Raw genomic sequence first — 53,063 nt, forward strand, 5'->3', positions numbered from 1 at the left:
TCCAACTTTAATGTTTGACTGAGGATTTTCCCCTTCGGTCATTTTCAGGTAACCAGTCAAACAGGTAGGTGAAGAGCATAAATGCTTACATAAGGCAAGCAGAAACAAAGGCTGGAAATTTTACAGACTGCCCAGGAATAAGCAGGGGTGAAGCAGTATAATTATTGCAAGGCTAATATTGAGAGCAGGGAGGGTGATGTGCTCAACCTGTGCAACATGTAGGTAGAATCACGCACAAACAAAAAGACAGTGTGGATATGGGCTTGTATTTATACATCAAAGCTGATCAGATAAATGAAAAGCAGGTGTGGTTTTGAGTAGGGAAGGTCATGTGATGGAAACAGAGCAGGAGGGAGTGGCTGTTTTTGCAATGACAGGGAGAGGCAGTGTAATGCAGAGTAGGTGTGTGTGTGTGTGTGTGTGTGTGTGTGTCTACATAAGTTTGCATGTGTTTTGTGTGTGTTTGAGAACGTGAGATTGATGAACCTCAGAAAGGAACAAGGGTAAATAGTTCATCAGAATACTGTCATAGCCATAAACCCCATAGGAATGTGTGGAAATCCATTGTCACAGTGCCTCACTTCTCATACTTTCTTACTAAAAGTGCATAGGAAATCTTTTTATAATGTATTCTTGCATGCAATCATCAGAACTTTTTGAGGGACAGAAATGGCTGTCTCTCAAAACATAGGCTGCATTAAACAGCACCGCATAAGCACACTGACAACTTAAATATGGGCAATAACGTCTTCTGTTGCTACAATTGCTTCAGTTTAAGCAGTAAGTCTTGATCAATGTTCAAAATAGAAGTTCTGCATGCCAAGTCATGAAACTTGCCAAACTTGAATCTGCCAATTGGCATCACTTGCCAAGGTTCCTTTGATTTTATTTTTTGTTTTTACATGATATATAGTTCCTCATTCCTATTATTCTCAAAACTCGCCTTATCGTACATCATCTAATGAAGAAGACAAACATGGCTGTGAACATCCCAGGAGTGATAGCAATGGTGTTTTTCTACCTGCTGGTCCTTGGGACCGGCATCTGGGCTTCTTTCAAGTCCAAAAGGAAACAGAGGAAAAGTGGAGCCACTGGGATGGAGATGACCTTGCTGGGAAACCGGAGCATTAGCTTGGTGGGGCATCTTCACAATGACAGGTGAGGAGAGCACAGCTGACAAAACTACTGTTATTGTTAGAGAAATGCATTTATAAGAACGCATTGATATCTTGGGGAATCACCATTGTTGCAGCAGGACAAGGACAGAAACAAATACAGTCGAAAAGTCGAGTCGAGTACAGTCACTGCTGCGAGAGGATCACACTTTCTGCAACCTTAATCCATTACTTGAAACAAATGCAGGCAAGTGTGTTAAGTGTGTATGTGTACAATGACACATTGGGATTAGTTACTACTTATGTGTTTATGATTTGCTTTAGTGTGAACTAACAGTATTGGAGTCATGATCCCCCTTCTCCCCCATCAGTTTTACAAAAATGTGCAAGAGTGAATCAATCACTGTATCAAGAACTGCAAATATGTCTTCCTTTACTACTGATATGGTCATTTTTGTCATAGTTATCACTCAAATTATTAAGCAGACTTCTAAATTGATAGTGTAGTCTTTTTTTTTTTTTTTTGTTAGTTTTTATTTAAATGGTCATATTTTTTCCCTTTTCCAGGATTGTGCCCCGCAAAGATGATTTGGTCTAAATGAAATCATACTATTTGACACAAATAATAATAATCATAATAACAAAAAATATATTTTTAATAACTATTAACTTTTTCTGATAACCATTTAGTATCTTAAACCATGAGTTACCAACAAAGAGTGATAATTTACTTTGGTTTATCTTTAGTTGTCTTGTCTTTGTAAAAATCTTTTAGTTGCAGTACTGCAGTTTATCTTGGTCAGGTGTGACTCTGTCAATGCAAAGAATGTGATTCAAATGAATTGTGTTGAGCACAGAAATTATTATGTTGCTTATGTGACACATTTTCACTGGGCACTCAAACACAGCTCTACTTTCTTTTTTCCAATTCCAAAAAAATTGTGACCCTTTATAACGGAAACAAAAACAGAATGCAATGAATTGTAAATCATATTTAGATAACTAATGTTCAAACTCAAACTTCATTTTTATTTTTGTCTTTTTATACATATACAGTCATTCTGAATTTGATGACTGGAGCAAGTTCCAAAAAAATTGGTTTGAACTGAAGAAACTAATTGTTGAAGTTTTAAAGGTAAAATGCTTGCCAGTGTTTGCTAACATTCATACTGTTAAACAGTTTGCCTCATAATGTGCCACACCTTTCACTGGTAGTCAGGACTGTAGGCAGACCAGTCTAGTATTGATTTTGCTATAAAGCCACCCTGTCATTAACATATCTACACAATGTGGCTTCACGTTGTGCAAACTTAATAAGCAGGAGTGTCCCTGAAAAAGACATCTGGATGGCAGCATATATTGCTCATTGGCTCATACCTACATCATCAGTCAAACTTGTGAAGATAGACCATAATCTCTACATTAGGTAAGCAAAAACAAAGGCTGAAGAACTGAGGTGGATGCAAATTTTACAGACTGCTAGGAATGAGTAAGGGGTGAACCAGTGTACCAATGCAAGGCCAATTTTTTTGAGCAGGGAGGGTGATGCAATGAACACAGGTCAGGAGGAATTGGCTGGATTTGCAATGACAGAGAGAGATAATACATATTGTAGAGTAGACTGCAATATAGACCGCTCTGCGCACATCTTCACAGAGACATGGTTAACTCCTAACATCCTGGATCAAGCTATTGCACTGGATGGGCGGACCTTGTTCAGAGCCAACAGTACACAAGACAATTTCATTTTCAAAAAATGCACTGCATAAATTGTGTGATGCAATCAACAGCAACATGTCCAAGCAACCAGATGAAATTTTCATAGTAGCTGATATTTATTGTCAATCATCCAAAAACTCAAATGGTGTGGCAAGATCAAGGACATATTTGAATTTCATAAATCTACCTTCTTGTACCTTCAAAATGGAACAAGCATCATAATGAATGTTCAAAAAGAGGATTCTAACTTTCGTGGGTAGGAATGATTGCAGGCAATAAACAGTATCTGACAAAAGGAACATAATTGCAAAAAAAAAAAAAAAATAGGACTTTATATTCATGCAATGAACTCTTCTACTGTCGTATACTACATCAAACAATTCTAAAAATACAAATGTGTGAAACATAAACTGTAATGAACAATTTTGTTTTCTTGATTCGATTTCGATTCGATTCGATTCGATTCGATTTGATTCAATAGTGATCCAGTTGCTTTGATATTGATTCAGTTATGTGTGTTGATGTCAGAAACAACCAGATAATCTAAACAAATACCTTCTGATATGTGTTCAATAAACAATCTGTATTGATTCAGAGAAAACTGACAGCAAAACTTATTTTACCATTACATTATTCTTTATTAAGTAAAAATTAATACTAAAATAAATTGAAAGTACAGAAAAGTGCACATTTTTTTTCTGAGCCAAACTTAACAAAAGTAATAAACATTTATGCAGGATTTATCTGCCTGTGTTTGTGTGTGAGCCACAGTTTTAGTGTTAGCAACAGTTGTAAAACATCTGCGTGGTGTCGGCTCAAATGGTTATGTAGGTTTGTCGTAGTGTTGCAGCATTTTAACACTGACATGCGAGGCTCACACAAGACGTAACTACTATTGACTTCTGAATCCAAACATCGACTTTTACTGTTGACAGCGCTGATTTTAACACACTGCTATCCCGCTCCAGTGTTGCCATTTTAATGAATAAACAACAGCTGCCTTTTGGTGTCAAGTGGGGCCTCTGAACAACGTCAATCACACTCTGGCGGCAGTCACACTGCCCGCATGGGAGCGGGACATCATCACAAAGGAAATAATCGATTTCAGGATTTTATGAATCGATATTTAATTTGCAAAAAACATATTGCAATACATTTATGAATTGATTTTTTTACCCAGCCCTAATCCTTCATTTGAACAATATAAATTTAGACACTGATAGTATGGTTGAAGATATTGTTGTGTGATGATCCACAGAAAAATGATATATGATGATAAAGTTTTCCTAATCTCTTGTTGTGTCAATTCATCCTGTAGCTACATGGGTCGGAGGAGCCTTCATTGTTGGATTTACTGAGATGGTGTACACACCCTCTATGGGACTAACCTGGACAATCTTGATGTTAATGGCACTCAGCACATCTTTTATGATTGGTAAGAGTTTGAAATTACATCTGAAAAGATGCTGTATGATTTTATGTGTTTGTTTGTATGAATGTATGTAAAAATCTCTAATGTAAAGACATGAATAACTGTATATTAGAGGGATGATGATGTGTGTCTCGAAATTGCCAGGCTATATAATAAAACATAATTAGCCACTGTTGCTCAAACTGTGACAATGTCAAATTTGTCAGGAGAAAATGAATGTTCCAGAGTTTAACCTTCAGTCTGCAGTCCACTTTGCATTTCAATGGGACTTAAATATTCAACACATCCTTCCTCGTCCCATCTCGTCACATGGTGCCACTCTGTCAGTGACTTTCTGCGTCTACACATGACGTTTTTAGGTGTCCTCTGTGTCAGCTGTTAACACTCTGGGATGCTGATACCTTGATGTCAATAAATGCACATGGTGGGATGATGCAGCACAATCTTTATGTTTACACAACAGCACATGGCAACCAGTGTGATTGTCAGTGTGATTGGGATTATGCAACAAAGTCATGGACAGTTAGGTTTAGACAGAAGAGGCGCATAGTAAGGTGTGAAAAATAAACACATACACATCCACATGGGAAGCACACGCCAGACTCCCACACAAAAGTCAGTTTGTCATCACACGGTTACTGACAGTGCTATCACCTGACGCCTCCCTTCAGCATTCTTGAGTGATGCCATCCATGTGTTTTGCATGTGGACATGCCCTTGCCATCTGGCCATCCACCAGCATATGATAACTCCATCGGTTTTGGCATCATCTCTCCAGCTGCATTCTGGTTGGACGGGAAAAGTTGCTTTTGGCGTCACGCTTGTTTGGCGAAAGCGCTGAGAGTGGCATTATATTTGAATAGTTCAGAGTGAGAACGGGCTGACCTGAAAATCACTTTTATAAAAAGAGAGAGAAAGAGAGAGGCAGGGAGAGAGAGAATTACTGGAAGTTAATAGTTAAAAAAGAAAAAAAGGAATAATGTCACACACATTTTGTATTATGCAGAAAAGTTTGTGCAAAACTCCCGCAGAGATGGTTTGCAGGACTTGCTGACAGCTGTAGAGACACACCAGATACCTCCTGAAAAATGTGACAATGGGCCAGGTATTGCAGCCACTGCAAAGATTTATTTTGACATTTGAGTGGGGAGGTGGTATTTCAAGAAAGGTGCCTAACATTCATTACATCTTCAGAAGTGTAAAATACATGTATACACTACACAATACACTACACCAAACCTCATATTTCAACTGTGATGCAATTTTTCCTCTTTGTTGTTTTGATTGATTCCCCGTCATTTATAGATTTTTTTGGTAAATTGTTGTCTAATGATGATTTTGTGCCCTTTTTTACATCAAGCTGGCTTGGTGTTTGCAAAGCCAATGAGAGACAGAAACTGTGTGACGATGCTGGACCCTTTCCATGCCAAGTATGGAAAAAGTACTTACAGCTGGACTGAGTATGGCCTCACTTTCTGCTGATGTCCTCTGGGTGCCGAGTACACTAACTGGATTAGGTACGGGTACAAATGGTGTACACAAATGCATATATATTTATAATATATATATATATATATATATATATATATATATATATATATATGCATATAATAGAGTACAGAAATATATATATTAAAACCGTGACGCTGTTACTCGGCCCCGTTAACTGCTTGTACTTGTATACGCTGTCAGTTTGGGTCACTCTTCTGAGCAATTTGCAAATTGGAAGAAATTTGAAGATTTAGAAAATATTTTTGATAAAACCTGAGGAAAATTATCCAAAAATTAAAGCGATTTTTTTACAGAATTGTTATTTAATTAATAAACAGAAGTACAAATTTTCCAGGTTATGTTTGTCTGTTAGTTGTTGTTTTTTAGTTTTTTTGTAACTTTTTGCTTTAATTTTATATTGTTTGTTTGTCTGTCTCCTTCACATATTTTTGACAGAAATCAAGACAATTTGCTCAGGTGACTAACTTGCCACCCACATGCAAATGACAGAGACAATATTTGGCAAACAGTTTATCAACTTGCATCGGGGCAACAGACAATCAGCCCGTTTGGTATTTAATTTGTACCACTTGTATTGCCAAAATATTTTGTACAATATGTTTGATAGGAGCAACTATGAGTGTGGTCCTGGATTTACCTTTCACTGTGTGCATCTGGATCTCTGCTGCCGTCGCCATTACCTACACACTGCTGGGAGGTCTCTACTCTGTCGCCTACACAGATGTAATACAGCTTGTGCTCATATTTGTCAGCTTGGTGAGTTTGCTATGCTTTGAATTTTTTGTAGTGTCAGACTTTTTGTTTTTGGAAAAAAACTGCTGCATATGCATAAAAAACTCTACAATATGCCTTTACTTGTTGTGTGTGTTTATCATTACCATTTGTATTTGTGTCTGCAGTGGGTCTGTGTTCCCTTTGTTCTGATGAACCCAAACACCTTGGACATTAGCCAGACGCTGATGAACAACACCTTACACGCTCCCTGGATTGGTGCACCTGGACTGAAAAAGGCCTGGATCATGATTGATGAGTTCTTTTTTTTTGTACGAAAAAAGCAAATAATTAGACAAACAGTATATTGAATGCACTGTTTACCAGCCTTGATAGAAATCTTTAGGATGACACATTTTTACGTACATGAACAAAGTCTTTTTTTTTTCAAGGCACTGGGAAGTATGGGATTTCAGTGCGTCCACCAGAGGACCTTGTCAGCATCTTCCACAGCCACAGCCAAGATCACTTGCCACATTGCTGCTTTAATCTTACTTGTATTTGGGATACCTCCTATACTGCTTGGGGCAGGCGCTGCATCCACAGGTAATAATTCTGGTGGCCAACAGGGGCAACTGCGCTGCAGATAGATAAAACACAAGCAAGTTCATCAATATCAAGACATGTGCACAGCATTTGGAAAACACATTGCAAATCACAGAACACAGCACATTGTGTTTCCAGAGGACACTTAATAAAGATGCATACAGATGCTTTAGTTAGACAGATTAGATTTGAACCAAATGAGAGCCAAGACGGAGATGCCAAAATTGTTTTCCATTAATCAAAGAGTATACAATGAGTGCTGTTGTCATTGTGCTGTGTTTTTAGTCCCCTGCTGTACTCCCAGAACACACGTAGCATCTTTCAGCTTTCAACACCATCATCAAGTTTGCTGCATCACAGTGGTGGGCCTGATCACAGATGAAGAGGCCTAACTGAAGGAAGTAGAGGACAGCAACCTACACTTGAATGTCTTGACTAAGTAGATATGATGATGGAACTTGCCTGGCAGGGGGTGCGTCCCCCTTAATACTGGCTCATAAAAAGAGAAAGTCAAGCCTTGGTGTAAAAACTGGGTTTCATACTGGCTCAGAAGAGAGAAAGTCAAGGTAGAATTAATGTTTCATCTCAGAGGCTTGAGAAAATGATTATTATTTATTATTAATTATTAATTAGGTATGGCCTCAAATACTAAAGAAGTCCTTCCTCTGCACCCTTAAGAGTGTTGTAATGAGGGACATCACACCCTGTATGGAAACAGCTCCAAACAGCCAAAAGGCTGTTCTGTGTGTAGGGAAGTGTGGTGTGTTACACTATGTCACCATTTTTCAGTGTTTCCTTCTTTTGTGTCATGCATCAGACTGGAATCTGACCTCCTACGGTTCTCCATCTCCATATGAACGTGGGGAATCGACTTTAATTCTGCCCATCACCCTGCAGCACCTCACCCCATCTTTCATCCCCATTATCGGTATCGGATGTGTGGCTGCTGCTGTGATGTCATCTGCTGACTCTGCACTGCTTTCTGCATCTTCTGTGTTCACGTCCAACATATACAAAACTATCCTGAGGCCTCAGGTGAAATTTGCTTCCTTACTATTAGAAAGAAATAAAGAGAAAGAAGCACAGGAGAGTATACATGAAGGACAAACAAACTGAGAGAAGAGTAACTAAGGAAGCAGTGAGAGTTATGTTAAAGCAGGACAGTCTCAATCATTTGCTGTTTACCTGTTTCTCCCCCTTTTTCTTCTTCAGGCATCAGACAGAGAGAGTCAGTGGGTGATCCGTGCTTCTGTGTTGGTAGTGGGCTTGGTCGGGACATCGCTTACCAGCCTGAAAAACAGCATCCTGTTGTTCTGGTTCATTTCTGCTGAAGTGGCCTACATTGTGATCTTCCCTCAACTTGTCTGCGTCCTCTTCTTCAACATCTCCAATGGTTACGGAGCCATTATGGGATGCCTAGTAGGATGTTTGTTAAGACTTCTCAGTGGAGAGCCATCATAGGATTAGCACCAGTCATACACTTCCCAGGATGCACTCTTGAGGATGGTGTTTATGTCCAGTACTCTCCAGTTAAGACCATTTCCATGCTGTCTGCCATTGCTGCCATCTTGTTGTTCTCCTACCTGGTTTCTGTGCTTTTCAACAAAGGACTGCTTCCTGAGAGGTGGGATGTTTTCAAAGTTAAAGTCCAGCACTCACCACAACCACTGACACCAAGAGACGGCAACCACAGAACATAATGAGAGGGAGAAACTGAATAGAAACAACTCTCAGGCCGAGGCATCAGAGCCAATGATGAGCACAAGCTGTTAGAGTTTCTGTGTGAACAGCAGTATGTTTCATGAAATACACTAGTATACAGCTCAAAGTACATCACTCTAGAGATTCCTGCATCCAAAAACATTTTTTTTTTGTTATCTAAAATGATTCCCCTTTTCCTGACTAGTTCTTGTATTATATTCAATCTGTTTTATAAGAAAAAAAACACCAAAAAAAAGTATCTTATCTTTGAAAAAAAAATACATTGTGATATATTGTGTTGTGTATAGCTATTATTACATTGTCATGGTGGTGTGATATAACGAATGTGGGTATGTGATTGACAGAGTGACACAATAAACATTATTTGTTATTAATTGAATTTTCACTATGACGAGTGGTAAATTTCTTCCTGAATGAGAAAAGTAACAGTTACCCTTTCCATATAGGCCTTGAACTTAAGGATTAAAACAAATGGGGTGAGACAACCTTCAATCTGCCCGTGTGCGACTGCTGACTCCTTTAAAGTAGACTAAGATATTTTCTTTTGAAGAAAAACACGTCCAGTACCTTGCTGCCCTTGTCATTTGTGATAAACAGGACACCTTTGTCTCTGTTGTTTGTATTTTTTCTGTTGTATTAATTTTCCATATTTTTATTTAAGCTATGTAGTTTTTTTTTGTTTTTTTTTTTAATAGTCAAAATGATGTCTTTTCTAGCTTCAAATTCTACAAATCACTTTTTTTATGATGGGAATGTTCTATTTTGATCTATTTTATTTATTCATAATAAAGGCCATCTTAGACTGTTGTCACATATTGTTACTTTAGACTTTGATCTGGTCTTGCTTATCCTCTGCTTGTTCCTATTCTCTCTGAACACACATGAGGGAAAAGTAAAATGGCAAACGATTGCAAAATGGCCAAATGTCTTAAATGTTCTTCTCATCAACCAAGATAAAGTCTGCCCTGGTAAACTTTAGTTTGTGTTGCATGTGTTGTACACAAACCAATGAGCCAGTTGTTTCAAAATAAAATAAAATAAAATAAAAAATTCTGGTCAGAAGAAGAAACACTCCTGCATTTGACATTATGAAAGACTTGAATATCAACAAGTTTTATGAAATGCATCACAATGCCAACCACAGTGGGGGTTTCAGATTATTATTACTATTATTATTTATATTATTATTATACACTTGATTTAGAGTGCCTCACATGAAAATAGACATAATGGACATTAAAAAAAGACCAATGAGGCAGTTTATTGTAAAATGATATTTAAATACAATTATAAACAAAGGTTAAGATGAAATAGAGTACAAAGAAGGCATCATAGCTCAGTATCAACAAAACCATAAATCTTAAAATCCTGAAACAACATTTTTAAAGGATTACAGCAGTGCAAAGTGTAAAAAGAGAGTTTCAGGCCTGTATCAGGAAAACCATAGCCATTTAAAGGCTTAAGTGAGGAAATACATGTTTAGCCTTCTTTTCTAGTCAGTTTTAAAGGATCAAGAAGATAGTATTCTTTGTCAGTGTGATTGCTATTCAGACACTCACTGAAACTGTTTAAGATAGTCATACATGTTTATGTATTCGACAGTTATTTGTCTGTGTTTCATTTTATCAGGATGTTCTGCTTACTTATTTGTAATGTGTTGTTAGTGGGCTTGGTATTTATCTGCTCGTGGTTGTTGTTAAAACTATTAGCTCCCTTAGCCACATTGCACTTAAAAAAACTCAGTGGCAGTGACACATAACTGATAAAATAAATGATATATTTATAAAAGGTTTGGCAGGCTATTCATTTTCACCAGTAACGTAAAAAGTCTATCAAGACTTTTTTTTTAAAAAGTGGGCAAAAAAAACCAACATTATTTTGTGCATAAACTGTTGTCACTGAGAACAATTAAGCATTTTGAAAAATACCATGTTGTTGTTTTTAGAGCTTAATCTGTAAGCCCTAAAAACATTAGGATCCACATTACTGGCTACCAGGCAAATCTGGAAACGGGCTGTTTTTTAATCTTGTATAAAGACTATTTTTTGACATTATGTCTTCTTCTAGTCAGTTTGTATTTGTCTATTTTCTTTTCAATTTTTTGTTTTAACCCTTTAACTGTCCTTGATGATTTTGTGTTCTTTATTGTGTTATTATCAACATATGTACTGCACATGACACATTTAACACACAGTGGAAATCATTGGCTCTGAGGCATCTTGATTGGATTCTTCTTTCTCAAATTCCTTGTCACTGTATCCTTTTGCATTATCTGTTTGTGGTTGTGGTGAATGCTGGACTTTAACTTTGAAAACATCCCACCTCTCAGGAAGCAGTCCTTTGTTGAAAAGCACAGAACCCAGGTAGGAGAACAACAAGATGGCAGCAATGGCAGAAAGCATGCAAATGGTCTTAACTGGAGAGTACTGGACATAAACACCATCCTCAAAGGTGCATCCTGGGAAGTGTATAACTGGTGCTAACCCTACTGATGGTTCTCCACTCAGCACTCTTAACACTAACCCTGTCAGGAAGCCCATAATCGCCCCGTAACCGTTGGAGATGTTGAAGAAGAGGACACAGATGAGCTGAGAGAAAATCAATATGTAGGCCACATCACACCCAAGGAACACCATCATAATGATACTGTTTTTCAGGTAGGTGAGTGATGCACCAATCAAGCCTGCTACAACCACAGTAGCACGGATGACCCACTGGATTTCTCTCTGTGATGCCTAAACAAAAATAAAATAGCAAGAAAAAATGAGTTTCAATGAAGCATGAAGATAAGGTTTTATATTGTCTTGATCTTGCCCATTCATTTTAATTTATTTATATTTTCCGATAGTCCTTTTCACCAATTTTAGGGTTTTTATTTCAGTCTTTCAAAAAGGAAATTAAGTTTTGTCTCTTTCTTTGCGTAGCAGCAGTTTAAGAAAGAATCTTATGGTCTCACCTTGGGCCTCAGAATAGTCTTGTAAATGTTATACGTGAAAACGGAGGCCATAGAGAGCAAAGCAGAGTCGGCTGAGGACATAACAGCAGCAGCGATGGCTCCAGTGCCAATGACAGAGATAGCAGTAGGGGTGAGGTGGTGCAGCGTGATGGGCATGATCATTGCTCCCTCACCACGTTCCAATGGAGACGGAGAACCATAAGAAGTCAGGTTCCAGTCTGGCATTGAGACAAACAGGAAAAACAAAAGGATTCTTTAGACTAAAGGTGATTCCTTCTGTTATTTCAAACCAGCTTCACTATTTACCTAAGTTAAGACATTTTCACTCCTTTGCATCAAATTGTACCTAATTCAATCTGAAATAAATAAATATATCTTAAGCATCACTTAGGATCCATTAGAAGTGCATGGTGATGCATCTATCTGCAGAGACCCTGTCCACTGCCTCAGTTTTCTTATTTTATTTTTATTTTAGTGCTTTTGGAATTTTCCTGGGCACAGCATGCAGTGTAGATCAGAACTTTAAAAAAAAGTTAGCAACGGGGTGCCAGAGGAAGCCATGAAAATTGTGGACACAGGGCCAAAAGAACACAATATGAAACTTGTCGCATCTGCATGACATGCTGCTGGACGGCATTGGGTTTTATCGCTGCCAGTAATGACGTAATGTAAGGAACACAAAAGTCAGTCTGGACTTTCATGAGGGAGTCCTGTGTTTGCTTCAAGTGAGAATGTGATGTTTTCTTTTCTATGCCTAACTGTGTGCTTCTTTTTGCCTAATATATATCCTTTATTTAACCAGGTAAAAGACTCATTGAGATTTAAAATCTCTTTTCCAAGTGTGACCTGGCCAAGAGGGCAGCTTAAAACAAAGTTACAACAATAAATACAGCCAGACAAATACAACTATCAAAGAAATACAACTATCATACAATACAAATAGCAAGCACAATCGTAAGCATGTGCTTTTGCTGACATCCCGGCGTTGGTTGGGGCATCTCGAAATATCAACAGCAGACGCAGAAGGATACCCAGAGTGCAATGTGTGGATGTGGAAGTCCACTGACAAAGTAACAATATGTGACAACAAATTTTTGGGGGGATTCTTACCTAAAGGTTGAGAAGCACAACATTAAATAATTAAACCTCTGGGAGATCTGGTTTAAGGAAGTTATAACCCATACAACGTGTACCTAATTTAAATTAGGTTACATTATTTGCATGCTTTGAATTAACATCAGTTACTACCTGTGGATACAGCCACTGCCCCAATTAATATGGGAGGTACTCCAAATATCAAGATAGTGAAAGCAGTAATGAAACATGTGATCCTGGCTGCAGATGAGGAACTAGCAGACAAGGTCCTCTGGTGGAAGGCTTGGAATCCCAGACTTCCCATTGCCTTGAAAGAAAGCAAAAATAGTCCTATAACATTTTTTGATATTTTGAGTCATTGCTTCCTTGATCAGCATTGGCAAAAAGAGCAACAGAAAAATATTTAGAATGTCATTTGTTTAAAAAGCAAACAAGTGCCCATATGCTGTTGAGAGGACTCAGCCATACTAATGCATGAACCTACAAAAAGTTATTGCAGTGGGTGATGAATAAGAATTATTTACTGTGAGTCCATGGGTATGGCCAGAAATTAATTAAATCTATGTTGCTGAGGGTGAGAGTGACAAAAAAAAGGAAACGAAGAAATAAAAAATAATATCTGTTCTTGGAGTATTTTTACTGTCCCTCCCCAAATGTATTGCATCAATCCAATCAGCCAATCTAATACTTTGCAAGTTTTCTACCTAAATTTTTCTCTGAACCTTCACGTACACTATTTTTGTCCCCTCCATTTTCAGAGTAAAGAAGTAGAGAATTCAGAAAAGCACGTTATGCTTCTAGAGCTTACCAGTGACAGGAAGGTATCAATGTAAGTCCAAGCAAACTTCCTCTCCAGGTTACCAATCCAGGGAGCCTGAAAGGTGCTGTTCAGGGCTGTCTGGGTAATATCCACAGAGGAGGGGTTTCTCAGCACAAAGGGGACACAGATCCACTGCAAAGACATAGGAACACATAATAACAACTAACGTGAAAAGATGTGTTCAGATTTACAAGGGATTTCAGTTTAAAAGTGCTTTAACTGCAAGGGGTAGAGTAATGAAAATGTGTGTGTACTTTTCAATAAGAATTCCTCCTGAAAATATAGACAAAAATGCCATTCGTGTTTGATACCTAACGACCCACATGCTGGCCAGGTCGGTCAGCGACTCACATGTGACCATAATGACTCTGAAACTCAGAGCCCACATGTGACTTTGACGGCTCTAAAGGTATGTTTCCACTGTGGGAACTCAGGGTAAAACCTAGTAGGCAGGAACTTTTACAAGAGCGGCCAGTCCTCTCAGTCTTTGTGTTTCCATTGCAGTAGGTCCCTGGTAGGACACACTGGACTCCGGAGTTGACATAAGCATTCTTCTTCTTCTGCTGGGTTTTATGCTATGTTCATATGATGTCGGAAGGTTGGAGTTTGCAAGTTGGAAATTTGTTCTTCCAACTTTGTTATGTTCATATGCCTTGAGGTCATAAAGCAGGTTGGGGGAAGACTGGTTGCATTTTAATGCAAAGACTTTCTGACCATTGACCTTTTTTTTTTGTTTTTTTTCCGACATATGAGGCAATTCATGTGAATTTTCCAAGTGGGAAAGTAATTAGTTCTGTTATTCAGACATCACATGAGTGCAGCATTAAAAATAGTTATGTTTTGTTGACGTCCCACCCAACAGTTTTGCGGGATACACTAAAGTACTTCGCCCAAGGCAGGGACTTGTTTTGCTCATGTAGACGTTCTCAAAAATGGTCCTACAGTGGCAGTTCCAGCAACAGTTCCTGCAGTGGAGACATGCACCAACCAGCAAGACCCTGTAAAACTACCCCCCAAGTTCATGCAGTGGAAACGGGTCTAAAGGGTCCATACCCACCAAGGGTTTAAAACCTGTGACTCCTAACCAGTCTGCTAGAACTGACGAAGCCTCTTGGACGAGAGATGAAATGTTTAAGAAGCTCAAGCAAGTCCAGTCGATGACTGAAAATCTTAACCGACTCATAATTTGTTTTTGGGCTGTGTCACACAACTTTCATTTATAAGGTACTTTAGAAATATGTTGTCAGCCTAATTTAGGAGCAATATGACACAGCCCAGTAATACATCACATACTACACAGTGCCGTTTATGAACCACACAACTGCTGTGTTTGATTGCAGTGCATTTTTTTGTTTCTTTTGAAAAATGTCTGTTCAGCTTGTTCTGAATGCAGCCAACAGAATGTTACAATACCGTAGTGAAAGCATAGTATCCTTACCATGGTGACGAATATGAGGATGACCTGTATGATGTCTGTGTAGGCAACTGAGTAAAAACCTCCCAGCAGTGTGTAAAGAATCACCACAGTGGCAGAGGTCCAGATGCTTGTGGTGTAGGGCAACTCCAAAATCACATTCACGGTAGCACCTGTAACGCACACATGCATCTGAGGATATTGTGCTGACTAATATTATTATCCTGGAGACATAGTCTGTCCTATATGGTCTTGACTGCATCTCTATAGAAACCTGAAAGTAGCTTTAGGTCCAGTGCTCTCATAACGTACCTAAGCTAATTAGCGTTCCAGCCAGCCACAAGATATCGATTAGAAGGGAATCCAGAGACTGGATGGCCATCACTGCTTTTCCATACTTGATCTGGAAAGGGTCCAATATTGTCACATATTTTCTGTCTCTCATCGGCTTGGCGAACACGAGGCCACCTGACAAAACACGCAGATAGAGCCCATTTTCCAGAAGAAAATATTGGCACTGTATGTTTCTGCTCATCTCTAATATGTTATATTTGCATGTTTCATTTGTATAATCATCAACATTTCTACAGTGAAAAAATACATGAATCAGCTACATAAAAACCTGCAAATGTAACATATCCAGAGTTTGCAGAAATAAAAAATACTAGCATTTTTTTTTCTGGCAGTTGGGTTAGGCAAGGTGCTTACATTCAAGAGAAAAACAGCAAAAAAATACATACCAACAACCTGTAATGAGCATGTTATCTGTAAGATATGTTATCTGAATCACAGCATCTGATCGATCGATCTGATCTGAGTAAGGCAAAATATGACAGATAACAAAAGGCATTCATAGGTTACCTTAAGTAGCCTTGAATATCTTTTGATTGAAGTGCAGACATTATCAAACTTGTCTTTATTATAATACTTTCATGCTTACCAAAAATGTATGAAAAAGAGTAAGCAGCTAACATCATAACTGCCGACATTAGTCCCATAGAGGGGGTGTAGATCATTTCACTTAAGCCCATGATAAAGCATCCTCCAACCAACGTGGCTGTGGAAATACAAACACATAAATTAGTTCACAGGATAAACATACAGTTAAAACAAATCATACACAAAAGTGAATATTTCTCCCTTTGTCTCAGAGAGCGGCTTCGATGGTGGAACTGCAAAGCTCGTGACTTTGATGCTGAAGTCCAGGGATTGTGTCTCAGCTGTCTCAGTGAAAAGATATACTTTTGGACACCATCACACACTGCTACCGGGTCATGTGTGTTTATTAAGAGGAATTACTTTTGTGTCACTCTGTTTATCTTTTTTTATGCTTCTACACCAGTGACAGCCAAAGCCGTAGGCGGTATGTTTTCAGGTTGCCTACCTAAACGTCCACATGTACGCCAGCCTCTTGTGAATTCAATATCTCAAGGGAATTTCTTCAAATTTGGCACAAAAGTCTACTTAGACTCAATGGTGAATTGATTTTATTTTCAAGGTCAAGATCAGTGTGATCTTGTATCCGTCTCATTCTCATAAATGCACAATCTGAAGAACACCTTGAGGTAATTTTTTTTAAGTTTTGCAGAAACGTCCCCTTATGCTCAGCAATGAACTGGTGGTGGTCACCATGACCTTGTCCGCCTCAATCTTGTGAACATGAAATCTCAAGACACCTCTAGATGATTTTTTTTTCACCTGTTCTCCCTGTTGTCATGAGTTTAAAAAGTGCAGCAGAATCCACAATATAATGCTTCACCTGTCATTGTGAAAACCCCCACCACTTTTTTAATGCCTCTGTTTCCCAGCAGGGCCATGTCCATTTTGTCAGCTGCACTTTTGTTCTCCTCCCTCCTGGACTTGATGGAAGCCCAGATGCCAACTCCAAGAACTAGCAGGTAGAAAACCACCATTGCTATCACACCGGGTATGCTGACAGCCATGGTGAACCTGAGAACAGGCAAAAACAGCTGAAGACAGGAAAAAATAAAATGCTTAAAGATAAAATGATTAAACATAATACAGTGATATAATTTCTGCGTAAATCATAACAGTAGACAACGTTCACATTATTTCTGCAGTAATAGCTTTGATTTTCTAATTATATTGAAGGTTTGAATTAAACAAACACAAAGTTTAGTTACTATAACAAAGGTTGCTTTTCTAAAGAGTAATCTCTTTTGTAAACTCATTTCATGACAAAGAAAATGTGCAATAAAAATTTCAAAATAAAAATAAACAAAACAAACTGGAAAAAAATCTTAAACAGGTTGTTCAGTGCATGCATTTATGTACATTGAGTTCACTGACATAAATGCAGACATATGTGTATACTAGAGGTAAGATCTTAAGCCGGAGCCCGAGTCAAAATGTCAGTTATTATGTTCGGGTCGGGTCGGGCGGGCTTCTCTCTCGCTAACTTTTTTTTAAATAAATATATATTTATATATTATGTATACTAAAACGATTTATGGATATTAAACTAAGGAATAATTGTTATAAAATAAATAATTTGGATAAAACAGAGAAGGCGATGTATGGTAATTGCTATTTAACTACTAAACAGGAGCCGCAGACTGTACACACTCACAGTCAAAAGCATACTAGGAAGCTTTAGGGCTTCGCTTTTTCAACCAGAGGCAGTGGCACCTGTTTCAGGAGCCATTGCTGACTGTCTGTAATAACCAAATACACGGCTCGGGACACGCGCGCGCGCTTTACGCAGCGCTCAATGCCAGATGTTCAAGAGGACAAGACCCGAGACTGAACTCCCGCACAATACGCACTTTACACCGAGATGACCGCCCTGGACCACCTACCTCAGCAGGTCTGACTTCTGCAAACTACCTCTAGAGTATACATACACACAGATACACACATACACACATACTCTCTATATATATACACATTTGCATTCACCCATACATATGCTTTCACACACATCTTTCACATTCTCTACTTTTAGAGACACTTTTTTCAGATGTTTTACTTTTTGAATCATACGTTTCTATTTAATTAAATCTGTTGTTTTATTCACTCAGATCTGGCAGGACCAACTCTTCACAGTGTTTCAATAACTTTAAGTTGCTTTTGTTTGATTTTGTTTTGTTTTTTGTTTTTTCAATTTCACTTTTATGTTTTGTTTTTGACCTCCATTAAGAATTTTGAAGCTTTTATTCAAAGCTTATTAGATTCTACAATTTCAATCTATCAAGCTATTCTTAAATCATCAATTTCAAATAGCTTCTCAAAATGTTTGGAAATCATAAAGCCCAAGTGTTTTAAAGAATGTTTTAAGGTTCTTTTTTTCTTTAAGTCTGGGTAAAGTGATAATTAAAATGTGTTATGATTTTCTCACATCACAGAAAGAATAGTTATTAAACATCTGACCAAATTTGAATGACCAAAAAAATCGCCAAGTAAGTAAAAGAAGGTCTCAAAATCATGAAAAAATGCTAAGTATTCTCTGATCTGAACGCTGGGGGCATGTTCGCTGGAGGAGCTGGGGCCGCGCCCAATCATGGGACTATGCTGATGATGCTTCCTGTCTTTATACTGCTACATTGTCATGGGCGGGGTTAAGCCGAGTATAGCTCCAGTACATCATCGAGCTATGGTTTTGTTGCATAAATGTTTAATTTATAACTGTAAAATAGGAAACTGTATTTTCCTATTTCTTTTGTTAACAAAAGCAGTGGTTTGTTGATATTTGCTAGACACAGCATCACATCATCAGCATGAAGTATGTGGCTTTGTTGTGACACCAACACACAAATGTACATGCTGGCCACCCGACAATAAATTCCACTTTAACAACTAAGCTTCATCCTTGAGACTGATTAGAGAGCTGGATGGTGCCATTAAAACAAAAAAATGCATCATCTGTTGACCCAAAGCATGGGGTTATTTCGAAATCTCACAAAATCCAACTATCCTGTTAGTTAAAGTTCACAACTTGTCAACTTGCCATCAAATTGAAAATATACAATGTCTCGTCAACTGATGGTGTCAACCCATTGAGTCTTAAATCAGCTTTGTGTGAGTTGTCATGAACATGTAAAGCGTAAATTTTTACAATCTCTGGCATACTCGAAGGGATAAACAAGATCACCTTGGTATGCTGCAGACAGTTTTGACTGACAGTTTTTAAAAGCAGCATTTGAAATGCATTGTTGTATCTGTTGAGTAAAGCAGCCAAGAACTATTTTTTAAAGCTTCCATCCCCTTTTTAACTTTCTTTATGAACTGACAACAGCAAAGAGAGTTTAATCCATGAGAATTAAAAAAAGAATATCAATTGGCAGCTAAGTGCTTTCTTACCTTTAGTGCTGATATTGCTTAAAAAGTTGGTGAATCTTCTTTGGCTGAGGCAATGATCTTGGATCACGTTTAAAGCATATGACTGTGTACTTACTTGTTTGCCACACTGTCACATAATGCATTTTTACATAAGCAATGACTAAACGTGTTACATGTCAATCATTTATTCTTGAGGACATGATTCAAGCCTTCTTAGTTCCTTAGAAAGAATCTGGACAAACCAGAGATCTATGTATCTGGTTCATAAGAACAAAGGGTGAAACAGTGCAGCAATTTATAGCAGTTTGTTGGCACATCACACTAACTTTGTCTTCACAAAACAGGACTTAACATCACCAAAAATTGTCACAAAACTCTTTGCATGTTTCAAGGTTGTTCTTTAGCCTTTTTTCTGTGTTTTTAACCACAAACATATCTGGAAAAGGGGAGAAATAATCAGAAGAGTGATTATGTGTAGTTTCCTCTGCAAGCGTTTAGTGGAATGAGTAAAAAACGCAAAAACAATCGATCACAGATACGCTAGCTCACCCTACTTAGTAGATCACAATAAGTGCTGTTATATCTCGATTTTAACAATAAAGAATGAAATAAATCATGTATATTAAACACTCTTTTCTTGAACTAAATACAAACATTTACAAAGTTCCTCACAATGATAAATAATGATGTTTAGCAGATAAAATGTTTCAACACTTTTTCATCCCAACCTGTCACATGCTGCTGCTTTGCAGTTGACTGCAGCAGGTGCTGTCTGGCTACGTTCTCGGCTGATGCTGTTAGGGGGCTGTCAGGTGGATGTGAAAGGTGGCTTTTGTTGTAGGGGTCATACACAGAAAGCACTATCAAAGTGGCAATACTTGATGACTTCAGAATGAAAATGGCCTAAATAACCGCAATGCTACAGGTTTGATTCCAGACAGCAGCCATTGCTGCATGTCATACCTCTCTCATTTCCCTGTTTCCTGTTTGCCTCTATAATGTCGAAACAGGTAAAACTGCCAAAACAAACAAAAAAACAAACAAAAAATAATAGTCTGAAAAACAAACAAAACTTGTGTCAGCAGGTTCACTAAACCTCACTTGCAGTGTTTTTTGTTTCTTTTGGGGGTTTTTTACCCTCAGAGATATGACATCAGAAGAGAAACAGGAAAGGGGAGAATGAGGAGGATGACATACAGCAAAGGGCAGTGCGTTGAAAAACAAATCCAGGCTGCTGCTAAGAACTCAGTCTATACAGGTAACACACTTAACCAACTGAACCAGAGGTCTCCTAATGTTTTTGCTTTCTTAGCACTCTGTGCTCATCATAGGCTCTGAAACTTCATTTTCACAAATATACTCTGCGTTGCCCTTGACGCTGTCTGTTGAGGTTCGTCGTTTTGGTGACTGTTGGACTCATGTTTAATGTATCCCATTTCTCAGGAAGTAGTTGGATGACCAGAGAAAACAGGTAGGAGAACAAGAGAATGGTTGGTAAGGTAGCACACATGCAGATGGTATTCACAGGGAAACGTTGCACATAGACACCATCTTCAAGGGTGCATCCAGGCAAACGGAGGACAGGTGGTAGCCCTATCAGTGGCTCTCCACATAAAAGTCTCAACAGCAACCCCAACAGCAAACCCACAACACACCCATAACCGTTGGAAATGTTGAAGAAGAGGACACAGATCAGTTGAGGGAAGATAATGTTGAAGGTAATGAGGTTGCTAAGAAACCATAACATTGCAATGCTGGTTTTGAGATGAGTGAGTGATGTGCTGACCGAGCCTGCTACCACCACACAGACACGGATCACCCACTGGATCTCTCTCTCTGATGCCTGGAAAAGAAGAAATACAAAGAAGACATGATGACTACTTGTCCCTGTGGCTGTATTCTACAATCTCTCTCACCTGATCCCTATTTTGACTTTTTCTTTCCATTACCATATGACAAATTACTTTTTTTTTCTTTAAAGAACAGTGTAAGCTGCATTACTGCAAGTGATTTGACCACCGTCACGTTTAGATGTAAGTGGCCCGGCTACAAACAAAAAAGTCTGTCCTTTGTTTGTTAAAAGAATCCGCATTCATATGTTAACATTGTGTGTGTGTTAACGGGTGTCATATGAATGTCAGGCTCTATGTCACCGTTCTCACAGGATCTGTACAATGATAGTGGGGACACTTAAGTAGCTCATAGCTATTTATCAGGAGAGAGATGACTTAAAATTTGTAATGTTGTGACCTGGGTCCTCAGGATATTCTTACAGATGTTGGAGGTGAAGATGGACGCTGCAGCCAATAAGGCAGAATCAGTCGAGGACATCACGGCTGCAGTGACACATCCAATACTTATGATGGATACGTAGATTGGCGTGAGGTGTTGCATGGTAATGGGCAAGACAAGAGCTGCCTGCCCTCGTTCAAATGGGGATGGAGAACCGTAAGAAGTCACGTTCCAGTCTGAGGGACAAACGGATACAAACAGCTTAAATTTTGAGACACAAAAAGAAGTCTGAAGGGAAGTTTTATGCTTTAACAGGTAGAAAAAATAGTTTGAACAAGGAATAAGTCACCTGTTGATGCAGCCACTGCACCAATCAGGACAGGAGGAATAGCAAAAATAAGAACAATTAACGCAGCAATAAAACAGTTGATCTTGGCTGCAGCTGAGGAACTGGCAGACAAGGTCCTCTGATGGAACTCCTGATAGCCAAGGCAACCCAGAACCTTCAAAGAGAAAAATACCAATTCAATTCAATGTCTAATCATAAAAATCCTAACCATTGTCCAAACTGAGATATAGAGTAAAACCCTTCCAAGTAAGAAACTTGGTAGGGCTTAGAAATGCAGGTGGTGCATGCTCAACACTAAGCCTTTTAAAAACAAGGATTTGATCTCGCACATACCAAAACAACTGTACTGTCAATCCATCTCCAGGCTTCATCTGCTTTCAGTGTACCCACCCAGGAAGCCTGTAAAGTGTTGTTTACGGCTGTCTGAGTGATGTCCAAGGAGAAGGGGCTCATCAGAACAAAGGGGACACACAACCACTGCAGAGACAAGCAACATGATAGTACCATGGCATCAACAGAGATCACATGCCCTCCAGAACAGTACAAGCAGTTCTTGTATTGGCAGGACTGCAGTTGTCAGCAATTAAAATGTGACTATTTCAGTTGTGCATATTCCACAGCTACTCATGCATCAGCTGTCCAAGTTATTTAACTGCACTTCTGATGAAATATTCTGGCAACTTGGAGATGCATGTTTGTGACTGGAAGGCTACCAGTTCAATTAAAAAGTTGACACTGATTTGAAGCACGACACCATGTTAATTACAAAACCTGCCACAAGGACGTGAGGAAACTTACCAAGCTGATAAACATTAGGACAAGCTGAACAACATCTGTGTAGGCCACAGAGTAGAGACCTCCCATTAGTGTGTAGAAAATCGCCACAGCAGCAGAGATCCAGTTGCATGAGGCGAACGGTAAATCCAGAATCACACTCATGGCTGCCCCTTTGGATACAGGCAATTAAACATGATCCTACAAATTACATTAATTTGCAACTATTTGTACCATGTTTTGTACACCTTTCATTTTGTATATATCTGCCAAAAGTTTCATGCCTATGAAGCCAAAAAGAAAACAGAGATATAATGTCTTTGGAAGGCACTGACAAAAAAGTTTAAATCTTTCCTATTGGGTATAACCTCTAACCTTATAAATATACCCAACTGTATTGATGTGCCAGATGAATTATGTTTAGGATGACCATTTCATAAAATTTAAATTATAATACTAGTAGATCAAACGTATTTGTATTTTGTTTTTAAATTGTGGTTAATCAGTTATTTGTGATGTGATGTAATGACTTACATACCTAAACCAATCAGTGTTCCTGTCACCCACAAAATGTCAGTAACCAGTGAGGCTAGAGACAAGACGGCCAATGGTACTTTTCCATACTTCATCTGGAAAGGTGCCATCATCGTCACATATTTTTTTTCTCTCATTGGCTCAGCAAAAAAAAGGCCACCTTAACAATGAGACAAAGACATATTTTCAGTAAATCATGACACTTGTTTTTGTTTTTTGAACATTACTTGGTGTCCTTATCTTTGTGACAAACGTAAAGGTATTAGGATATAAAAAGTTCTAACTCAAACAAAAAATACTCTAAAAATACTTTAATGGCACTGACTATGTACATCTTCTAAGAAAATGTGAAACAAAGAAAAATATGACGTTCCAATTATGAAGGCTCCTTCTATCCATGTAGCTGAAAAATAAACAAATGTTACGAAAGTACACTCATACATTGCAAGATTCCCATAAAATGTATCTGTACAATTAGAGCTGTCGCAGTGTAAGAATTTCCCCTGTGGTCAAAGGTAGCTCAACAGCGTGATATGCCGTATTACTACCATTATTTGTTGTTTTTGCAAATTTGTTTATCTGGATTTTAGTGCTTTGTAAAAAAAAACCTTTATTGTTAGGGTCATATTAGGTATTTTGTTGATTTTTAAATGACGAAGAGGACAGTTTTTAAACAAATAAAATACTTATTTATTATTAAATGCAAAACTCACAAGGGCAACAATACATAAGACGATGCATAAGTGATGCAGCAACTTTGGCTTTCGATGTTTTGGTTATGTTACAGAATATCCACAGAAGAAATAATATTGGCACAAGGTAGAGTACTTGCTCTGGATAAAGAGAAGATTGAAGCATGTAGGGAGAGGGGACCGACCTGTTGGTCTGTTTGCATTCAGTATAAATTTCTCTGCCATCGTTATTGTTTTTCTCTAATATGATGGTTGGTCTTTGCTTTATTTGTCCTGTTCCTTCTCTAGTATGATTGATTGAACAACTGAGTAAAAATTTGCTGGGTAAAAAAGTTGAAAATATTTCAGCTGTTGCGACAAGAAAAAAACCGCCAGCACGCAGTGCTCAGTGCAGACCGTACGCTCAGTGCCTCATCACACTGCTGCAATTTGTAATTTGCCGTGCTCCCATTAAAACATACACACAAAAACAGGTGAAAAAGTGATTATTATTATTATGGCAACCGTGTGCCATCCCACACAGTTGGTTGTACAGGAGCCGGGAGCCCAGACAAGGCCCATAGAGGGTTGGTACTCTATGCCTATTATTCCAACGATGAAGCCTCCTTTAGTCCATGTAACTCAGAAAGGAACAGTTGTAACACAAGAAACGTTTGCCACTGGGGCCACAAATTATAATTACAGGATAGAGGTACATTAAATAACCTGATATCTCGCAAGATTCTCATCAGTCACTTAAATGGCATCACCCTAAGACAAAGTGATGAGTAAAACAGGATGAAAAGAAACCTCTTCCACTTAGGTGTGGTGTGTTGACACCCTTTTCCTCTTTGAATAAAACCCCTGACATGTTTATTTATGATGTGCTAAAATGTATATGCACAATTAGCACTGTCAGGGTGGAGGAATTTCCCTGCGGTCAAGAGTGGCTTAACAGCGTGATAGGTGATATTACCACCATTTTTGTTGTTTTTGCATGACAACATGCATAACCAAAATCGTGTTGTGCAAGTGAGTGTGTTTCATTGGAAGTCAACTTTGTATTTGTTTGGAAAACAATGTGCTGTTAAGAAACAAGAAAAAGATTTGCATATCTCTAAAGACAATGCAAATAAACTGGATTTCAAATGTGTTTTAATGTAGCGGTGGGCCTGGATTTTAATATAGAAGGTGATATCAAGACATTTTAACTAAAAAAGAAACAAAAACGCTGCAAACAAACAAAATAATAAAAGCACCATTACTTTTACTGTGAGACTTCCCCAAGCCATCTTCTCTTCCTGTTAACATGCAGCCTACAATATACCTCACCTGCTGTGGTAAAGATCCCCACAACTCTGCCGATGTTTCGGTTTCCCAGCAGGAGCGTCTCCAAACTGTCAATTGGACTGTATTTGTTCCTTTGCTTTCTGGACTCGAAAGACGCCCATATGCCGACTCCGAGGATGAGCAGGTAGAAAAACACCATCGCTATCACTCCTGGGATATTGACAGCCATACTGAACCTGTCTGGTTTGGTTAAGTTTGTTGTTTGGTTTGATTCCTTTAGGCTGATGTAAAATCTCTCAAATGTGGACCAAACAGGACCAAAGACAACCTGGAGGCGATATTAGCAAGAAATCCAAAGATAAACTATTATCAAATCGATCTACTTATTAGAAACTGTCAAGAAAATAACCTTCTACAAGACCAACACATTCTCATCCCAAGTCATCACATTTTTCCGCTTTGTCAGTCAGTCAATCAGATTAGTTTATTTATGACTGTGTCTTACTTCATTTTCATGTCTCTTAGACATTTCAGATGTAATTCATAATTTGTCAAAGATGACTTCCTGTCAAAATGCACTGTAGAATTGTTTAAGTGTTTAAAAGAAGTCAAACCACATTTGCTCAGGTTTAAAGGAGATAATATTGTCTTTGGCATGAGTAAGTAAGTCAGTAATATGAATTAATGCATTTGCACACACCATAGAGGGGCAGGGAGATGCAGCAGCAAAGTGGAGGTTCAGCCACAGACGGAGCTACCAGCTGCACACAGACTTCAATTACCTGGAACACTCTCAGGTGTTCCTGATTGGTCTAACGATCACCTGCCTGCAACGAGGGAGCGCACAGACAAGGAAATCAACAGCAAAGAGAATACACCCTCGGATTTGTCACACTAAAGGAATGCCTGGAGCCCTGGTGGAGAAAAATATGGGGCAATAGGCAATGAGCAACTTAGTAAGAAATGTCCCACAAATTGCAAAAAAAAGTAAATGGTGACAAAAGATCCAGAACCAGAAAATAAGTTTTAGTAAGTAATAAGTGGGTGGATTATTAGAAATTCTGATAAAAATCGGGGAAAAAGTCCAGAAAACTGTATGTACAATTAGCAATTATGTATTAGGAATTATCTTACAGAATCTTTTTTAAATTATTTATTTATTTAATTTTTTCTTTTCTTGGACCTTGTTAAGTTTTTGCTAATGTTTGAGCAACGTTTTAAGTTGCTCATGGCTTTCTCCCCATGTGTTTAAAAGAAGTCAAACCAAATTTGTTCAGGTTTAAAGAAGTTAATATTGTCTTTGGCATGAGAATCTTGCTTCTTCTCCCTGAAAAATATAAGTAATATGAATTAGTAATGTGTTTGCACAAATAAGCTTCATACAATTTTTCTCTTGCTCCAGAATACTCTCTCTCTCTCTCTCTCTCAATAAAAGAAAACTTAAATTCAAAATCAATTTTATTTAATCAGTCCATAAATACAAGGCAAAATGTACATACATTCTTCCCAATACAAAATAAATGATAAACAATCAAGACCTGTTTTATTAACATAAATGCTTCATGTCAAACATCCTCTGAACCAACAGACTTTCCAGCATTGTTCCTCTCACTCTTTGTGTGTGTGTGTGTGTGTGTGTGTGTGTGTGTGTGTGTGTGCGTGTGTTTTATCCTAACCCTAACTAGAAGTTTGGAACAAGGCGTGTTCCCAGAATATTTGCACTGCGGCAAAACAGAAAAGTGGCCTGCAGCTGGGTTGTCAGGATTAAACTGGGGCAGAGCTGGGACCAGTTAGAGCTTTTTTTTTTCACTGAGGTGACCTTTGGTGAGTCATTTGGACCCAAGATGCTCAAATTTATCCTCAGTGGGAGAAACTGGGAAAATGGGTACAAGATGAACTCAGTCTGAAGGTTGTCCTTCAAACAGATGCCTCATCAGTGCTTGGGGTAAACAATGGGGCTTTTTGGATGGCAACTGTTTTTATCAGCAGAAATATTAAACTGAAACTAATTTCCACAGTGATAAATTGTGATTGCAATTGAAAAAAAAAACAAAAAACTTTACTGCAGCCGAGACTAAGACAGTCCAAAATAACTGAAACTTGATCTGGCAGAGTGTGAATATCATGCAAAATTACTTAGTTCCTGTTTCACAGCACATGAAGGACAACTGATTTTGTGTCTTATATGCATGTTGCTGCTAGGGTTAGAAGCTAAAACTCAAATAAAAAAAAATCAAAGTACCAGGTAGCTATAAAAATTGGATTTGGTTTTTCTTATTGGTTCCTAAATAACTACACATTGCTGCCCCTTCTGGATGGGAAATAGTCTAATATAGTTTTGCAGTTTAGGCATTTGCCCTTGTCCACAGAAACTAAACACAAAAACATGGTTAAGGTGTAAATCTGCAGGTCATCATCATAGAAAAGCTTAAGTGGAGGTATTCTTTCCATCCTGATCAAAAAACGTACTTCATCCTGTCACATCTCTCAATCTTCATAAGACCAAAAAACTTGGTTTGACTCATCTGAATGTTTAAGTATAATGACACACATCTTCTACCAGTAGGAGGAGGTTCATCTCATCCATTTTACAACTGTCACACTAAGCTGGTGTCATTTTCAACAAATAAACAACTTCAGTTTAACACTGAAATTGATCCACAGAGTGCTGATTTAACGGGACTACAAAGAAAGTGTGAACCAGGTGATGTGCATCTGGTAAAACTAAAGAGTTATCTCCCAGTTGTTTCCATTAGTTAGTAAATGAAAATCAATACATTCTAAGTTTATATAATTGGTTAAAATCTGACCATAAAAATCATCAAACCAACTACAGTATAACACTAGAAAGTCACTCAGTTATTCGGTGTACGACATTGAAATGAATCAATCAAACCCAATAAATAGATACCAGTTATCAGTTATTAATCAATAAATATGTCATCATCTCAATGTAGTATCACTGACTTCAACTCAGCTTAAAGTAAAAATTAAGAAAAAAAAACATCCTCACGTTGTCAGCCGAGACATTGTCCAGCAATATTTGGCAATCAATGAATCTAACAGTGCTAATAATAACATTATTAACAACATACTGATTAGACTTCACATTGTTGATCAAAGTTCAAGTTCCTGCTGCTTATGTGACTGTAAGATGTGTTAAGAACATGTCATTTGAGAACATGTGACCCGGCCAACAGCCTTCAGGTACAATTCCTGAACCAGAAAATGCTCTTTGAATTAAGATATCTTCCAGTTCTGACTGAGCAAAGTAGATCTAATCTCAGTCGTTCCCTGAGGGGGTCGATATCTGTCACTCAACATGTGACACGGTGTGAATGTGATGTGAACACTCGGCACAGCCTCACCAGATAAATAGATGTTTATAAACAACTCGTGCTTCATGAACCCCAGTCTGGAAATGTCTAGAATGGGCTAGAAAATTTGATCTTTCTCTTTTCTAACACTTTTTTTTCCTGCTAAACCAGCAGAACCTGTGGCTGAATGTCATGTTGACTTCCTGCTTTTACTGGAATGTGTCTGGTTCTACTGGTTGGGCTTATCCTGGCTGAAGTTACACAGGAGGCTCTTGGCTCCATTCTGCCATGAATACAGCGTCTCCAGTGGTGTTTTTCCATCCTGCACAGGAGAAATAAATACAAAAGGCCAATTACAGAACTGGAACATTTAAGCAGTAGGCAATTAGAGTGCAGTAGTTAGGTCTTTAGCCCCAGCAGTGGTTGCCACTGAGGCGGCTTTATTGTGTTCTTGTTGATTGTCACACCTGTAGCACACTTTTCTGATTACAGATGTCTGTGCTTGGTATTTGACTAGTTTATTTTGGTTTTGTTTAGTTTGTTATTTGCACATTCAGATATGAAAAAAATCTAAAAAAAACTGAAAAAGTATATAAAACCATTTACACCTGCATTGCTAACATGCATTTTAGAGGATTATTGAAACTCTGCGGAGTGGTTGCTCTGTACTTACACAGTTCTTGGTGTTGAGACTGGCCCCATACATCATCAACAGCTTGATCATCTTGAATCTGTTTATTCTGACAGCATCGTGCATTGGCGTGTCTCCATCCTTCAGTAAGGGAGGAAAACAAATATTCAGTGTAGGCAATCGTTTCTCAAGCCAAATGAGAAACACTTAAGTGCAATGAGATAATGAGCAACTTGTCTTTCTTTAACTGTGTAATACACAGCATCTAAAAGCATGTGGCAAATATTGGGTCAGACTTTTTGATGTTTTGTGGATGAATGAGTAATTTGTGCTCTAAACGATTTTGCTATATGTTGACAACTATATTAATGTGTACAAATTATCCAAATATTCACCCTAAGATGAGCTAAACGTTTATGTTATTACTTTTTTTCTTTTATGATTTGAAGGATTAAATACAACAAGTGTGCAGTACCACATGTTGCCTCAGTCTGCCTGCAGCAGTTAGTATTATCGAAATAGCTTTATGTCCTGTTGCAGGTGATTTCATGCAGCTGTAAGTAGACTGGCGATGTCTGCATTGTGTTAAGTCCTCACTCTGTCTTTTGCGTTGACGTCTGCTCCACAGTGAATGAGGTGCTCGGCACACTCGCAGTGTCCTGTCCTCACAGCAACATGGAGAGGAGTGCTGTGCAGCTGAGGAGAGGAGAGGGTTTCAGATTTCTCAATTAATGCAAGAAAAATGTCAAACATGTCACCAAAATATGAAAGGCCCAGTTTTGTCCACAACTGTAGATATATTCATGAATTATCAGACACTGATGTTGTTTTTTCCAATACCACCACCTGATGGTGCCAAAGTAAGGGTTTTCCATAACCTGCACATACTGCCAACAGTGTGTGTGTGTGTCTATGTGTGTGTTTGGTGTGTGGGTACCCCAAAAGACTTCATAAGTAAGTACATGTGTAATTGTGTGTGTGTGTGTGCTAACCTTGTCTCTGTAGGTGAACTTGGCTCCCTGGTCGAGGAGGAGCTGCAGGGCCGGCAGGCTGCCTCCCCTGCAGGCCCAGTGGACTGCTGTGGCCTCCAGCTGAAACACATAAGCCACACTGTTGGACGGATGATGTTTGCATGTTTTAGGCTACATTTGAGGACCTACATCTAGCTAAAGACAAGTGCATGCATTTGTGAGAAAAAGCATACTTTTTCTTTTCTTTTCTTTTTTTTTTTTTTAATAAATGTTTTTTATATCATCAGTTTTGAAAAACTGAGCCATCTAAAAGCGTTGTTACATTTTCAGGCATTATTACATGTTCAGAATATTATTACATTATTAAGTGCAACAGACCAGTTAAAAGTGGATGGCTTGTCTACATGGGGACAAAGGCTGTATCTCCAGTTTTGGAAAAAAAAATTTTAGTCATTGGTAATTGTTTGGATATGGTTTAGGGTTTGGATATAGGCAAGGAGAAGTTATGATTAGGTTAAGTCTGTAGGCATGAATATAAGTCTATGTAATTTCCCCCAAAGCAACCTGAGTAAATGTATGTAAATGAGAGATTGAGATGAGAGTTTTCAAATGTTTCACCTTGTCTTTTTTCTCGATGGCAGCTCCAGCCTCCAGGAGTCTTTTCATGACCTCCACGTGTCCTTTGAATGAGGCTTTGTGCAGAGCTGTTCTCTGGAACTGGACATTAAATAAAGAAAGAACAATTCCTTTACTAAAGCAGCTAATAAATGAAAAGTCTTATAATGATAAGAGCAAAAATAATCATTTCTACTCCTCCTACAATATTACAGTTCCAGTCTTTTTATACTCAGTTCCTTAAGTATTTTTCATTAAAGTATGATCATTTGTCATATGTTGACATTTCTTTTACATGTCCACTAGCATATTTTGATGAGACTGTGACCAGAGAACCAGGACGACACTAAGAAAAACAGAAAAACTCTATTACTGTGTGATACTTACATGATCAGCTGCATTGGGGTTTCCTCCGTCAGACAGGTACTTCTCCACCACAGCCATTTTGTTGTCCATGGCTGCTGTCAGAAACATCTGCTCATCCACAAACTCTGGCTGAAAGATTTTTTTTTAAAAAATGTACATATAAACTGCAGGTACAGGAACATTTCAGGGCCAGTTCCCGGCACCTCAACTTTCTGCAGCATGTGGATTTTTTCACATTTAAACATTTAAAGTGATCTTCAGAGTTACAATATAATATTGTGTCATATGTGTTGAAAAGAAGTATAAAATCTTACCACGGTCTCAGGCTCTGGCTGTTGCTTCTTATGGACGGGAGTCTTCCTCTCCCTTCTCTTCTTCCTCAGCTGCAGGATGTTGAACAGGTCATCCACTGTCTCCAACTTCAGCCTGCCGCTTTTATCCGTCTGACAGAGCAAAGACAAAACAGAGGGCTTTAGCACATAACAACAAAGAAGATATGTTCTTGAAAAGCTCATTGGATAATTATCAGGTGAAATGGTACAAAAACTGCAATCCTTGTTTTACATGCTAAACAGGTGCTTAGCAGTAAAGTGTGTTCAAATATTAAAAGTAAACTCAACTATTTATTTAGCACCTGTATTTAACCCAAACATTTGGGCTGGCAATCAGATTACTGGGGTTGAGTAAAAAGTGCAATGTTTTCCACTAATTATCAGAAGAAACAAAATGGAAACACCAAAGTTAAGTATTGCAATCTTACAATCTTAATTGAAATATCACTCTTATTAAGATCTTGTTACTATATTATGATCCATTACTAAAAATCTCTAGGTTTGCAGTGTTTTCACTTATGTGCTATCTTTCACCAAAATATGGTTATGTGTGAAAAAAAGATCATGAAAAATGAGCAATGCTGTTATGAAGTGAATATGATGTTAGTGTTTTACATACTGAAAATGCAAAAAATAAAAATAAATAAAAATGAAAAATTAGTATTTTGTTATACCCCCAAACACCTTCAGATGGCAGCATGTACCAAGAGACAAACTCTGAGGAGGTTACTACAGACCATTTTAAGAGTAACATTAGCTGTGGTCCACACAGGCTGCATATTTTAATGTAACATAACCGAATAACTACCATTGGTGGATTGAAACAGTACAGTTATGCAAGAACTGTACTCATGTATTCATTTAAAGTACTCAAGTATTTTCATTTTATGTTATTTTATACTTTTTCTCTCCCATCTTCCTCTGCAGAAGAAGATATTGAAATTTTAACTCTAAACTACAACATTCAAATACGTTTTACATGACAATGCATGAATACTATTGATCCAATAATATAATAATATAACACTATCAGGATCTATTCTGTGCTATAAAAGTCCTATCAATCATTCAGTGAATTACAGTTCCCTTGATAACAACAGATAGCAGCACTGTGTTCTTACATTGAGAGCTGCAACACTGACTTCCTCCTGTTCATTGCTGCTGTCGCTCTCCTCTGACAGATCTCCGCCCACCAGCTCCCTGTGGGACCTGCGATCATCCTGCTTCTCTTGACCGACAGCCGCTTCGTACTCGCCCCCTTGGAAGTCGTCGGCCTCCTTGCCCTCTGACCTCTTACCGGACACCTGAGGGAGGAAGAGATGGAGATGTTGTACACTCAAGCCTGAATTACGTGGGTACAAGTGGGACATGAAAAAATGTGATTTAAAATACATTACACTGAAAAGACTGTCATTTTGGAGTGCAAACAACATAAGACCTGAGTTCCTTTCATAAAAGGTCATGAAAGTCGAAAATATCTGTCTTGAGCTTTTAAGAAGTGAGCACTTTTTGTAAGTTAGTTAAACTTCTCTGTATTTTGAGTTTGGGGAAGAAAAAAAAGTAGAGCTTGCAAGGAGAAGTCAATAATATGAGAAAATCATTTTCAGAAAAAGGTGAAAATGTTATCAGACTCCCACACAAACATCTTAATCTCAGTTTTTGTTTTGTGTTGTTTAAAGTTGCATCCATAAACAGCTCTCTGCATTCAGATGACTAACTGCTAACAGAGGAATGTAAACACACCACAGCTCAAACACATTAACAAACACTTAAGCTGTTTAAGGAGTTACAACTGTTTATATGTCCAATTACTGAATCACTCATGAAATAATTTGAACTGCTAATGCATCATTTGACTTGACTTTTGGGGAAAAATCTTTGGTTTAGGTATTAAATGTAATAATAATGTAAATGTGCATTAACAACAATGATGGGTAAGATAAGTGATGAGAGATTGCCTTAACTTAAATGCAGTTAAGCAGCCTGCTCTATAAGCTTGAAGTAAAGGAGAAATTCAGTTTGGTCATTTAAGGAACGCTAGGTTTAGTTAAGTGGAGATAACTGAGGTAATTCTAAGTTGTTTGGGAGGATTGTTGGTCCTGATTAGTGTTCTGACATCACATCTTAAAAGTTCCCTTTACTATTGAATTAATCAGTTTATTGGTGTTATATGTTGTTTTTTTTTTCTTTTTACATCTTACAAGGTCTGTTGTCTTCATGTTTTTACCTCTTATTATATGCAACAATATAATAATTGTTAAGTGATAGCAAGTAAGGGAAATCCAGAAAGTCAATGGAACTACCACATGCTTTACATATAAATGGCCAAAATTTCTGAAAGATCAGTCCATAGTTGACTTATTCTAAAAAACATAAATATCCAACTGAGTACCATACATTATTTCATTGCATTTCATAGCATGTGAAGGTTTAACTTTCTTTCTTTTATTTATTTATTGTAGGGTAACACATTTTGAGAATTGTTTATGAATTTACAGCAAAGCAAGCAAATAATAATTGTTGCATGACAGAAATGGTAGCCTCGTATCTGTTACTTTAAAAATTTGTCATTTTCTGTAATTGAAAACATGCAGCTTCATTTTGGTAACTCTCTGCCTCCTGGTCTCTCTGGTAATAATAATAATAATAATAATAATAATATGAAATTAACATGAACTATTTAAATATTTCATTGCAACTTTTAAACTGCAGTAAGGACCCAAGTACACGTAATACACAGGAGGCAAAATTTAAGGAGGCAAAAAAAAAAGAAAAAAAAAGCTATAATTTACATGTTCACACATCAGCAGGTCTTACCAGTTCCTCAACACTGTGCAGTCCCATTCTTCTCCTTGATGTGATGTAGTCAAATAGCTCTGAGTGTAACTGGAGGTATAGAGTAAAGTCCACTGGTCCTCTGCTGTGATGGTCAGCGTCTCTCTGTCTGTCTGTCTTCTGCCTGCAGTTGGAGCCTCAGTCTCTTTTATAGCCCTGTCAAACCTCTGCAGAAAAAAAATAGGGTCCCTGTCACTCAGCTCAGATCACATTACTGTCTTCATGTGCTCATTTGGCATGCTCTGTGCTACCAGCATCCCCTCCATACCCAGCCCCTCCCACCACCACTGCTGCCCCGTTTGGGCTGCTGCTGGTTTCTCCCTGTCACCGTACAAAGATGGAGGTGAGGTAAGAGGAGTCACTCTGCCTTTCACTCTTATAGTGTTCGCTAACATTTTGTTAGAGAAGCTGGAAGGTTACATTTGTGTACTAAGGGAAAAGGTTTCATAGTTTGGGTCGTTGTTATGTTTACATTTTCTGTAACATGCCAACTTGGTTATTTTTATGTGAAGACGTTAAAGAGTACAGGTTATATACTAATGGACACTTTGAATAGTCTTGATAAAGAGGATTTGTTTCTGACTGCTCCTGTTACTTGCTCTAAAAAATAGCTTGATGTTCATCAGTATAACTACAAAGAAACTGTTTCAACTCATTTTGTTTATTTCATGCAGTCCTCTGACAAGGTGCTATTTAACATCAGTGACACTGCCATACAAACTTACTTCTGGAAATGACTGTAACATGCAAGTCTATGGTTGAAAAAGCAAGTGTCAACCTCCAGGGCTAAAAAGTGAAGCCAACACCAAAGTGCCAAAAACTGCAGTTCCTCTAACGGCCACTTGAGGCTTGCTCCAGAAGCCAGTCTGTCCCCTTAGACCAGCAATCTAAAATGTCAAACTTTACAGCAGAAATAAACACAATTACAGCCAAAAACAGTTTTGGTCTCTAAAGCTAATTACAACATTTATGACAGCTCTACAAGGGTGATTTTTTTCATAACTTACCAATATAAATGTTATTGAGTCTTAAAGTTACACATATCTATGGGTGGGCCACTTTGAGAGACAGGCTGTCTGTGAGGCTTCTACACTCTATGAGTCAGATCCACTCCTCACCCAAACAGCTCATTATGACCTTGCATTAACCTGAATCCCTAACTTGGAAGGACAAGTTAACAAACTTTTGCCTAAAAACAAGCTCCTTGGGAAAAATGTGACTTTGTCTCAGAAATGCACCAAACTCGACCTCCCTCTACAGATTGTAGAGCTAAGATGTAAATGTTTAATGTTGGCTAGTTTTTCTTCAAGTGTCCAGGAAATACTGAGCAAGGTGCATAAAATCAGAAAGAAATTAAACATTCACTGAATATTAGTGAATAAAAAAGCCTGTTTTTTTTATATGTGATCAGTTGTAGAAAGAGAGCACATGCAATAAGGTGAATGTCCTTAAACCGTAAACTAGTTTGCCTTTTCTCTGAGCTGCAGAGTGATTCATCTTCTCAGACATAGATAGTCTTTGGCAGCGTCTCGTCACGCTGGGCATGTGGCCACAGAAATGCAGTGATATCACTGTGAGAAGACAGGTTCATGGTGGTCGAGAAATAAATAGTCACACTTCCAAACATCCTCTCAGTGCGCTGAAGCCAATCATAGACCAAGGTCAGAGGTCAGCAGCATGCCTTACTGTTTGACTGACAACGTCATGTCACGTACGTTTTGTCCCGCTGTTAAATATGGTCAAACTGCATATTACACATCTCAGAGTGATGTACAGTACATGCTCTGACTGGCAGTGATGACACCTGGCGGTATGTGATGGTCACAAGCTGCGTGAGCTCACTTCTCACCAATCAGAGGCCAGAGAGCGAAGATGTCAGGTGTTATGCATCAAAATATTTAACTATTGAAATGACTAAAGAAAAAAAAGGGGCATGCAGACTAATGTAATTAAGATAGTAGTCGGATATTAACATGTTTTTCCAGAATAATTACCACATTTGCAAACTTTATCATGTTTAACATGATTCAGAGGAAGGCTCTGATCAGATCTGCCAATGTTCTCCTGTATATCTAATTATTTCTTGATTATTTTCTTGATTATTTCTTGGCATGATGATAATTTCCTGGCCTTGAACGCGACTAACACGAAGGAGTTGAATATTGATTTTAGATGAGACACAGCCAAATAAAGCATTATTCACAATGAAACTATGTAAACAGTTAAGACCACAGGAGTAACACAAATGGACTTGATCATTTTTTGGCAAAGAACAAGTCTTCCAGTAAGCAACAAGTATTTTAGCTTGGCTTTAGACCTTTCACATAAAAATTGAGCCGTCACTCAGATGTTTGCAGCTGCGTCGTCCACTTGTGACCTTTCAATTACTCTTGAAAGTGAATTCATAGCTGCGAGCTATTTTTGAAAACTGACCTTGTGACTGAAATAGATGGTAAAAGGGGAAACTGTTTTGGATGGAGGACTTCAGAGTTATTGCACAATACTTCTAACACTCAGCTGTAGATGTGCTTGCAGAGTCCTTCTCAGGTGCTCTAAAGACAGAATGTGTTGAACTGAAGTGACACGAGTGAAGGAATTATGGAGCAAGAACATGAGGGTGACTAAGACAGCACCTTATAGTAAAAGTATTCAGTCAAAGGACTTTTTTTAAATAACTGTGTAATTTTTACACAAAAGGCTCAACATCTGTACTGTCTTTGCATCATGTTCAGACATCAGTGGCTCAGTCTAAAAATGAATCTTTTTTTGATCCCAGGAGTTTAAATCTGAAACGCAGGCCTTAGATTTTATCATTGACAAGGCAGCCTCTTCATGCTTTTGGCATACAAGTGAGACGCCAAAAGTCACCTTCCGCGTCCACATTAAATGCGCACAGATGCGTCAGATGAGAATGCGGCTGGACAGAACTGTCAGCGTTGTTAATATAGGCTGGCGGACGGCTGGATGGCACTGGGCGCGTCACTTGAGAACGCAGCCGGACGTTACCTGGTGCATGCACATGAAACACTGAAGGACAGTGTCAGGTAATATCGCTGCCAGTAACCACGTAATATAAGGAGCACAAGTGCGATTATAGGGCAGCCAGATGGGGAGGTGAAACAACTGACTTGTGTGGGTCTGTACTCCCTTTCCTGTGTGGCTGTGTGTGTGTGTGTGTGTGTGTGTGTGTGTGTGTGTTTTCTACACTTTCCTATGTGCCTCGTTTGCCTAAACATTGAAAAGTAACGTGACAAGTTGGGTAAAACATGTTGAACAAGGAAACCTGAAGTTTTACTAAATGATGATATGATTTCAGCTGTATTACAGCACAGATTAGGTGATGATTTAGAGCACTAGGGGACACACCTGAGGTTCAACCAGCTGATGCTCAGCAGAGGAACAGACTGTCTTTCCCACTGCTCAACAGATGTTGGCTGTGTTGTTGCTGTTGTTTCTCAACCAAAACTAGACAACAAAGAAGAGATTTGTCTTTCAGTGTAAACAGAAATGTGACATACACAGGAACAGTGCTTTTCAAACAGCCTGCTTACACCATAGTTGTATAATAATACCTAGATGCTGTACGCCTATACAGTTAATGATTCTGAATAGTAGTGTTTCTCCCACTTTTCTCACCCCCATGAGTTCCCGTTTAGTTCATAAACATAATGACATCATGTATTTTTAAATCACTTTTCTCAACTTGAAGAAAGTTTTGCAAATATAAAACCACCATGGATGAAAAATTCATAACAGAAGGGTCATAATTGACCTTGTTTGCAGTCCGAGGTGTCTTGTCAACAGTTTTACAGACCTCTCTTTTATAATGATGGTCTAAGGAGACAACGCATTTTGGGCCGGATGGGCTGTTTTTTGCTGAATATCATGAGTACATACCTTGGAAACAAGGCTGAGCAGCCCTCCTGGGGTTCTGACTAACACCTACATGTTCACTGGATCCCAGTGTGATGCGTTCTGGTTGTATTCTGGCTCAGTCACAGTTTTGTTGTGGTTCCATTGTCCACAGGAAACATTTCAGACACACAGCATCTGTTCTTAAGCAGCCACATTTCTAATAAAGTTTTCTTGCAAACTTCTATTTGTGTGTTGCTGTACAAGCATATTGAATACATTGTTGCACAATATTCAGATGTGGCAAGATGCTTTGTGACTGTACTTTAATTTATAACCTTAAGATTCACTAATGTTCTCTGTGATCACAAATTTTACACAAAACAAATACGCATGTGTGCTGTTGAAATGATCCAGTTTTATTTGCTTCAAACACAATTTGCAACAACTCCATATTTAGCCTATTAAGTATTCTCTGCCTCAGCAGCACTGACCTTGAAGTTAAAAACAGACATGAAAAGCAACGACTTTGATTCAGTTATTTTCGTGCCATGACAAAGTCTGTGATTGTGCTACTGACAACCTCACAGCTCCAGTAGGAACAGCACAGTGTTGCAATGAGCACTTGGCGCCAACAGCAAGACTAAATAAAAAAGGTGCAGTTCATTAAAGTAAAGTCCCGTGTGCCTATTTCAGCCGCCACTCCCTCCTCTCGAGCACACACCTCATATCCTTGACTCATATTTGTTAGCAGTCTAAAGTGACAGAGTGTGAAGATGACACTATCTTTATACAGTGTGTGTGTGTGTGTGTAGTCCAAGACCAAGGGATACATCATAGGGTTCTGTAATTATAAATAAACCCCGTGCAGAATTCCTTCTCTGGAAATATATCTAGTTTACTCTATTATTAGCTGCATAAATCCTCCCCTCACCCAGAGTTGGGTGGGGGCTGCATCTGTGAGATCAATTGCAGCGCCTCAGCACTGTTTACGAGTGTGTCATCGTATGAAGATAATCTTTCACTCCTAGAGACAAACCGTCCGGTCGTAATTCACAACGCTGTTTGCTTTCTGACAAGCGCAAGCAGGCCCCCGACCGACTTCTATCCATCTGTCTGAAAGAGCTGTAACTCTGACAGGGATGAAGTTTAAAGGTAATTTGTCACGCTGATGCCACGATCTTCAGAACAGACATGGAGGCGAATGACAGCAGAGAGATAAAATGTGACATCAAACTTATTGGTAGAGAGATAGCGCTCAGTTTTGTCCATGTATGGTGCTGTGCATAAATGGAATAGCCCAATATCCAAAGGAATTACAACACCTTCTCATCCCCAGTCGTCACATATTGTTGCTTGCAGATGCAGTTGACTGCATCTACATATTAATCGTTCTGTAAATACTAAAATAAGCAGTTCTCAGGCTAAATTCCCAACAAACTATCTAACAATAGTAATGTAAAAGAAAGACAGGACAATGAAAGTAATAACTTTTACTGAATCTGCATAATTTCTGAATGTTTACATGCAGTGAGTTACCTTTTTGTAGCACAATCTGCATGTGATTCGGTCCACAGGGAGAAACACAATGAGCCAAGTGAGCAGGTATGCAGGATACAAGGAAAATCAAAGCAGCGAAATCAATTATTTCATTATTTACACCTGTGCTTTTCCTCAAAATCTCTTCTGTAAAAAAGGTGTGCTTAGCTTTGATTCTAATGAAGCTTGCCATTTTCAAAAACATTTTAACCCTTGTTGACAGCATAGAAACGCCACTAAATGATATTTTGTCCATTTGAAATTTGATGTCTTCTCCTAGAACGATCCCAAAATGAGAAAAAAGTGAAACATTGAAAGCTGCACACCAACACGGTAAAAAATCTTGTCTTAGGGGTCATTTTTTAAACGGTAGTTAGAAAATAGTTTTCATACCTCAAAAACCTCAAAAGCCACAAAACACACACACATTCTTGTACTTATATCTTTGTGAGGACCCTCATTGAAATAATGCATTCCCGGGCCCCTTAGCCTAACATTAACAATCACACACAGATCACTGACAGAGCGTCACCATGTGACAAGTTGGGATGACAACGTGTTGCACGTTCAGGTCTGGAGATAACATAAACCACAACTAAGGCAATAATGAAGTTGCAGAGGTGAAAATGCATCAGTGCTCAATAATTTGCAGCTTTATAACAAACTCATAACGCCACAGCAACATAACTGCCTCCATATCAGTATTTTACACATGGAGACAAAAATGCTGTGAGTGCAGTGTTAGTCTTTTATCCACTCTACAGATGTACAGAGGTGCTTCGGGACCTGGTGGTTGAGGTGCTCCCTCCAGGAAACGGCTCTCCAGGAAATAAAGTTTGTTGCTAAGCAGCACTCACCAAAACTTGGTTTACCGGAAAATACCTTATTTGTTGCCATGCAACATTATCTCATCGGCTGTGCTGGGACCCGCTAGGAAACACTGAGGTCTTCAGTATTGAGAATAAAACTGTGTAAGGGTTTCAGGTTATGACTCATGCTTATTAACATGTTCATCAGCGGGTTAATTGTAGCATGATTCACATTTATGTTATTATTTATTATGTTTTTTTTAAGTTCAGTAAAGACCAGGAAGGAGCAGAATAAATGCATTCATGGTTGAACCTTTTCCCCCTTAAAGCAGCTATAATCAATATGTTTTGATAATAACAATATATCAATCGACATCTATGTCAGCTGACATTGCTAATCTATGTCATGAACCTACAGAGAATTATTAGCTAAATCTGCAGCTGCCTTCAAGCCTATGAAGCTTTATAGTGACTTTAAAATCATTGTTAAGTTGTCTGGTTACATTCTTACAATTTTGGCACAGAGAGAGACTTGTGGAGTTAACAGCAAGCAACAAGTCACTTTGTTGGATTTAAAACTACTGAGTGTGGGGGAGGCCTCTGGATAGCATGTTAACACTGCCTTGAGCTCTCGTTAGTCTTACGCAAATGTGCATATGTGAACGCGGCTCCCACACTAAGAGCTACAGGCTACAACAAGGCTAAAAACATGACATTAGTGACGTTTTTCAAAATAACTTGACATGTTGAGGCTTCAGGTCACTTGAATTAAGGATGGAGATGTTTTGTGGCTTTATTATGTACTTTTTTAAAGTTTGAATCCTGGTCATCATTTGCTTCGATTGTTTGGAAGATGAGTGCGACATCTTTTCCCTGTGAACCTCCAGCAGAATTTTGCAGACTATAAAACCTCACCCGACTTCCCATCAGCACGAGGGGTATATAATGACTGAATTTTCATTAAACTATCCCTTTAAGCTCTTTTGTTTTTTATTCTTCGTGCAGATACCTCTGTAGCTTTTTGTGTTTACACAAAGTGCAACACAATGCATGGAGAGAGAATGTCAGAAAGTGTGATAACTGTATCATCAATATTATTATAACCTTTAATCAATTTGGTAAGGCTAGAAAATAACCCTCTAAACTGAATCCAAACTGGAGCACATGCTTCCTTTTTTGGGCACTTGTAATGCACTCTGAGGGACACTAATGTAGAAAATAACAGGTGCAGTGGAGTAAACATCATCTGCTTCATCACTCTACATTTTTCTTCACTGTATCATCATGTGTTATAGCATCCATAGGTCACTGTACTTATTTGTAGATAACTGAAAATTTTACAGCCATTTGTTTTAAAGGCTTAATTTTAAAGCTTCAGAGAAATCATATTCCACTGATAGTTGAAACTTCAGTTAAGAGATTTATTTGAAAATAGAAAAGAAACATCTCTACATTTTTAGCCACATTTGTACAAAAATACATTCATGTGTGTTTTTGAATGGAAACTGTGCGTGACACAGTTTTGATGCTTCAGTTTATGACAGTTTCAGAATGAGGTCAGCTTGAATGTTGTGACACGAGTCCGAAGAGATACAAGGTATCGGTCACTCCCTATGACCTGATCCTCAACCGCGCCAAGAAAAAACACCATAAACACTTCCTGTGTGAGCACTAATAGAGCTTAAGAGCAAAGCATCTCGGAGTGTATTAATAGACACAGAGAGCTCGATGGCAGTAATGAGGGTATTTAAGATGGTGGAGATGTGTTGAGATTTAACACAAATGTCACACCCATATACACACCATCACACACATCCATATACTATACACACACACATACACATGAACACATCAGCATATATGGACGCTCATAAAAGTTGTAGAGGATTCACCCCTCAAGGTCACAGGATAATTGTGTGTGTGTGTGTGTGTGTGTGTGGCCTCACGTGTGCACATGTGATCATCCTCATAAAGCTGGGAGCAAGGGTCAAGTGCAGTGAACCAGCACCTGCTGTAACCAGACACATACACACACACTCACACACATATTGCTACATAAAACCCTATACACAAGTTATTTCTGTCTGACACCTCTGATGATAAACAATCCATAATCCTCCTCTAATCTCCTTCATGCCTCAAATAAAGTTACACTCTGCAACAACAAAGAGCAGCTTGACAAAAGGAAATTCAGATGTGGAGCGAAATACTCGAGGACACTTTATCAGCTGTTGGTCAAAAGTCAAAGAATGAAATAAGAAGCTGAAGACTGACTGATTCCTTATTAAGTATACATATATGTTTTGTACATAAAACTATTATAATCAAGAATGTTTTCTTTTTCTATGAATTACACCCAAGTGCAATTTGTGATGTTGTTTTATGTTCACTGGTAATATCTGGAACAAACACCTAACACATGGCCACACAGCTTAACCCTTTGAAACCTGGATCAGCATCAGTTTTCTTGTGCTGTGTTCAGATGTCTTTCACAAGTTATTTGGGTCAATAACCAACTTGGTAATAAATGCCCACAAATTGCAAGAAATAAGTAAAAGGTGACAGGAAATTAACCTAAAAATTAGTTTTAAAAATTGGATGATTATTAGAAAATTATCCAAAAAATGGAGGGAAAATGTCAATAACTTGAAATTTAAAACTTGTTCCCAGCACATTTTAAGGACATTTTGTTGTTTGTTATTGATTTTTTTTTGTTGCTTATTTTATTTATTTTTTGTTACCTTTTAAGGTTGTTTTTTTTTTTTTTTTTTTTTTTTTTTTTTTTTTTTTTTTTTTTTTTAGTATTGTAGCTCATTGCCTTTTCCCTGCATTTACCGAAAGAAACAGAAAACATGGGGAGAATTTTCTTCTTAATTTTCTCTGGTGTCAAAGGGTTAAATTAACAACAAATGAACAAAAATTCAAACACAACACTTGTTTTGCTTCAAACTTTCAAAAAAACTTTGAAAGTTTGTTAAAATTGAAGTTGGTGAGCACCTGTCCTTTTCCAGGATAATCCATCCTCCTGACAGGTGTGACATATCAAGATGCTGATTAAACAGCATCATTACCACACAGGTGTGCTTTGGGAAGGTTCCAATGAAAGGTCACACTACAGATGTCCCAAGTTTTGATTGAGCGTACCATTTGCATGCTGACTGCAGGAATGTTGAGAGTCGGGAATGCTGACTGCTGTTGCCTGTGAACTGAATGTTCATGTCTCTACGGTAAGCTGTCACCAATGTCATTTCCCCTGAATTTGGCAGTGTTTCAAACTGGTCTCACAACTGCAGACCCCGTGTAGCCACACCAGCCCAGGACCTCCACATCCAGTATTTTCACCTACAGGATCATCTGAAAGCAGCCACCCGAACAGCTTGCACAACCACAAAATCCCTGCACAAAACTTCAGAAACCGTCTACATGCTCATCATCCTCATCAGGTTTTGACCTGACAGCAATCTGACATCAAAACCGGCTTGTGCGGTTGTGAGACTGGTTGATGTACTGCCAAATTAAGGGAAATAACATTGGAGAAGGCTAATAGTCATGAAATGAACATTCAGTTCACGGGCAACTGCTCTGGTGGACGTTCCTGCATCTGATGCTGCATTCATGTGATGTCAGAAGGTCATAACTCTACATGGACAGCAGTTAATACTACATATTACACTTGTGATCAATACGTAAATTAATATAAAAGTTTCTTAGCATTGACCAAACATTGAGTTTTGCCCGTCATGTTTATGCATTTACAATTTCAAGTCAGCAACACATGTTATAAAATAACATAACGTGTATATCAATATTTTATATTTTCATATATTTTAATATTTAATCCAGGCAACTCTACATGGACAGCAGTTAATACTACATATTACACTTGTGATCAATACGTAAATTAATATAAAAGTTTCTTAGCATTGACCAGACATTGAGTTTTGCCCGTCATGTTTATGCATTTACAATTTCAAGTCAGCAACACATGTTATAAAATAACATAACGTGTGTATCAATGTTAATATATTTGCCTGGCATGCTTTATAGTTAAAAAGTTTGCTTGCTTGCCTCAGCTATATGCCAAAAATAGATATGTTATTTCATATATGTTCATAAAAGTATTAGATTTTTGTGCTTCTACAAAACTTTTGAGTGTATTTTTACACAGAATGAGGACTTTGTCCCCCCTGCCTTAAAGTGAAGTCATACACTGGAGAGAGACAATTAGCAACAAATCACTCTTTCAATCTAAATGCTGGCATGTGAGAATTGTATTAAGATGGATGTGACAAAATGTGAACTTGTCCTTTTAAAAATAACCCATTTATAGCTGCTCTGAGTGGCTTTTGTATCGGCACACACTGAAGATGCTGCTCCACATGCTGTGAACAGACAATGATGCTAAACCAGACATGGAGGCAACAATCCTTTGGCATGTGTGTGTAACGTGTGTGTAACGTGTGTGTGTGTGTGTGTGTGTGTGTGTGTGTGTGTGTAGGTGTGTGTTTCATGGACATGTGTGCACAAGAATGCCAACTACTCGCCATGAACAGGTGGAGTGGGCACAATGATGGGGCATCAGATATCGTGTGGTGAGGAAACACCAAACAGCAGCTTGAGAGGGATCAGTGCTGATTCTACAAGTTCAAGGTTAAAGACAAGAGGGGGGGGGGGGGGGGCTAATAATGATCAGATTAATAAAGTCATGCTGGAGGAATATGCTTGTCATGTGACACGCCTCTGCAGTGTAAGAGTCACACTGTTTGAAGAGTGATTGGGATTTATTCCAACTTTGGTTTTAATTATGATATAGTCTGTTCATTTTGCTCAGCGCTCTGAGCAACTGCACAAAAAAGCTGAAGCTCTCTGAAAAAGAGATGCCTTTTCTCTACCACGTAGGCTCCCTCCTTATTGGGAATAACTGAAAGAAGATGCCGGCTCCCAGACAAAAAAAAAACAAAACAAAACACTATTTGGACACAGGCCCTTTGGGCTAGCTCAAGGATCCACAAAATGGGTTTCTCTAAGAGAAACTTAATGTCAACATAACTTTTGCTCCTTTTCTTGAAAACTCAGCAGGCCGCTTTTAACTTTTCCCAAAGTCTCTTGAGTCAGTGCGAAGATATTATCATGTGATGACTAAAGTGAGAGTGCTGCAACTCCTCCTGGTGATCTACACTGTGTTTTGTTCTTATTTAACTTTCATAATAAAACTGTTGAAATGTACAACTTTATGTGTACCTCCATCCAGCTTTTTATATGTGACTTTTAAATTTGCGCAGTTAGTATTGATAAAAGGAAGCTTAAAACACATAGCTGCAAAATGACTTGTGCAAAACTCAATTTCAGTTGTCCAGTTTGCTCTCCATTATTATACATCCACTGATTTCCTTCATTTGAGATTTGACTGGCAGCCTTTTAATTACATCACTGCATTGCGCCCTCCTCTTCTTTAGTGGCACCTAATTAGAGAATTAGCACCAACTGTGTATCTTGAGGATCCAACTCCCAGTATACACATAACAGCAGTGGATGGAAAAGAACATTAAAGTGCATTTGATTTTGCAGATTTTCTGAAAGTTCAATTAAATTTGTGTTACATTTGGATGGAAACTAAAATTTAAACAACTCGGCAAGAGCTGGTGGACATTTATTGTCTTGCTCATAAAACACTTTATCAGTGTGGATGTTTGGTCCCTCCTCTGCTGCACTGACTCACCCAACAGGCACGAGCCGCCCTGCTGCCCAGCAGCATATCTGCGGTCAGAGCTGCAGTGTTGAGGAAACTCCATGCACTGGTGCCCATCACACCCTGAAAATAATCCCACTTTGGTATTTTCTGACTCAGCTGCTGTTCAGCTGCCGCACGCCTCATTTAGAGGGTTGGGCACTCAAGCCCAACATTTGGTAATATTGAATATGAAACAAGGCTAATTTTAAAGGGAGCAGATAACCAACTGTGAATACAGCTTGTTGGACCACAGTGCTGCAGTTTACGTGAATCATCTAGAAACAAATCAGCATGAACGTGGTTTTACAGAGTAAAAAATGAACTGCACAAAACTCCCAGACTACCACAAGAAAACACAGACTAGAAGTAACAGAGTTACAACTGAACATTGGCATCTGAGTTTAGACCTCTGCCTGTAATGTAACTGCAGCTCTTTCGCGCTCTACTGTAAAACTTGCTTGAGTTTCACTCTTCAATTACTCACGAATCTACTCATCCACAACATTGCTTGTAAATATAAGAGTGTGTGACTGGTTTAAATCATGAGCAGAAAAGAATGATAATGAGTCATTCAAAGTGTAATAATCACTGAGGATGAGTCAGTCAGTCAGTCAGTCAGGAACCTGCTGAAAGAGAGACAGAAAGATGAGAGGAGGGATGAATGAGGAGATTTAATAAATGAGAACGAGCACTGGAGAATTACTTTTAAGAGACTTTAGAGGTTGAGAGTTAAACAGAGGAGAAAAATAATGAAAAAGCAATATGACAGAAGGACAAGATATGGCAGAGAAAATCAGAAGAGAAGCGGAGTGTGGGCTGAAACGGCTAAAAGAGAAAAATGAGAAGAACAGAGCACATCGAACAGAAAGGAGAGGGGAGTTCATAAAGCAGTGGTCAGTAATTGGGGGGTTCAGAAGTGGATCCACATTCCAGTAGAGTGAGGATATAGAGCAATGGCTGCCAGCAGTGTGTGCAGGACACAAAGACACCCTGGGATCCCGTTCAAGATGAGAGAGATGAGGAGGACAGATGCTTCTTTCTCATTTTTCATCCCATACAATTTAATAAAGTAAAATTATGTTAACATATCGTGTCCATCTTTTCTGCAATCAGTAAGTTATCAGTTATTAGTTAGTCATCTTTATCTTCATCTGAAATCCTTTTTTTGTGGTCATGCTACTGGCAAGACTAATAGGACTGTAGGCAGATCCTGTCTGGTTTCACTCCCGGGGCATCAACATACATTGCTCCGGCTTAAGAACCTTGCACTTCTGCATGACACACACTGCGCTTTCAATCAGCTCCAATGTAAACCCATGCACTTCATAAATAGGCAGTTGTAGCAGTAGATGTGGTATATAGAGCAAGCAAGTCTGCTTAGGACAGTTGGGAGATGGATGGTTCCAACAAACGCAGGACTTTAACCCAAAAGACTGATGTTTGTGTCCCCTGTGAAACAGTCAATTTTAGTCATGGGACTAACATCAATCATGATATTTTTTACCAAGCAGTTTTGTGGCCAAACCCCTTCTTCTTCATGTGTGTTAAGCACTATGGTTGAGAGTGAAATATCTCACCGACTATGGGATGGATTGTTATGAAATATTGGACAGATATTCATGAGAGTCCAACCAGTTTTTATTCCAAAGTCATCAAATACCATTGCTTTTGCAGTAATTTTAATGATCCTGATGCCAAAAGCCACCTTCTGTATGATATGCCGCTGGGCGGTGTCAGAACCAGTCACAGTGTTATGGTACACTGACAGACGACCAGACTCTGTCACATCTGCATGATATGCCGCTGGATGGCGACAAATTAAAACACTGTCAGTAACAGTGTACTATAAGGACCATAAAGGTCTCTGTAGTGCAGGAGCGGTGATGGATGGATCCAACAAACCCTGGACTTCCATGCCGGAGTCCCGTGTTTGACTCTCGTCTGAATGTGATGGGGTTATTTTTCTCTGGTTACTATGTGCTGTTGTTGCCCAAACATGGTTATCCCACCATGTGCATTTTTTGACATCATGGGAGCGGCATCCTGGAATGTCAACAGCAGATGCAGAAGGATACTTTGAGTGTAATAAGAAGACACAGAGGTCCACTGCACAGCGGCAATATAAGACGATTTTGGATGAGAGCGTGTTGAGAGTACTTACCACCTCTGCAGTGGTAAGACAGAATATATAAGAATCACAACAACCACTCCCCCCTCAAATTGAAAAATACATAAACGCACAGGCGGACAGTCTCTGAGACTCACATGCACACGCAGATATCAAAATGATGCATATATTTTTAGCTCCTGTATCTATGAAGACTAGTGTGCACGTTACACAATAGATGGAGTATGACACTGTGTGATTTAAATAAACAGATAAAAATACAAACTGGTGAAACTGTTGCCATGTTATAACTATCCTAAGAAGACAGCTGAGTCTCTCACACTCATTTTCTCTCCACTTTTCTTTGTCTTTCAGAATCTACATTTTCTTTTCTTTCTTTGCAGCTGTCTTCTTTTTCTCCCTGTTATCTGTATCCTGTCACTATTTGTCTTTTTTATCTCTCTCTATTTGACCCTTCTCCTCTTCTTATTTTTCTCTCTTCATCTCTGTTCTGCCCTCAATTCTTCCACGATACTTCTCCTCCTTGGTTTCATTCCTTATTATTTTATATATGAGGTATAATCTTTCTCTTCCATCATTTTCACTTTCGTTATCTGTCTGTTTTTTCACCTCTTTTATTCTCTGCTTTGTCTCATCAGTTTATCCCTATCTGCATGTTTTTCTGTCTCTATGTGTCTTTCTGCATCCTCCTGTCTCACCCTTGCAGTTTTAACTTAATATCTCTCTGTCCCTCTCTCTGTCTTCTACTCTAGATTTCATTATAATTTGGGCGAACAAAAACCTCGCTACACTAATCACTACAGCTGGCACTAATTGGTCTAATGAGAGCCAAAATTACTGGTCAGTTACAGCAACTAAACATTAAGACCAGAGACCGCTAGTTATTCTAAGTCACAACAGAAGAATGAAAAAGAAAATACTAGTCTTTTAGTTTATGGCTTAACAAACATTGAATGATGGGAATTAGAAACTCTATCTATCTATCTATCTATCTATCTTTTTTTCTTCATCTGTGGTCATTCTTCAGCCATGAACATGAACAAAATATAAATTCACACCAAGGTTATCGAATGATTAGTATAGTATATGATAAGTTTTTGATCATGATAAGAGTTTCTCAAGCTAATCTAAGTAATCACATTTTTTTACATGGTCTATTAATCTAATTCTATTATTTTTCATTTCTAAACAGTTTTGAAGTTCATATTATTCATACTAACAAAGATAAAGCTGATTTTCTTTATTGGGAATCAAATTATTTCCACAATATGTACTGTATGATCTTGACTTTTAGATTAATTTCTTTCAAATCAGTGCTGAACAGTGTGGTCTTGAAACCATTAAAGCATAGGGGGGCAATGTCCAGTCAGTGTCAGTATGGTGTGCAGTTACTCCTAGATAACTTTGATTGTCCACAACAGTAAAGACGTGACTGGTCAGTCTTCCACGTTGTTTCCTGGTCTTCAGTCAGTTTCCATCCATTCAGCAGTGATGTAGTTAACTTCTTTAGTTTAGTTTCATCCACAGCTCTGTGGCCATTCATACACTCCAAAATTGTGCTTTTCCAGTTTTGGAGATAAGGTTGCTGCACCTGTGTGCTCAGCTTGTAGGTGGTGGCTCACACTCAAAGCACGTTTGTGACATTTTAATTTCATTTGACACAAGGTGCATATTACTTTTGAATTGTTGACTGAGTCGTCTGGATTTTTTTAAAAAGATGAGATTAGCCAAAAGTGCGTGGATGTCATTATTTCCCATCACTACTGAAGCAGGAATCTGCTGCGATGGCTTAACAACAAGTAAGCAGTGTGTCAAAGGGGCAAAATAGCAGCATGTGATTAATAGGATTAATAAAGAAAGAACATGTCATGTTCAGACCTTAATCGCATCACGAGTAACACGAAAACACTGACAGCTCTGATTCAAAAAACAGTTCTGAATTAACAGTTACTCCCTCTGCCCTAAATCAACACAGTCTCCCTTACCCTCCTTCACTTTCATCACTGTATTTATTATTTTTTATAGTAAAAGCCTTCTAAAAGTTTTGGATATATAGCCCCATATTGTTTTGGACCAAAACAATATATTGCTGTATTGTAGTTCAGTGGAAGAACTACAGTTACCGTCAACTTTTCAAACTTTAAAAACCCATAACTGTCCCTCTCTGTCTCATTTTCATGATCTATCTAGTCACTGATCGACCTATTTGGAGCCAGCATCATTCACAGAGGACAACCTGTTTACTGTTGCCTCATTATAGTAACTAGAAGAGAAAAAATGTAGCAAGCAAGTCACTCTCCTTCCTGAAAACAGGTTTTCTTTCCATTTTGTCAAGTCGTTTGGCAGGTAGGAAATAATGCATGAAGTCTGGGCCAACTTTAATGAGGACTACCTGCACCTCTGGAGACGGTGCGATACGAATTCATTCAAACGATCGCGGCAATTGTCCCTCAAGACAAAATGACACTGAAATTGTTGCAAGGCAAAATTTTCATTTTGGAATTTACAATCTCAAGGGCCGTCCAACTGTGTGACCGGGGACTGCGTTACCATGGTGATGCATTCCACTTCCCAAAACAAGAGGTCATATCCCACGGGGTGATGTCACTGAAGACTTTGTTTTCTCTACAGTGGCCCCTTATATGTGTCAGAGCTGGACCAAGAAGTCTGCTAGAACAGAGAGGCATCTTTCAAACTCTTTTTGATTTAATATCTAACAAGAAGGAGGAGGATAGGTTTGATTCCAGGCTAACAAGAAGTGGTATCAGGTACATGTCACAGACAACACTCCAAACACACAAAGAAAGGTCTGCACATTGAAAAAGAACTGCAAGACTCTCCTCAGCTCCAAAATAAGAATGTAGCTCACATCCAAAGATGTCAAATACTGCCGCTTTTGCAATGCTTTCCGCACAAGATGCCAAAAAATAAATAAATAAAGCCACCTTACGTATCCACATGATATGCTGCTGGACAGCGTTAACTGAGAACACAGACAGTAGTCTACCAGTCTACCAGTCGCTGTGTTATTATACACCTGCGGACGCCACCTGCTGCTGTAGCCTGATACGCAGACGAGCGGCATCGCTTCAGAGCACAACTGGACGGGATCTGTCGCATGCACATGATACACATAAGGACAGTGTCAGGTAGAAATGTACTGGTAACAGTGTAGCATAAGGAGTGCAAGGGTGCCTGGAGGGGAGGTTGATGGGTCCAACAAACCCTGGACTTTCATGTGGGAGACTGGCGTTCACTTCATGTCTGAATGTGATGGCTTTTTTTCTACACCTTACCATGTGATGTGCCTCCTTCCCCTAAACCTAACCATCCTTGGGTGCATGTGCAATATTTTTTGTAATCTTTATTTCGATAGCACCTTTCATACATAAGCAGCTCAGAGTGCTAAAAATTAAAACCTAACAATATCTGGAAAAAATATATATTTATAAAGTCCAGTCAGCAAATTTGTCACATGATCGCAGGCTTCCAAAATATGTGGGTCCATGCACAAATTACTGCCTCATGATTGCGTAGGATAACAGATAAATGTACAAACAGTTTATGAGAACAGCCTGACTGTGAATTTTAGGCCAAAACATGATCTTCTCCTACCATAACAAAGTGTTTTTTAATGCCTACATTGTTAAAATATTAAGCATGAGGAACATATTGAAAATAGACCCTAAATACTGCATCTCCTCGGGGGCTTAATGCTCCTGGAAGGTCCTGTCTGTACTTGATGCCCGATAAGCATTTTGTATGTGTGGTTAGTCACATGTGCCACATTCCTGATGAAGATGTAATGGCAAAACATCATGTACCCAATAAATGTTTTATGGCAGCACAAGTTCAGTTTGCTGGTGCTGGATATTGTTTTGCACCTTCTTGCTCACTTGACACGACACATAGTTTACTGGGAAAGTTACTATACAGCTGTGATCATGTTGATGACTGAGATAGCTGTCATCCAACGGAAGCAAAAAACAAAATAAAAAAAAACCAAAAAACACAACCCCACCATCTGAGATGATAATGATTGTTTTGTGATAATGGTTTTGTCATATATTGCAGGTGTCAGTGTGTTAGTTCTCATGCCATATTACTTTGTTGTTGTTTATTGAAGACTTTTGTTGGTTGTTGTGACCAAAATAACTTCTTTATTTATTAAATGCTCAGAGCTGCTCTACCTGATGCTGTCATCCATATGTGAAACCTGATAGCTTGGCTGGTTCAGACAATTTGTGGAATTGATTCTAATTGACAGACTTGATTAATAAATGATTTGCTTTCTGCATTAGAAAAGTAGAAAATAACATTTTGACAATAGAATCTCGTGCAACATGTCACAAGCTTCATGCAGTAATATTAATGAATAATTTCACAAAGAAAAAGCATAAGATGTTGCTCACTTTGTTGAGAGATGTGTAAGTGTGAAGAAGACATTAAAAAAAGAACAAGTGTTTCCCTCTTTTGGCCCCCCTCCTCTTTTTGCTCCAGCTGAGACTGAGATGTCAGGGAGAAGAAAAAAAACACCAGAGGAAAAGAAAAAAGGAAGACGTTGACGTGTCAGGAAGCTCAGAGACAGGCTGAGTATGAGATGCAGTGACAAGTTTAATTTATACTTCATCACTCTCTGCACTTTTCTTTCAACAAATTCAGGTTTATGTCTTAGAAGCATGTTGA

At 38.5% G+C, this 53,063-nt stretch overlaps 2 protein-coding genes and 2 pseudogenes across 3 annotated transcripts; 1 reads left to right on the top strand and 3 right to left on the bottom strand.

Moving 5' to 3' along the window:
- Positions 1-952: 952 nt before the first annotated feature.
- On the top strand, positions 953-9,196 carry LOC121954578 (annotated as a pseudogene).
- Positions 9,197-10,741: 1,545 nt separating this feature from the next.
- LOC121954750 (high-affinity choline transporter 1-like) lies at positions 10,742-19,496 on the bottom strand. 2 transcript variants are annotated; one of them, XM_042502443.1, is made up of 9 exons: positions 19,423-19,496; positions 16,862-17,052; positions 16,043-16,159; positions 15,415-15,570; positions 15,127-15,275; positions 13,677-13,820; positions 13,022-13,175; positions 11,774-11,991; positions 10,742-11,552 (listed from the first exon to the last, which is right to left on the bottom strand). In XM_042502443.1, the coding sequence occupies exons 2-9, from the start codon at positions 17,043-17,045 to the stop codon at positions 11,001-11,003; spliced, it is 1,674 nt and encodes a 557-aa protein (XP_042358377.1). In that variant the 5' UTR covers positions 17,046-17,052; positions 19,423-19,496; the 3' UTR covers positions 10,742-11,000. The 2 variants fall into 2 exon arrangements, with proteins under 2 accessions (XP_042358377.1, XP_042358376.1); XM_042502442.1 differs by lacking the exon at positions 19,423-19,496 and adding an exon at positions 17,922-17,940.
- A 1,213-nt stretch (positions 19,497-20,709) lies between these two features.
- Positions 20,710-25,480, bottom strand: LOC121954831 (annotated as a pseudogene).
- A 1,779-nt stretch (positions 25,481-27,259) lies between these two features.
- Positions 27,260-34,420, bottom strand: LOC121954799 (ankyrin repeat domain-containing protein 1-like). Its single transcript, XM_042502504.1, has 9 exons — positions 34,301-34,420; positions 32,605-32,787; positions 31,466-31,594; positions 31,173-31,280; positions 30,789-30,887; positions 30,192-30,290; positions 29,797-29,895; positions 29,242-29,340; positions 27,260-28,890 (listed from the first exon to the last, which is right to left on the bottom strand). The coding sequence occupies exons 1-9, from the start codon at positions 34,325-34,327 to the stop codon at positions 28,798-28,800; spliced, it is 936 nt and encodes a 311-aa protein (XP_042358438.1). The 5' UTR covers positions 34,328-34,420; the 3' UTR covers positions 27,260-28,797.
- Positions 34,421-53,063: the final 18,643 nt, after the last annotated feature.

This window comes from Plectropomus leopardus, chromosome 15, assembly GCF_008729295.1.
Source record: "Plectropomus leopardus isolate mb chromosome 15, YSFRI_Pleo_2.0, whole genome shotgun sequence".
NCBI lineage: Eukaryota > Metazoa > Chordata > Actinopteri > Perciformes > Serranidae > Plectropomus > Plectropomus leopardus.

Excerpts from the sequence above, each read along its gene's own strand:
- LOC121954750 (XM_042502443.1), bottom strand. The coding sequence starts at position 17,045 with ATGGCTGTCAGCATACCCGGTGTGATAGCAATGGTGGTTTTCTACCTG. Across the intron at positions 16,160-16,861 it reads GGGGGTTTTCACAATGACAG|CCACGTTGGTTGGAGGATGC; the intron begins GTGAAGCATTAT and ends GTATTTCCACAG. Across the intron at positions 13,176-13,676 it reads TTGATACCTTCCTGTCACTG|GCAATGGGAAGTCTGGGATT; the intron begins GTAAGCTCTAGA and ends CTTTCTTTCAAG.
- LOC121954799 (XM_042502504.1), bottom strand. The coding sequence starts at position 34,327 with ATGGGACTGCACAGTGTTGAGGAACTG. Across the intron at positions 32,788-34,300 it reads TGCACAGTGTTGAGGAACTG|GTGTCCGGTAAGAGGTCAGA; the intron begins GTAAGACCTGCT and ends TTCCTCCCTCAG. Across the intron at positions 29,896-30,191 it reads AGTTCACCTACAGAGACAAG|CTGCACAGCACTCCTCTCCA; the intron begins GTTAGCACACAC and ends TCCTCTCCTCAG.